Source organism: Nymphaea colorata, chromosome 6, assembly GCF_008831285.2.
Source record: "Nymphaea colorata isolate Beijing-Zhang1983 chromosome 6, ASM883128v2, whole genome shotgun sequence".
NCBI lineage: Eukaryota > Viridiplantae > Streptophyta > Magnoliopsida > Nymphaeales > Nymphaeaceae > Nymphaea > Nymphaea colorata.
This window is the reverse complement of record NC_045143.1, coordinates 6,152,837-6,204,742: the sequence shown is the minus strand read 5'-3', so window position 1 is coordinate 6,204,742 and position 51,906 is coordinate 6,152,837. Positions and strand designations below refer to the sequence as shown.

The window sequence follows — 51,906 nt, the reverse complement described above, 5'->3', positions numbered from 1 at the left end:
CCACTTATCCAGGTAATCAAACACGAGGCGCATGGTCATACCTTTGGAAAACGTTTACCCGATAGTTGACACTTCATTAGTTATCTGGGTACATTGTCCAGACAATCAAACACCCCGTCAAAAGAAAGTGTTTGAGAAACACCAGGGGTGTTTCAAAAATGCCCTCTCAGTAATCAATCACCTCTTCAAAACTGCAAAATCTATAAGAAACAAAGACCAAGTACCCTGAAATATGCAACTGCACTTAGTTTCCATCGCGTATTTCTCTGACAAGTCCTGTTTAAAAAGAGCAACCTTAAAGTCGCTAGGTTTGTCAACTCTCCATGACGTATGCATTTGGAGACGGTTATGGGAATACATGAACAAAATTGAATGCCTTGATCAGATCAAATAACTCAGATATCGATGACACATCCATTTGATCAGGAAAATTTACAAACAGCTACATTGCCGTTCTCAGCGAAACAAGAAGGTAAAAACGAAAAGCCTTCACTATCTACATAGTGTCATCGTTTAAGGATTAGAACCCTTCTCTTTATCCCATCAGTCCAGAACTCGAAGACTGTGCTCCTCTCTGCATAAGCAATCCTGCATCTTGCACAAACCATGGAATAGTTATAATAAGATGAATCCGTTAATGTGTGGCACTATCATCAAAACTCTGTCCTGATGCTAGGGATGTTCAACTCGACTAGAATACGCTCGACCAAATTTGTCTCGAACGCAACCCCTTTAATAAACAAGTTGAGTTCGAGTTAAAAAGATACACTTGCTTAAATAAATGAGTTGAGCTTGAGCTATGCAGGCTTGACTCATTTATACTCGATCAAACTATACTCGATTAAACTCACAGAAAGAATATATATAGAATGCATCATACAATACTATCACAAAAAATAAACAGCTACAACAGAGTTCCTTATGGATACCAAGCATCAGGTCAAGAGTTTGAACCTGGTCGTTTCCTTTCGTGTTAAAAAATTATTTTTTTTAACAAATGGCTTTGCTAAACTCAAGCCAGATCTCCACTTAAGCTTAACCAAGCTGAGTTTGAGCCTTCTTAAGCTCAAGCTGAGCCAAGCTCCAGCTAGGTAACACAAGCTTGCCTTGAGCTCAAGCCAACCACAAGTTGAGCCCCTTAGCATTTGAGCGGAATTTGGCTCAAATCAGCTCGAACAGCCCCTACCTGATGCTGAAGTGTTGTTCTTCACCTAAAATTTCCCCTTGATAAAATGAAAGCACCAGTTTTAGCATAGCGATAGATTCTTCAAACAAAAAGTTCACTTGATCAATATCTTACATAAATTAACTAGAATGACATACAAAAATTCACTTGATCAATATCTCACATAAATTAACTAGAACGGCATTGCACACAAGCCACCATGACCAGTGTCAAGTTTTATCTGTTTTCACTCAGTCAAGTAACATCATATGACAAAACTCGGTGACAAAAGCACAACAGGTGCCCATACTGCAGGCGAAATAGGTGAGCAAGAGGGTGCCGATGGAAGACTTCCAAAAAAGTAGGTTGTGCCTGAAATTGTTGGATTTCCCAGAAAAGTATTTGGTCACTCAAAAATGATACACATACTTTCTCAAGCCACACTGCCCATCCTGGAGGAAGCTAGGTGAACATCATATTAAAAACCCAAAGCAATTGGGTTAAGGGATTAGGACATACGACCCTAGAAAACTAGGGTCTTGGAGTTTCTGCAGAAAATAGCTAAAGATAGTTTTTTGGGATTCTGCAAGAAGGATGGTGGCTGCTATTAGGTCTGTTGGTTGTAAGAGTTGTCTTGGAAACATCATGAATGAGCTAGTCAAGACCTGGGCTGAAAACAAGTAGACTTGATCACACTGTGCCTTACACATAGTGAGAAAATTAGAACCCAACATCAGACAGATTTTGGAAGGGCTATCCTTGGCACTTCACTTGACCAAGACTTGGCTCATTGGAGGCCTGAGATATTAGCTAGAGGTTATGGCCATCTTGAAAACAACCTAAAACTTAAAGTGCCCATGTGCTTGGATAATCCTGTTTGCAGGCACAGGTCTAGCAGTAAGAAAACATGGTGCTGAATGTCTTCCAGAAAAAGCAACACCAAGCCTTTCAAGACTTCGCAAAGGTTGACAGGATTCAAAAGTAGGTCAAACCCATCATAACTCCAGCAACTGGCTAAATAAATAACTTCAATGCATACATGCATCCATGCATGTATTACCCAGAGTAAAGCACTCTACCAAGAGGGTTAAAAGTCTACAGCAAGTGGGTTATCCAACATGGCTCCAGCAAATTGCTGTTTCAGGAATAAAGAGTAAATGAGTGCATGTGCATCTCCATGCATGTATTACCTAGATCGATTAACCCCATCAGGATTTATAGAAAGTCAGCATCGTGCAAATTACCTCTCTGGCTCTCTCAGGTTGACCATTAAACGTTTGAGATGCCACCACCACCCTCATTCTTTACTCTGCAAAAGCATTGATAAAAAGTCAGACGGCAGCTGCAAAATGTTTCCATTAGAAACTTTATCCAAACAGATCAGAACAAAGGGATAATCACTTTTGGCCTTTAAATAGCAAAAGGTGATACAAATCATTCAAATAAAAAGGACAAACATCTACCCATATCTTAGGCCAATAAAAACAAGAACTTCAACATCAGCAGACCACTTTTGAACTCAACAACAAAAATAATGAGCAGTTTCCGGTTTTTCAGAAAAGGAAAAAAGAAACACGAAAGTCATGTAGACCGTTTTTGAAATTTATAAAAGAAAATATTACTTCTCGTCCAGCATTGCAGAATAGTAAAAGAAATATAGAGAAGGATCCAGACAACAAGGGTCATTCGACATCTAAAGTCATCATCAGTAACTCTTGTGTCCCTTGAAATGTTAAGAGATGAGATAGATGGTAAATGTCAATAATCTCACTGAAAGATAGGATGCTCCCAAGGTTTTGAGAGGTGAGCCAGAAAAACAAACTACTATAAGAGGTAAAACTAGTATGAAATGTCTAGGAAAAATTATTCATTTCATAAGTACTTGACTATGAGGTTTTGGTTAGAAATATAAATGTTCCATCAGAAGAGTCTCCTATATAGCAAAAGAAAAATCGTGGAAAGAGAGCGGGAGCGAGTTGAACAAGCATTTCAGGGGGACCAATTTATCCAGAACAAAACTTACTTGTGATCAGATGGATTAGGCATTAGCTCATAAACAACTTTTGCAACAGCATCTCTTTTCAACTGCATATGATAAAAACAATGAGCCAATCAAAGAGAATCCCACTTGCGGTAAAAGAATTAAACCACATAGATGCATACAACACCTGTGTGGCTTCACCTCGTAAACCGATATAGTATATTTGAGTTGTATCACCTCCAAAGTTTTCTGGAAAATGCAGAGTCAAATTCCCCACACTCTGGAATCTAGAATATCTGAGGCATAACCACAAATGAATTTTCAATGGCATGACTCTCAAGTTTCAACATCAGCTACACATTGTCAAAGAACGGTTTAAACATCAACGGGGAGTAAACAAAAGTGCAATGAATATACAATGTTCTAGAACCATCACGTATCACTAGCAAGAAATATATCGACAAATAAAAAGAAATGTCAAATCTATTTAAGAATGCCAAAACGAGGATATAAGAAAGGCCGCTTTGTTTTCCACAAGGTAGAAGAACAAGAGCCTCATTCACTTTGTTCATACTTTCAGTTCAGACAGCATGTTCTCCTTTATTTCTAAGTGAAACGATCAGTTACTCTCCAGTCTTCTTAACGGCAGATAATAGGTTCAAAACTCAAAAGGTGGGTTAACCTTCTTACTGAAGTAGACCTACAATTAGTTTCTACATGAGTGAACATGGCCTCTATGCATTGAATTGTGACCATTTCAAAATAGCATGTACATACTTCACGAAGAGTCATACCACACACGTACCCCTGGAAAGCACGAAACAGAAAAACTTCCTCATAACATCAGCTTCAAATTGAAGTAAAGTATAAAGTTTCTCATAGAATCCACTTATAAGTTTTGCTCTAATATAACTGAAAGAGAAAAAGCATGAACGGTCAACAAAGAAGGCAGATGCATGAGTTCCAACGTTACCTAGTTTGGTATTCTAGCACTCCTTGCACATTTTCCCCCAATTCCCACTCCTTCATAAACAATATAAGTTACAAACAAGAGCAACAACAATAAAAAAAAATAGAATGCCTCAGGAAGCATGACTACCTGAACTGGTTGCATATTTTGCGCATCAGAAAAATCAATACCATCTCGATTTATGAACCTAAAGATCAAAATTAGATATGGAGAAATGAGAAACTAGAAAGACATCTTACCAGAAGAAGCAGATCATGCAAGAACAGATACAACAATAGTTTCTTAATGTAATCTATCCCATTCGCTAAACACATCTTTCCTTTTAAATTTTGATGGATAAAGCAATCTGAAATGGATGTGGCTGCAGATATAAGGAGTTCACAATTTTAATGGAATTTATGACGCCAATTCTGCATAGGGCGTCACCATGTCGGAGTCGAAGCTACTACAACCAACCAGATATTGATGTCCTATTCGTGGTGAATTGATTACTTTGTAGCTCATTGCTGCTTAAGAAAGGAACCAAAATGACCACATTTCTAAAGATTAAGAAATGTTTATCATGCATCCCAATTTTCTCTACATATTCTCATCATTATATGCCTATAAAGGAATAATATTTACTTTGTGAAAAAAAAAAGAACAAAAAATGATGTTGGATTAGAATAGGAATGCCTTTACTAAGTAACACGTTAACCTACAATCATGAAACTAGCAAACATGTAAACGAACTTCTAAAACAATTTATAAACTAGACATATCAAGCAGAGAGTTTTAATACATATAGAATTAATAGAAATGGAACAAAACAAAACAAAATAAATAAGTAAAGACAAGATTTGACATACGCTCTCATCTTTGAAGGGCTTGTTCCATCAGCACCACCAACGACTGAGATACTCTTTATTTTGACATCTGATGTAAATCTAGAAACAACCAAGAAGACAAAGTATACATAAGGAAGCAAACTAACAACAACAGAAAAAAAATATACAGCCATATTAAAACAAAATGAAGAAGGCATGCCTAGTGAGGGTAAATGTAGAATGTCAGATCAAAGCATGGAGAAGAACTTTTCTTGGTCTAGAACTTCTAGCAAGCAGATAATCATATCTTTTTGCATGCCATAGGATCTCCATGTAACATTATCAGATTACCACAAAAAAAACTGAAGGGATTTAAGAACCTTTAGTTTGATGTTATGGACAGATCCTTTAGTGTCAAAGGATGATTTGGTTGCAACCAAAGCCTACTGCATAACATATGGTTTAAAGTCCTTATGTTTCTTTGGGATATAGATACAAGAAGCAGAGCACTTACGGAATGAACACAAGTAACTCTGGATCACCATCATTGCTTTCCAAAAACCCCTGCTTGAATTAAGTCACATGGAAACAATAGGACACAAAACTGAAAAGCGTAACCAACATGTTTTGCTAATTAAGTCAAGAAATAGCATAAAGATACGGTTAACCCATTAAGAGGGTACAAAAGATGAGCTATGATGTATTATTCAAAACAAAATGTTGTGCATAAATGTAGCTCATGGAACATCGTAGAAAAAAGATATATTTACCACTTTCAGTTCTTTGAAAAACTCATAAATTTGATTTAACAAAGGAAAAAATAATTGCCAAAGAAATTGGTAAGAATGATAATGAAAAGAGCTAACTCTTAACAGTTAAGCAGGTATTTGATATCTAAATTATAGAAATTAAATAAGGACCTAAGCAACCAGAAAAAAGAAAATCAGGAAGCAAAGAGTAAAACTTAAAGAATAGAAGCTTCATCTGCAATTTGAATTTAGAACAAATGAAAAAATAGAGACCTGAAAGTACAACTGTACAACACGCACATTCCTCAATAAATACTAACTGATTAGAAACCATATGTAACATGAAAAACATGCTACGCAGGCAAAATGACATGCATGGCCTTCCTGAAACACGATCATGCTTCATGGACTCTGTAAAATATTGTCCTGTTTCCATGCTTGTAAGGTAGTCCTTTGTCAGGAGTGTGTTATACAAGTAAGTAAAGAAATTCTGTGCTACAACAGTACCTCTGATGAATCCAAGCGAGATTCCCAAGCTTTAAACACAGACTTCACACTCCCGGCAATTGCTTCATTTAATGCTGACACCTTGAAAATGGAAAAGACATAGCATGTGCCATAATAACCATAAAGATGAGCATGTTGCTAAAAAACAACAAAGACAGCATATCCATGAAAAGGGGCACTACTTGAAAGCTTTTCATGGCAACGCTTAGTATGTTATGTCACACTATTGGTTTACAAGGAAAAAAAGAGAAGCAGAGAGTTGAAGAAAACAAACAGGTGAGGAGGTTTAAGTTAAATTTTTGAAGTCAAATAAAATAAGCATATCATATACTACATGCCCAAACGTTACCCTCATCAACTGTTAAAAGGGATTCACAATTTGTTCCAAATCATCTCACGATAAAGGGAGAAAGATGACAGAAATGTCCTCATAAAAAGTGAAGATTTCCAATTGTACAAAGAATAGAAAAATTTAAGGAAAAGATGCACGATCATAATTTCAAGAGGTTACACTCTAAGAAAGACTCCAACAGCAACCAAAAATCAGTTAACAACTACAACCATTTTATGTTTTAACTGAATTGGGAAAAAGAGAACATGGTAAATCTGAAACTGATCCTTCATGAATAAACAAGCTGCTTTAAAAAGAATAGACTTCACTTCCCACCCAATTTGGACACAATGAGATTTTAGATACATCCTCCATTATCTCCACTGATAAAGAACCTGTCACAGAGAAGTTTAGACCACCATCCTTAGAGGAATATGCACAAGATAGCTAGGACCTTGGCTCAGAGACTGAAACCAGTCACTGGGGGATTACTTCATTATGTGTATTTACATCCATCAACGTTTAGAAAATGCTATGCTAGTGACAGATGAGATTATCCATTGTTATATACACTTGAAAGTAACAGGTCTCCTGCTAAACATAAAGCATTCATTTAGTTAAGGTTCATGATGCAGTTCAGTGGCAGAATTTGCTTGATTCTATGTCCCTCATGGAATTTGAAGTCAAGAGAACGTGGATAAGAAACTTGAATTTGGTTACACCAATGTTTATGAAGCCAAAAGGCACTGAAAATACCCCCTTCAGGGATATCTGCCTTCTTCAACACTTTCCAAAATCATATCCACGGATTTCAGCTCCTTAAGGAAGGCAGATAGTCTTGGTTTTCTTGACATGGTTGCTCGACCATGTACGTAAGGCATAAGCTATGGTGTAGACAGCATGTTGATTTACCTATAGACAATTTAGTTGTGACCATATGAAGGATGTGACTCCTAAGCAGTGCTTAGGAAAATTGTCAGTTAGACACTTCCACAAGATTAATCCGATCATGAAACAGATTGTGTTTACACAAATTCAGATATGAGCATGCCCATAAACCATGATGAATAATTGATTCAAAATTGTGCCTAGATAGGCACCTCTTCACCTAGAAGCAGAGGACCACTTGATGTGAAATTTGTCACATTCAAAAGGAGAAAGGGTGCATGGTAATTTTTCTACCCTTAATAATCCTTTGCTTGCAAACTATGTTACACGGACACGGCAAAATGGGCCACGTACCGGTGTCGACACTCCGACACCTAGATACCGACACTTGGACACGGCAGGATACGTTTTGGATCGGATCTGGGTCAGACCCGATCCGAACCACTTTACTAACCCGACATTCTTTGTTTTGTTTGAGACTTTCTTTCTTATGACTTATGAGATTGGTGATGAACAATGTTTTGTTTGAGAATCTGAGAGTTTCTTTCTTTTGACTTATGAGATTGTAAGAGTGAATTATTAATTTAATGTTTTTTTTATTTTATTATCCTTTTTAATTTTTTAGAATATAAAATTCGCCATGTCCTCATATCCTAAAATTTTGAAAATTGCCGTGTTAGCGTACCCATACCCGTACCCTTATCGTGCAGATATTTTATGAGCTTAAGCAAGGCAAGACATCATTCAACCACAAAGGTGTTTACACCTTTTAGATGTTAGTTATTAGATATGAAAATGTCAAAATCTTTGCAGTTAACAAGTAACAAGAGGTTCACAGGTGAGATTCTGCATCGCATTGTGACGAGATTTTTTAGTCAAAATGTAGGGGACCATATTGGCATTTACTTAACGGTGGAATCAGTGTTATTTACCTGATCACGAGTGATCTCAGTGACAAGGAAGAAGCTAAGTTGATCATTCTCTAGCGGCCAATAGTTTTCCATCTTTCTATTCACAATCAAGAAGCTAAACAGCTTGGTAAATGAATGCTGGTTAACGATGAAAAATTAAAGTGGCTGCTAGCTGGACTTCCTGATGTGACAGATACATTGAAGCCCATAAACAATGACACAACTCGGAAGAGCAAGAAAAAAATTATTACCAGCTTGCAAGCTGTTGTTTGATGTGCTAGACGATAGACACAGACAAAATTGATCTTTGGTGGCAATGCTGCTTCCTCCTTCAATGGTTTTCCACATCCCTTTATGCTTGAGCAAGTGTGTCCACCAACCAAATTGATGTATTAAACACATGTGATTCACTTTTCTCCATAAAATCAAAAGGTGGCGTATTATTTTAGAAATGATGACTGCATCTGACACACTGCCTATGTGGTCAAAGAGGAAAATATGTGCTTTAATCTGCCACTTATGCAATCAGGTACCTGCTTGTTATTGTGGTTTGTGCTAAAGAAGAACAGGGTAAATAGGAATCCACCTTAAGAGAAGACTCTTCAATGCGCCAAAGTATGCTATGTACTTCATGTTGACACTGTGCCTTTTGTTTCTTTGGTTTATACAGTTTACTTACACCCAAGTTTTTGATCTGAACCCATATGGATCATAAAGAGTTGGAAAGGCTTGTTGAATTAGCAGATATGAAATAAATGAACGCATCATTCCCTAGCATCAGAACTAAGAACAAGAAGAAGAATGAGGGATACGCTAAAGAGCTGTGTATTACCGTAAAAGATAAAGGAGGATTTGGCAGTGTATCATATATTTGAGATATATTCGTAGCACAATTCGTTTCCAAGCACAAAAAGAACTTAATTATTAGCATTTATCATTGGCAGGTAACAAGGAAGAGTCCCAAATAGGATGAAGAAAAGATCAAATGGGTACCAAACAGCTCAAGCTTAATCCAGAGTTTTGTTTGACTTTGACTATTTGTGAATAAGATGGCAACAAATAACATCAATACCGTTGTGTTTTAGTAATTATACTGAAGATATGAAATGAAATGAACAGATAACCTATCAAAAACAAAGAAGAAGCGTATAAATAAAAACAAAAACAAAAACAAAATAAAATGGGTATCAACAAATTCAGAGCAACAATATATACTCATTTTAGACTAAGAACATATAGAAAGTGCCAACAAACAATCCTGAAAAAAAAAAAAAAGAACACCCACGAGCTTAAGAGATGCACGACACGAACTGCTCCATAAAATAGCTGAGATGGGCAGCTCAGAAACCAAAGCAGATCACCAATTTGTTCGACTGGAGCCCAACCACGCGAGGAAATATAGGAAAACAAAAGACTACATGCCCCCAAAAGGAGATTTGTCGAAGAAAAACGAAGGGAAAAGCAAAAACAAGGCGGGAGGAGGAACCTTCGGCATGTCAATGTGCTTAAAGAGGGACCACTCCGATCCGCAGTCGTGTTCTTCGCAGCTGTGGTCGTGAAGGCAGGCCATTGTGCGTCGATATCTCTAGAGTCTAGAGCTCTCCAGGCTATTGCTTTATAAGCAGCCTTTCGTTGGAGAACCTGAAAGAGCACCTAAGAAATGTATGGAATTCTTTCACACGTGGAAGCAGGTAATAAGCTTTTGACAAAACAAGAGAAATTTTTAGTTGCGAGTCCTTTTAATCATAATTTTTGAAAACATAAATTACCTTTTAAAAGCTGCGCTTTTCATAAAACGAAATTCCGTTAACCAAAGAAGCAAAAAAATATTATCTACAAAACTTAACTACAGAAAATAAGATTGGAATGTTGCAGCTAATGTTTTTTTTAGACTAATGATAAATTATTCAAGCCCTTAACTTATACTTTTCGTAAAAATTAGGTCATTCAAAAGTCACAAAAATAGTCACTTTTTAAAAATCATAAACGAAAGTTAAAGTTCCCAAAATCCACCGAAAAAAGGTATGAACCGTGTTGTATCGTGAACGGGGCTGCCGACTCAGTGGGTCAGCTGAATCATTGATTCAACTAAAACGGTTGTGGTTGTGAATCGGTGACAAATGTTCTAAAGTTTTTTTTATATATACAAAAACAATTAAATAAAATTTTAAAGAGCTAAAAAGATGATGTCCACTGACTGATTCGATTCAGCTCGGCTGATTTAGGCTGACACGGGCCGATTTTTTAAATCTTGTATAAGCTCAAGCCAAGCAGCCCTTTATACAACTGAAGAATATATGAAGCCAGCATTAATGTAGTTTGCATGTTTTTTGAGTGTTATGTTTGGAGGGCATGAAAGCCATTTTCCTGAATTGCAATCAGTAGTTTATCTATGATCGAATGGGTTTTTTATATTAAAAAACTTTCACAAATGGTGTATTCCGTAATGACAATTGATTGAAAACAGTTTTTAGTTATGAAATCTACCATTTGCGACTGTTTTCAGCATCATACACAGTAGCATCCTAAAATTAAAAAAAAAAAAAATCCACCCATAGCTGTAGTCAGCTGATTCCAATAGATTTGAGAGATATGAATTCAAAATCACCATTATGTTTTGAAAACAAAGGGGACGAGGTTTGACTTGAGATCAGTAAATTTTAAGATGCAAGGCTTACAAATCCATGGTGTAAATCTTAGATCTTAAATGAACGTTTGTGTTTTTATTCACAAGCCTACGTCATGGTGGGTTCCGAGTAATCAATTCATCTAAGAGTATGAAGAGGAAGAAAAGTGAGAGCGGCTGTTAGCTTTTTGTACTTACATTATGCTTGGTTTCTGAATTAGTATTTTTCAGATTTTCAGTTGAGCTCTTCGAGGGCTGACAGCTAAAACTAAAAGGTACCAAATATAAAATTTTAAAATTTTAAGGGGCACCAACATGTAAGTGAAAAAATTACTCAAAAATATTTATGCAGAACTTTTAGAAAAAGATTGGTTCTGTGTGGGCAACTGCCACACGTGGCCTACATCTCCCTTCGCCCCTGGTTGACAGGGAAATCCAAAAATACGATATATAAACTCCCATTTAAACCGTATCAAAAAATTGTGAATTATTTTATTTGTGCTTGAATGAGTATTGTTAGTAGGCCAAAATGGTACGAGAATATGAGATATCGCGAGCAATTTGATCCCTAATGAAGGTGTGGTCGTTAGACAGATACCCAGTATACTTCCTCTAGTGGAATCGACAAAATGTCAAAGAACATATTAGGGAGAGATGAAACATGGCTTCGTAAAGGCGATTGAGCTTTGGCCATTTTATGAAAGCTTACTCATGTTCTATGTTAAAAGTATATTTATAAAAAGTTTATACAGGTAACAGGTCGTTTGACAGTATGAACTTTGTGAGGGTCCAAGATTGAAGTAGTGGAGTATAAGTTGGCAGCACGAAAGGTTGGATACTTGTTTTTATGCAGGGAAGATTACTGTCAGTAGACTTATTCCAGTTTTATCTTTGGTCAAAGAACTTATGTAGCATTAAGTAATGCATGACTAGCTTTTGAAAAGATTTACAGGGAGATGAATATATTGAGAACACAGTCTCTCCAAGGACCAAGGCTAATATTGGGAGAGAGAGAGAGAGAGAGAGAGAGAGAGGATGGAGGGTGGCAGTGGCGGCCCTGTCGGGGAGAGAACGGGGAGTAGCAGTGGCGCCACCTACGCACTGAGGCACAACAGACCTTGCAACCACGAGGACATCATCTTCTGCATCGACATCGACAGGCAATCCCAGGCGGACATGAAGGTGACGGGGGCGAAGGGCCGCCCCATCACCCGCCTCGATGCCATCAAGCAGGCCATCCTCCTCTTCCTTCACGCCAAGCTCCGGATGAACCCCAACCACCGCTTCGCCTTTTCTGCTCTCTCCCACTCCGCCTCCTGGGTAGGCCACCACTTTCCCCGTCTCCGCTTCCTTCCCTGCGCCTCCTCTTCTCTTTGGTCGATTTTCCGTGGTGATTGAAAATTCGTTCTCATGATCTGTGGATTGTTCCTCTTTTGCCGAGAAGATTCGAAGGGAGTTCAGTGGTGACGTGGATTTGGCTTTATCGGCGCTCAGATCCATCTCGGCCGATTTGTCGTACGATCAGGCCGATCTCTCTCAGTTGTTCAAGATGGCTGCTTATGAAGGAAGGAGATGTCGGGCTCAATCCCGAATCCTCAGAGTGGTATATCTCACCTGTTTCCCCTCCTCTTGCCTTTCTTCGTTTTCTTAGTTCATCCTTCTTTGTGCATTTTTTGTTTTCCTGTTAGGATGGTACAGTCTTGTTGGTACAATTGGGGAATGGTTTTAGTAAGCGGGGTTAAAAGAGCATCAAGGTCTAAGGCCATTTATGGGTCTTCTTCCACCCCTTGCGTCTGTTGGGGATTCTTTTCTTTTTCAGTATTTTGTTCAAAGATTTATGTGTGGATTCTTTTCATTGTCATTTTTTTCGACCCTGCTTTTCTTCAGTCTATAATAAACTAGTGATTACCAGAGGGCGTCTAAATTGGACAAAGAAAACAAGTGCTCTCCTCGTCCAGAATTGGTTGATTTGGTTGTTTTGTTATGGATATAACTCCGCTTGTATCATGTTTTCACCGTTCTCCTAGACTGCATTATTTGTATTCACAAAACATTAAGATTACTACTGTAGTTTATAGAAAAGAAATGTAAAATTTGAACTAGAGCCAAGGATCTTTCTCGTCCAATGACAGGAGCATCCACGGGACATGTCTTTTAAAATGGGGTTTCTATGTGGAAATTTGGGTATTGTGAAATCTCAAGTGTTTTGACAATGTTTGAAGTTTCTTTCGGTTTTACTATTGCTGCTTATGCATGTTAGGCATCTACTCTTGGTCCAATGCTTTTCTTATCTGTGTTCGTCTCTTCATAATCTCTGGAAGAGATATTCTTTGGATACTTTAGTCAGTGGATGCTTTTGGTTGCTCCATCCAGGCATCCAACGTTCATGTATAGCAGGTCATCATCAATATTCACGAACCATATTAATTATTAATACACATGTCAACAAACAATTTTTTCATTTTTAAGTCTTGAAAATTTTGTATAAAGTTGGAACAATATGCAATATGTCATGTTTCTGCGATTCTAGGCTTCTATCCAACAAGGAAGGTTAGGGCATGGTTTTGGTTCTTTATTATCTTTAGATTCCTTTGTTTATAACTTTATATATCTTTTGGTAGTTCCATGTTCAAGCATCTGTATGGGCATGTGTTAATGCATGAATATCATTACATTTTTTTTTTTCAGCCGTGCTGGAAATTGGTTAGTTAGTTACCTTTATCTGAATGTGGATAAAAAAACTGAAAACCTTGTTGCCCTTCTGGGAGTTTCAGGCCCACAACCTTTTCTTAACTTAAACATAGTCACCACAAAAATTTAATAATCAACTGGTAGAAAATGATATTACATAGTTGTAATTCAAAGTGGTAGACCATGGTTCAAGCTGTCACTTCTGGGAGAATGCATTGACGTCAATAAAATGCTCATTTTAGAACATAAAATTACATCAAGTGATGTTCACATCTCTATTAATATAATGTATCATAGTGCCAACTAGTTGGTGAAACTGCCAAGTTGTTTAGGTTCCTTGCTGGTGTAAATTAGTCAACTTTGTTAAGGCCATGGAAATTATCCTATATTATTTTGTTACTAATGATAGAAATAAGTGAAACTAATGTTTGGGATTTGACTTGCTTATTCATCAACCTTTTACAAGAGCTGGAATTCCCTAGTTTGACAGCTAAACAAACCTAACTGAGCTTGAACTACAGCTTGCTGAATATTCCTGATTGTGAGCCATTTTAGTATTTTTGTCCTCTTCATGTCGCTCAAAACATACGGTTGTCCAATCTGATTCAAAGTCAACCTGTGGAACTAGCTCATGAACATAAGCAAGAGAAATGATTGATTCCTTCTTAGACAAAGATCAATAAATGACATATTTGTCATTTTGCATTCATATGCATATCATTTTAAGATACATAAAAATCAATATAAGTGAAGGGTGTACATAAACTAAAACATAGAAAAAAAATTCACTTTTGATCTGTTTGATCAATGTAATGGTATTTAACAAATGCTGATAAATGCATAGAAGAGTTAGCAGAAAGTATTTTCCATTACGATGATATTGTGAAATGGCTTGGGGGACTCTGGAAGATAAACGGGTTGCATGTGCGATCATATCTGCTTTTGGGAAATCTGCCCTAAACAAGTTCAAAATTACCATTGTTGGGTTCCTTGCCATTATCTGACGATTCCAGATTCTCTCTTTGAGCCAGCAAATCGTGGATCGCAAGCAACCGCTTTCATTTTTCCATTAGATTTTCTTCGTGCATTTATTGGTTACTTATGGACCTTCCCTTTCTTGACGGTTTATCATGCTTAATTCTACCAGGATCCATCATGTTTTTTTTACCTGAAAAGAAGGATGATGTAGTGGCTCTTGAAGCACAGGAATAAGACCATTTGTGTATGTAATCACTACCCCATGCGGATGTTTGAGCTAGCTTGCATAAATTATTGTTGTGAGGATTTGAGTTTGTTACTGTCAGATCTTTGTTTGAGAGTCATGTTTAACTATTTGACTTGCTATGGAGGATGCTGAACTTGTCCTCACCAATCTTATGCAAAGCTCGGCCCTGGGACTAGAGATGCTATTCTAGTTTCTAACGTATTTGCTTCATGTATGAATTATGTCTTCTTGGTTTAAATTCTTAGTAAGGGACATAAGTTTTGTTAGTAACTATAGCTGAAATTTGATTTTCTTCCCTTTCAGATCCTCATATACTGCCGATCATCTGTCCAACCTGAGTTTCATTGGCCAGAAGGTCAGAAATTATTTACCCTGGATGTGCTCTACCTTCATGATAAACCCAGCCCAGACAACTGCCCCCAGAAGGTCTATGATACGCTTGTGGATGCACTTGAGCATGTGGGTGAACATGAGGGTTACATATTTGAGAGTGGAGGTGGATTGACCCGCGTGCTTTTCAAACAAATGTGTCTCCTCCTATCGCATCCGCAGCAACGATGTTCTCAAGAGGATTTGGACATTCCCAAGTCTGTGACAAAGAAAGTTCCAGTGACTGAAGGGCATCCTGTCAAGGAAGAGGAGACACCCCATGGTTCCAACCAATAGCATGGTTAATAGGTATCGGTTGTACTTTTACACAATGGAGGAGATGTTGCTTGAAATAGAAGGTTCCTCTGCAGTGAGGTCCTCTTCGCATTGTATAAAATGGCATGATGTTATGGTGTCTGTTGCTGCTACAAGCCTTTTTTTTTTTTTTTTTGCTTTCACCAAGTTAGTCAAAATGGTCGGATACTGATTACAGCAGTTATTGGAGATTCTCAGTATCCTTCATGAATTGGAGTTCAGCGACCTTCATGAATCAATGGAACCGGCTTTCTCCTGAGAAGGAAGAGCAGCCAGCTCTCTCAATTTGAGTAGCTATTGTCCTAAACAAGATTGTGACGTATGGCGTGTAGAACCCATTTCAAGTTACTGGTTTCTTGTACATGCATTCAGATGCATTTTTCGGACAGGTAACGTTGGCCCTCAGTTCCATAAATTTTGTGTTCCTGCAGTCTAAATGCAACAACCACGACTACTACCCTTTAACAATCATTGACATCTTAATTTAAAGAGACCATGATCTCAGCTGGTAATCAGGGATCAGCAAACACCTGTTCTTCACTAAACCTTTGTAAGAATTATAAATGTCCAAAGCTAAGCAGACGGAGAATAGATCCATTTCGACACTTGTAAGAGATGTACTACTTGCCACTTTGCCATATTCCGAGTTCAATGGCTTTAATAAGTGGCCTATAGGCCCTCTCGTTGTACATCTGAAATTACTTCCAATGGATATCCAAGTATGAACTCGTGTGGGTATCCTGAGGAAACAATCGTAAACTTTGTTCTTTAAGAGGGCGCTTGATTGCCTAGCATTTAAGATCCGCGGACCTGATTTAGCATGGCGCTCACCTTGAACTAATAAAATGATATCCAAACATTTCCAGAAAATGATATCCAAACATTTGAGATTCCCATAGATCAATGGGTTTCTAAGGTTTCATGGATGTGTAAAAAGGAAGAGGGTGTACGTTGTGGGTGTGTCTTGACTTCAGTTCCACGGCTTACAAATGGCTTGAAATCACTTCATGTTTTATTTCCGCGCTCACAAGGGTGACTCGCAACCCTTATTTTCCAGGCAAGTGTGGGCGGTTGACCATGCATATCCATATGAAATGCTCATTTGTATATCGATACGGCATGCAAGTACTAGTGCCCGCCAGCCAGAAATTTCTGGTTCTGCTGCTCTTTTTTTTTTCTTTAACTGCTTACTCTATGTATGAGAGAGAGAGAGAGAGAGAGAGAGAGAGAGAGAGAGAGAGACATGATCATCACCTTTTTATTCTTATTTTTCTCCTTATTGGATCAAGGCAATCCTTAGATGGCTGAACAGAGTTACAGTGTAATTGTCTATATTTTATATATATATATATATATATATATATATATATATATATATATATATATATATATATATATATATATATATATATATATATATCTATCTATGCCCTACGGTACTTTTTACTGGACGGGGACGGAGCAATCTACATAGCGAAAACATGATGTACAAATGCAAATAAAAAAAATACTTGTTAATTGTTTAGCTAATATTTTATGGAGGATTGATAATCAATAGTTAGCATTGTTGTTAGCGTATAAAACATATCTTGAATGTCCAATACGAATGATTCTTTTTTCGGTTGATTTTCACAACTGTGGACATAAAGAACCCTTTCAAGTAATTAGTTTTTCTGAAAAAAAAAAGAGATCCATTGCATCCCTAGGAAAATGACATGGAAAAAATTTAGAGAGCAGAATTTGATCCAAGTACCCATCTGAATGATTCGTTCTGATTGGGCCAATTTAAGAAAAGGAAGTCAAATTGTGTTCTGATAGTTTGGATCCAACCTCGGTGATTGGCTCTCCAAGATTCGGGCCGCTTCTCCCTTGAGATTATATGGATGTTATCTTCCTATTTATAAATTCAAACTTAGTACTTCAATTTCTAATATGAAGTACCTGAATCCAACTTGGAATAAAATCTGCCGATTACACGCAACTCGGGTGGACTTCGGACTTGGTTCTGGATTTGGTTATAACCTAACGGCTCCCCGTTTTCTTCGCCGGATCCCTACTCAATGGATCTGGTTCGTCGGTAGTGAAATTTTCCGGCCGGTTGACGCTGCATTCCTCTGTCTCTAACAAGCCCTAAAATTACGGTTGGTAAACCGGCAAAACCGGAGTCCTAACCTGTCCGGTGCCACCAAATCAGGACGGTCAAACGATAAGAACGGCCGTGGACACACGACAACCGCCGATCTGGTGGGCGGTTATCTTCCTCTCCCACCTCTTTGTGTCTACAAATATGGCGTCCCCACCCTTTTCCAACTCGCCTCTCACTCTTGCACCACCAGTGAGAGTGCTGCATTTGCCGGAAACCAGCACCTCCGCTTCTTCATTTTCCGCTTTCCGGCAAGGCAGCACCAACAATGGCACGCAGACTCCCCACCCTGGCAGTTGTCTTCCTCGCCTGCGCGGTCGCCGTCTCCGCACTCGCCCCCGCCGCCACCCCCACCTCCGCCCCATCCAAGTCGGACGCGGCACCTCCCACCGTGAGAGCCGCTTCCCCCTCATCCACCCCTAAAGCCGCATCCCCGACCGCCACCACCACCACCACTGCGCCGGTCACCTCCCCAAGCGTCGGTAGCGCACCCAGCGCAGGCGGACCGTCCCCTGCCACCGGAAAGAAATCAACTCCACCTGTAGCACATTCTCCTTCCGGCGATGTTGCGGAGGCTGCACCACTTGCGTCGCCTGTGAACAGCCCCCCTGGTCCTCCTGCGGTCGATGATACGTTTGCAACGGCACCGGCGCCGGAAATGGATACCACCACCGGAACCAGCGGAGCTTTCGCCGTCAAGGCTCAGGCCGTCTCCTTTGTTGGCATGGCTGCGGCTGCAGCGATTCTTCTGTGAGTTGGTGGAACTTGGAAGCTTCATGACTGGCGCTGACTGAGGGTGCAAGGCCCAATTAACTTGTGGTGGATTCTTCTGTGCTATTACATAATATATAATTTATTGTTTCGTTGACACCATGATCTCTTTGTTCTTCCTTGAGAGCTTAGAACTAATTTCCCGCCCAAACATCTTCCCGTCGTATCGTTTTGACCGTTTTCCGGTTGTCACTTTCGCAATTTCAACCAAAATTTGAAAAGCATAACAAATCTTTAAAAAGATATTTAACAAGGATTTAACAATTAATAGTCGTCGATATCGTTCAAGTCACAAAACCCATTTAAATGTGTGCATATGATCCTTTTATTTATACATTTTTGGACATTCTGAGTACATGGTTGAATTTAAAAAAAATAAAACGCAAAACAATAGTGACTATTTACACAACCGCTTCTTGAATCGGAAGATCTCATATGGATGCCGCACAATTGTTGGGACTGCTAAATTTTCAAATTTTTTCCGTTGAAAGAACCATAGATCATTGCTAAATCCACAACTATCATCAATTATAGTGGATGTCAAAGGATTAAAAAAGGTGAGATAATAGAAAAGATTTGCGTCCAATTAAGAAATTGGATCATATTCAAATTGAAAAATCTATATCCAATCAGCTTCAAATTTGAATTCAATTTTAAATAAACATCCAAGTGTATGAAAGTTTGAATTTAGTTTTAAATAAATATCCTAAACATATGTGCATTTGAATGTCGACCCTTAACAATAACGCAGTTCAAATACGGGGGTATATTTAAAATTTGGATTTACATTGAGATTAGAGTTTAAAATTGGATTCAGATCAAGATCAGATTGTGAAAGTTAAAGAATAAGATTCAAATATGATACAGATTTTTCTTTATTGACGTTTTGATATGTATATGTGAATTTGCGATAAATTAGATATGGTAAAAGGTACATTTGATCAAATTCAGTAAGTTAACATCCCTGCCGGCTATTCTTCCACCCATACTTTCATTATTCACTAAAATATTGGAAGATCTAAAATATAATTGAATTTTTTTTGTGGTCACACGTAATTAATTATTCACTAATTAATAAAGGGACGTAGGTTCATAAAACCCTATGATATTCCATTTTACAATAACATGAACGAAGGCCATGACATGTTTCAGATCATACTTGAAAATGCACATCTAGCAGAGTAATCTTCTACTAACGCACAACAAATTCAGCTGCCTCAAAGCCGAGCCCTTCACAACCTGCTCGGCTGCTCCTGCTGCTCGTCTCCTTGGCAGCCATTGGAGAGTCTGGTTTTTAGGTAATGTTCGTTTCCTTTTTCTTGCCTTCATACCTAAACCACCTTCTGTTAAATAAACTTTCATCTTCTTCTCTCCCATGTTTCCATCTTCTTCGTGTTCTTTTAGCATTTTCTTTCTTGTTCCTTCTTTGTCGTCCTCAATCTTGAACGTTTTTGTTTCGTCGTTTCGGAATGCGAATTTTCTTGCTGCTGCCCGATTCTCTAAAGTATGCACATGCATGTTTGATGAATGTTGGGCTTTAGATTACATCCTTCGTTTGTCGTGTATTTCTCCTTTATTTTGTAACTTTCATCTGATGTTGTTTTCATATTCTTCCATTATTATGTTATGATGCTGGGGAGTTTTCCATGAACGGCATTGGTGTTAGTTGACTGTTGCTGGAGATCACGCTTTCTTCTACCCTTTTTGTGTCTACATGCATTCTTTCATGGAATTCGTGTCTGCAATAGATCTGACTGTTATAAGGTGCGGTGGTTGGATGATGGGTTTTGTTGGTATGATTTTGCAATCGAATGTCTAGAAGTTGAATTGCTTTATAGATGGATTATGTTCGTTTTCAACGATTTTTATTCTCCTCATACCCAAAGTTCAATTTTATGGGGACTGTTTTTGAAGTTTAAAACTTCTAATCTGATTGTCATGAGGCACTGGTTAGCGCGTCCAGGTGGACGAGGTGTATTCTATTTCTGGATGCGGATCCAAATTAGCATGAACTAAGTATTTTCAACATCGATTAAATAAATTATACTACAAGAAAAGGTGGTTACTGCAGTGCACTAAAGAGCCGCATTACATTTGGTCAGACGGCCCTATGTTTCTGAGAGGGCCTTATGTTTCTTGATGCATGTTGGTACTCTTTATTCTTTTCTTTTTTCTGTTCAAGAAGATTATATTTAATGAAGGACAACTTTTAACATTCTCTTTCTTTCAGGCTCGTTTGATGCACAGAAAGAATTTAACGTGATAAATTTACCATGATAATTTTTTCTGAAAAATTTTTTCTCTTCCAATTTGAGGCCCTGTTTGATGACATGGTAGAATTTAGCATGGTAAAATTAACCATGTTTGATGCACAAGATAGTTTTTTGCAGGGTAAAATTAACCACTTTCAACTTCCAACTTTTTTGCTAATCCATGGAGACTGGAACAACTTGGGGAATAATAAGACAGGATCATCATATAACAAAGAAGTGGATTTGGTAGTATATTCTCCAATACAAAATGTAAGAGTCATATATGATGTCTAAGAGGCAACACATGGGAAAGACGAGAGAAAACAGGGCAGGATGGAGATAGCTGTCGTCAACTACGGAGGGAGGAGACGGGTGAAACTCGTTTTAACGAACAATGGGTGAATTTTCACCCTGTTTGATACGTCGTGAGACGGGCGCCGTACAGTTTTTTCTGCATATTTTCCTTTTACCCGGGCAATCAAACGGGGCCCTCGTTGTCAACGTGGTATCTGGGGTGGCTTAAAACAAGCAAGTTTGTTGGAAACTTGGATGTGGCTTTGATCGTAAGTTTTGTGAAAGGTCACATGCTTTGAATGGTAAAGTGTTTAAATCTGTCTTTTTTGTGTGTGTGCGTGTGTGTATTTGGAAATATTCAGATCCTATATGAAGTCATCGGTTTGCTATATATAAGTTTTAAATTTGTTGATGCCTCAATTTTTATTGTTGTGAAGTCAGACTCGTATATAGTTGTTTGGATCTAATTTAAGAAAAAGCTTTCTTGATCATATATGAAGCTATGCAATTGCTAGTTATATTTGAAACTTTGAATTTCCAAGTACTAGAATAGCTTTATTGATATTTTTATTGCTTTCTTAGGTTAGATTATTAGTTACATATAGGTTTTGAACATGGTTCCGTTTAGGATTCACATACATCACGGTTCTAGGGTCACTTTTTCTACTTTGCTTGATTTATTGTGGTGATTGCGTGAAATGAAGCAAGCAGACAGGTAAGTGCTAGCTCTGTTTTTTATTTTTATTGTTTTGTTAATGTTTTTTTTTGTATATTTTTGCATGTTGTATAGATTCCACCTTTTTCCAGCCGTAAAACAAAGGAAAGAAAAGCTATAGTTTTCAACCTGCACAATTCTGTTTTTCAGTAGAGGTTGGTTTGAGATTTAAAATTTGTTTAAAAATTTTAAATCTGGTTGAAAGCTTCCAACTTTTGGTGTAGAGTCTAGACATATTTTACTTGTGTAAAACATATACCAAAGTCTACTTCAGGAAAATCTGTTCACAAGAGTTCCATCATAACATGTTGATTTCAAACTGTCAAAAACAGAGAAATCCTGTCCATGCAACAAAATAGAGGCTTGCTGAACACATTTCGAAGGGCTAAAGTTAGTATTTTGGGTTCATTTTCGGTCTACAGCTTTATAAATACTTTTGGAAAGTGCCCTAAAATTCCATTATGGCTAGGCTAGAAGCCATAAGTAGGACCTCAGCCCTACATTAAGGGCATTCTTAGTGTATGCAAGGGTGAACGAACTTTAGGATGACTTGTTCATAAATTTGAACTAGAAGCGCGTTCTTAGTAGATGGACACTTACAGATGACTTGATACTAATGGGAATGTTATTGAGGTTGAGACTAACACAAGCTTCTCAACTCTAGACCAGTCCTCTGAAAGACGGTTTTGTTCCTACATCCTACTAACAAAATCATGCAACCAGAAGACCTGAGATTGCAACAAACAAGACCTAAGATTGCAACGAACAGCTTTGAGTATGAACTTCACTTGATTCATATGTTACCATCCTTTCATGGGCTGTCTCATGAGGATCCCTATTAACACCTTGATGAGTTCTTCGACATTTACTCTCCATCAGATGAATAATTTTGGAGAGGAGACACTCAAGAACATTTTGTTCCCAGTTTTTCTAGTTTACAACATTCCTGTATTTCTTAATTTACAAAATTCACTACTTTTTCAAGCTTTGTAAATTCGGATATTTTATAATTAAAATCATGAGATTTTTGAAACACAGTGTGTTTTATGTTTTTCATTTTTTTGAAAAATTTTGTCAGTATGAGTTTGCAAACGCAACTAATAAATTTCTGCACTTTTGGAAGATTTTGTTAATTGATTCAACTTTCCTAAGCTAATGCTTTCAAAAGTTTTTGGTGAAATTATTTTGCACTATGTTAAAAGTTACTAAACATCTTAACAATTATTTTTTATTATTTTTGACATGTTCTATAATGACTGCAAACTTTTTGACGAATTTGATAAATTTCAAGTAAACTTTTTTACAAATTTCAAGAGTTCGATACATTCATTGTTTTTTGAAAACTTTCAAGTGTTTGGTTTTAATTCATAAATTTTTTTGAATAGTTTTTGCCATTTTGAGAGTGATTTCAATTTAGTGGGTTCCTCAATTTTTGAAAAGTTTACAACTTCCATTTAAAATTTTTCTTGTTTTAAACAGCTGCCGTTTAAATTTTTTCTTGTTTTAAACAGCTGTTGCATTGTGTATACATTTTTCATGGAATATAAATTTTTAGCTTTTTTATATAATGAACTATTTTATTTAAAAGATCACAACTTTTATTGGCTTTGCAGCTCTCAACTTTATCAAGTTTTGAACTTTTTAAAAAATTGATAACGTTATTTATTTTTGAAAAACTTTCAACTATTGTTTTGAACTTTTGCACTCATAAATTTTTTTGAACTTTTTGATTGATTTTTTTCAATGGTTAAGGTTATAAGATAACACATTTCTAAATGTTTTTTTGTGAAACTTTTACCTTATTTGAAATTTATCTTGCACTTTTGAGTTAAGCAATTTTTTTTCCAGTTTTTCTATGCTATCGATTTTTTTTTCAATGATTAAAAAGTACTAACATTACAACAATTGTTTTTATTTTACAAAACCTGTTGCATGTTTTAAATAATTGCAAACTTGAATTGCAAACATTTTAACAAATTTGACAATTTTCAAGTAAAGCTTTATTAACACTTTTAAACTGGGTATTGTTTTACTAAAGACTTTAAAATGTTTTATAAGCTTACAACTTTCACAAGTAAAATCTTGAAATGTTTTATAAGCTTCTAACTTTAGGGACACTTTGACTTGAAGAGCAGCGAATCAACAAGACTCATGGACGCGGAAGTCTTTTCGGGTACTTCTTTATTCTCGGAGGAACAAAAGGTCAAAATGTTTTCTGGGAATGGGCAGGCAGAGGAAGACAAATCTGTCTAGAAGATGGCCGTCAAGATATCCATCCCAAGTAGTGGCCAATCTTTTTCCGAACCTCGGAGGTAAGCCTGGGCACCGGGCCGGGCCGCCGCCGGGTACCCGGTACCCGGCCCGACTTGGTCCCGGGCCCGGGCCTTGCTTTTATAGTAGTCGGCCCGTTAGTTACCGGGCTCGGCCCGGCCCGGTAACTAACGGGCCGGGCGCGGGCCAGCCACTTTGATCGGCGGTGGCCCGCGAAGCCCGTTGTTTTTTTTTTTTTTTAAATGAACTTCGTTACTCGTTAGGGACCTAGGGTTAAATAAAAATGAACTTGAGCTTAGAGAGTTAGGGTTTACTTTTCGACCTTCCGTCGTCACCGTCGCCCGTCGAGACTCGAGACATTGCATTTGCGGCATTGCCTCCTCTTCGCCCATCGGCTGCTCCTCCGGTCGTCGCCGTCGCCATCGGCTGCCTTCTCCGGTGACCGTGTGCCGGCTGCCGTGAAGGTCTTCAGTCTGTAAACTATCAATGTGCCTATAAAAGAACTTGATACTCCATGGTGGTTCATCATCTGAAGCTGTAAATTGTGCTGCCTCCTGCATTCGTTGTGTCTGAGTTTTTTCAATAACGGGCCGGGCCGAAGCCCATTTCAGCCCGCCCGGCCCATTATTAATCGGGCCGGGCCGGGCCTCGGGCCTTGACCGAAGCCCGAGGCCCGATATGACTTGGGCCCGGCCCAGCCCGATGCCCAGCCTTACTCGGAGGGTTCCGAAAAAACCCGAAACCTCTTGATGGATGGTGCCACGACCTGACCTCCTTTCGTTCTATATTAGCGTGATAGGTGGAGGCGGGCACAAAGTGTGAGGGGGGAGGGCACACAACCACCTAACAAGTTCTTCAATTCATCATTTCAAAACAATAAAACTTCAAAATTTTAGAGATATTATTGTAATTTTTAAAGCTAGCACTTTTCCAATGGTTTTTATGAAATTTTTGCACTAATCTAAAATCTTGCTAAACCCTTATTAAGGTTTTTTTGTTTTACAAACTTTTTTCGTCTTTTTTGCATGTCACAATGATTATAATTTTTTTGATTAATTGAACAAATTTCAACTTTTGTAGACGTTTTAAAACCATTTTTATCTTTACAAAATTCACAAACAAGTTTTCTAAGCTCACAACTTCCACAACAATATGTTGAGATTTTCACACTTCCTTTTTTGAAAAGTTTAGAAATGCTATTTAAGCTTATGTTTACTTTGTTGTCACAAAAACATCATTTGAAAAATGAATAAATATTGTGGCCCCTTTGAGACTTTGCAAACTCTTATTATTAACAAGTTTTAAATTTTTTAAATTGATATTTGAGCCTTTGAAAATTTGTTTCAACTTTTATAAGGTTAGACATTTTTAAAAGTTTTTTTGGCAAAATAAAAATTACTTTGAGCTTTGTAAAAGCTTTTTTTTTTAATTTTCATAAATCCCACACTTTCGAATTGTTTTCACCGAACATAATTCACAATGTTCATGAGTTTTGTAAACTCAACATTTCAAAAATTTGGTAAACTAAACATTTTATAGGTAAAATCTTGAAAACTTTAAAAGCTTTATGTATTTTTCACTTTGTGAAAATATTTTAATCGTTGTTTATAATTGATAAAATTTTATAACTTTTGAAAGATTGTAAGTATGATTTCAGCTTTTACAAAAGTCTTGTACTTTTATCACGTTTTATAGAAAACATCAACTTCTTTACTAACTTGACCCATTTTTTTCTTAAAACTTTTAAACCGTTTTTAATTTGTGAAGTTCTCAACTTTTGTAAGGTTTGCAACTCTCAAATTTGTTAAATCTTTCAATTTTCATAAGTTTATTGTTTTTAATGTAGAAAATTCTTGACTTATTGAAATTTGTTAAATCAGGCATTTTACAATGTAAAGTTTGAAGTTTTCAAGATCTTACAAGTAAAATCTTGAAAACTTCAAAACTTTACACATTCTTCACTTTTTGAAAATATTTTGAACATTTTTTTATAGCTAATAAAATATTAAAACTTTTGAAAGATTGTAAATATTATTTCAATTTTTACAAAACTCTTGCACTTTGACCACTTTTTTTAAGAAACACCAACTCCTTTACTAACTTGATGGATTTTGTTCTTATAACTTTTAAACCGTTTTTAATTTGCAAAGCTCTTAATCTTGCATGGTTTGCAACTCTTAATTTTAACAAGCCTTGCAATTTTCATAAGTTTAATTGTTTTCAAATATAAAAAATTCAGGACTTTCAAAAATTTGGCAAATCCAACATTTTATAAGTAAAATCTTGAAAACTTCTACTTTACACATTCTTCACTTTTTGAAAATATTTTGAACGTTATTTATGGCTGATAAAATTTTGAAACTTTTGAAAGATTGTAATATTATTTCAATTTTTACAACCCTTGCACTTTTATCACTTTTTATAAGAAACACCAACTTCTTTGCTAACTTGACCGGTTTTGTTCTTATAACTTGTTAACTTCTTTACTAACTTGACTGATTTTGTTCTTATAACTTTTATTTTTTAAACCATTTTTAATTTACAAAGCTCTCAACTATTGCAAGGTTTGCAACTCTCAATTTTAACAACTCTTGCAATTGTCATAAGTTTAATTGTTTTTTATCGTAGAAAATTCACAACTTTTGGAAATTTGATAAATCAGACATTTTACAATTAAAATCTTGAGAACTTCAAAAGCTTTACACTTCTCCACTTTTTGAAAATAGTTTGGACATTGTTTATAGCTGATAAAATTTTGAAACTTTTGAATGATTGCCAATATTGTTTCGACTTTTACAAAACTCTTGCCCTTTTACCACTTTTTATTAGAAACGTCAACTTCTTTACTAATTTGATTGATTTTATTCTTATAACTTGTAAACCATTTTTAATTTGCAAAGTTCTCAACTCTTGCAAAGTTTGCAACTCTCAATTTTAACAAGTCTTGCAATTTTCATAAGTTTAGTTGTTTTTATTGTAGAAAATTATTGACTTTCAAAATTTGGTAAACCAGACAAGTAAAATCTTGAAAACTTCAAAAACTTTACACGTTTTTCACTTTTTAAAAATACTTTCAACGTTGTTATAGCTTAGAAAAATTTTAAAGTTTTGAAAGATTGTAAAATTTCAGCTTTCACAAAATTCTTGCACTTTTTTCACATTTTATACGAAACATCAACCTCTTTACTAACTTGGCTGATTTTGTTCTTATAACTTTTAAACTGCTTTTAATTTACAAAGCTCTCAACTCTTGCATGCATTGTGCAATTTTCATAAGATTAATTATTTTTAATGTAGAAAATTTTTGTGACTTTTAGAAATTTGCTAGATCGACATTTTACAAATAAAATCTCGAAAACTTCAAAAGATTTAAAAAGATTGTAAAATATTATTTCAGCTTTTACAAAACTCTTGCACTTTTACTATTTTTTATATGAAACATCTACTTAACTTGACCGATTTTATTCATATAACTTTTAAACCGTTTTTAATATGCAAAACTCTCAAATCTTGCAAGGTTTGCAACTCTCAATTTTAACAAGTCTTGCAATTTTCATTAGTTTAATTGTTTTTATTGTAGAAAATTCACGTTCTTCATAAATTTGGTAAATTAATCATTTTACAAGTAAAATCTTGAAAAATTTATACATTCTACACTTTTTGAAAATATTTTGAAAAATTTTAAAACTTTTGAAAATTGTAAATATTATTTTAGGTTTTAACAGTTAACACATTATATGCTTTTGAAAAATTTCTAAAGTGTTGTTTCAGACTTATTAAATTTTGAACCTTTTCAGCGGTTTTGACAGCGGTTTCAATTTATGCAGTCACACATTTACAAAGGTTTTGGCAAAACTTGTGCATTATTTGAAACTGATTTGGGCTTCATAAAATTTTTTATAATTCTGCGAAACTCTTGCATTTCAATTTCAAGTAATGTTTTCTAGAAATTTCAAAAGTTGTTATTTGGAAGTGTTATTTACAACTCAAAAATTGTTTTTGAACACATTGTGCAATTTTGGCAATTGTTTCACATGTTATATGATTGCAGGTTCTTAAATGTTTATGTGAAACTTATAGTGTGTTTGAAATTTCTAAAAGCTTAGCATATTTTTCATTTTTAAAAATTTTGCGAATGTCATTTCAAATTTTTTATCATTTTATAAAGCTCTTGCAGTTTTTAACAACTTTAATAAGGAACATAACTTTTTTGACTAACTTATCAAATTTTGGTGGAATATTGTTTGGAAACTTTCAAACTGTATATGCTTTGTCTTTGTCAATGTTAACAAGTAAATTCTTAAAATTTCAAAAGCTTGATATGTTATTTGATTTTTTGAAATTTTTTTATGTGTTTTCTTTGACACAAATAATTTTTAAATATTTGAGTAATTTTGATAATTGTTCAACTTTTATATGGTCTGATATTTTTAGAAGTTTTTGGTAAAATTATTCTATTTTTTAAAATTTCTTTGAGCTTCATAAAGGCTTTTTAATTTTTAAAACTCTTGCACTTTCAAATTGTTTTTAACTTAGAAAATCCAGAACAAAAACCTAGTAGGTGCTTCAATTTTTGACAAGATTTTGCCAAGTGCTGCTTCAAATTTTTCTTGTTATCAAAAACTATTATAATTTTATACATTTTTTAGACAAACTTTTGTGGGACAATTTCTGAATACTTTCAAACTATTTTTCATTACAAAGTTCACGACCTTTACAGGCTTTTCAACTCCCACCTTTACCAAGTTTTGAAAATTTGAAAAGTTAATAACACTTCTATTTTTGAAATTTTTTCAAACGTTGATTCCAAATCATAAAATTTCTGAACTTTTTGACTGATTTTGAGAATTATTATTTGTTATATGGTAACACATGTTTAATGTTTTGGCAAAACTTTTAGTTTGTTTGAATTTTTATCTAACTTCAAGTTTTTTTTTCTTTTAAAATTTTAGCTAATTCTTCTACTTTTAAGTTCTTTTTAATTTTTAACACTGAGATTTCACAATGAAAATGTTATAAATTTCTAAAGTTTGATGCATTCTTTACTTTTTCAGGTGCGGTTTTCAACTTTTTTTTTTTTGCATTTTTAAGGGATTTTGATGATGTCTTCATTTTTTCCTAGGCCAACGTGTTCTCACAAATCAAGTCATTGAAGGCTGAGGGGAGATGAGTGAGAGTGAGGGTGGAGTGAGAGTGAGGGTGGTTTAGCTTCAGAGAGACTTGGTCATAAGGAAGCCCTATGTAGGGAGATGGGATAAGGTTGTTGGGTCAAGTGTAGTTGCAGCGGAGGATGCACGTAGTCGCCTGCACAGTAACTTCTTTAACCAGTTGTGATGGTCCCCTGTAGAGCCGAACAGATCAAGTGCAAGGGAGGAGAAAAGAAGAGGATGTTAGATTTTGGGGTTTTCTTCCAAAGGGAAGCTCAAGGCTCGTTTTCATACTGTTCAAGAAAAGCTTGCTAGGAATTTAAAGCCTAGCCCCTTAGGTTTTCCCCAACCCTAGCTGCGGTTACTTGGAAGATATCTTAGGAGATATTTTAGGAGCACTTATAGTAACTGCTTTGTAGTTACTAGATATTCGGATAGGGCTCAATGGCCACTATCCAACATCTTCCACTTGGCCATGAGACCCCAGTTTTCTTCATTTTCACTTTCATTCTCTCTTTCCTCCTTGCGAAACCCTAGCAGAAGGTTTCACCTCCCACGCCACCATCGCTGCCTCTTCCCATCTTCTACCACCGTGACAGAAAGAAGGTATCCTCCTCTATTCTACCACGCGGAGGGTTGCAGGAAGCAGAGTTTACCAGCAGAGAGCATATGAGGCCCTCGAGCTGACTTGCCTTCCCCAAAACCAGAAGCAAATAAACGACAGGATGGGCCGGCATTTTCATATGGATGTCAAATGCCGTCTTCCTCCTTCACCCAAGTCGCCTCCCATTTTTCTTTTCAGCAAGAGATGATCTTTGCTCCTCGCACTTGGAAGACGACTGGTTTTCAATCGATTGTACGGCTCAACGGTAGAGATGGACGGGTCGAGTTAAAAAAAAGAACAGAGGTTGTATATTTCCTTCCCCCCTTCCTATTCATTGGTTTTTTTTTTTTTTTTTTTGTCTATGTACGTCGAGCCGAGCAGGCTCTGCCTCCTGTTCTACGGTTTGCCAGAGACGTAGATCCCCAATTTCGGGGCCTGTTCTGAAAGTTTTTACAGAGCCGTAGGGCTCTGTCCTGGTCTCCGTCTCTCGCAGACACAGAGAACAACAAAAAAAAAGGAACTAACGCTATCATGCTTTATGCTATGCTTTATTTAGCATAGGCGAACCTTTTGGCTTTCCTTTCTATTACCGACAATAGGCAGAGAGAAAAGAAAGAAAAAAAAACGAAGTTACATGATGAAGCAGGTTTACATTTGATTATGGGTTCATCGAAAAAAAAATTTCGGTGAACTTCCAGCTGCGACAGAGGGTTCGTCTCAAGAGAGTTCTGGTCAAGATATAAGTTATTTCCTCATTTTCTAGTAAGGCTTTCTATTCTGTGAGGCCGACAACGCTGACTGTCATCAGCAGCGTTGTCCTTGTCCAGACCGGGAAACTCTCTATCCTCTGGAAAAACACAGGCGCAAACAATATATGCATAAAAATTTGGCAAAGTATATTAAATCGCCTTAGTCTTCTGGATTTACATGCACAGATATTATATCTAGCAAACTGCAAATGACATGCTTCATTCAGACTAACTTTTGATTTAGGCATCGTTCCTTGCTTACGGCTAACATGCTTCATACATTCAAGCTAGTTTTTATCTTTGCATTGATTTCGTCTGAAGTTACTTACCTGTTTCAGACGATAATTTCCCAACGATGCTCTGATACCACTGTTGGGTCAAGTGTAGTTGCAGCGGAGGATGCACGTAGTCGCCTGCACAGTAACTTCTTTAACCAGTTGTGATGGTCCCCTGTAGAGCCGAACAGATCAAGTGCAAGGGAGGAGAAAAGAAGAGGATGTTAGATTTTGGGGTTTTCTTCCAAAGGGGCTGCTCAAGGCTCGTTTTCATACTGTTCAAGAAAAGCTTGCTAGGAATTTAAAGCCTAGCCCCTTAGGTTTTCCCCAACCCTAGCTGTGGTTACTTGGGAGATATCTTAGGAGATATTTTAGGAGCACCTAGATATTCGGATAGGGCTCAATGGCCACTATCCAACAAAGATTACTACAAAAACCTCGCAGGAATGGTTTCTGGGCAAATCTGCTCAAAGATTTGCCATTAGAGATTGATTTGGAGGGTGATCCTCTCCCGGTTATAGGGGTGAAACAATAGCCCGCATATTATGAATTCAGCGAAAGCTTTGCAGGAGATGAAGCTGATGAAGGGCCCTTTTAGATGCACTGCAATTGTGTGTTTCATCAGAGATTCTTCTATGAGAAACATGGATTTTGGATTTATTGTTGGAGGACTGAAGCATCATTGGAGGGAAGTAAGAAACCCTGGATTCTCCTTTTTGGGACAAAGAGTTTTTTTTTTGGTCCGAGTGGATTTTGAAAGTGAGCTAGGATTGATCTTATGGAAGAGTTCCTGTACTCTTTCTGGTGCCTTGGCGGAGGAACCTTAGTGATGCATCGCTAGAGATTGGAAGAGTGTTTGGTGATAGAAGATTTCGTTCGAGTGAGATTCCGTTTGAGTGCCAATCTAGATCAGACTTCTAGGTTTACTGGCTTTCCTCGAAATTGTAAAATCTTTGCAGCAGTGGTTAGGAGTTTAGAGGAAGAGCTTTAGGAAACTGACTCTGGAACAAAGACCCTTCTTCAGATGGATTGTGCTCGATTGAATATCGATGTCCCCACTAAGTTCAATCCTGAGCCTTTTGTGGATATAGAACTTGATGTAGGGGAGTTCCATGGTAGAACCAAAGTGTCTAAATACTCCGTCAGTCAGTCCGTTGCTTCTAATGGATTCATTTTTTTGATTCTTTGGCAACAGGGTGGGGACCCTATACCCTAGCAAAGGTTGATTGGTAGCTAACATCTTCTCAATGGATTTTTTTTTTCACTATTTGAAAAGTTGCTAAGCATCATAACTGCTATTTTATTTTATAATATCTTTTATATGTTTTTCAAGGACTACAATTTTTCGGAGATACTTATAGCAAAAATTCTCTGTTTTCAACATAAATTTTGCAACCAAGATTCTCTGCAATAAAATTAAGCTAAACTCATGGAATAACAAGTCTTGGGAAGGAGAACAAATCAAATATTAGAGGCTAAAGTCATCCAAACTTCCAAATGGACTAGGTGCTAGCATGCCTAGGCGGCAGCCTAGGCGCCAAACCCTTACCCCATGCCTAAGTGATGGACTTAGGCATGGAATGTGGACTGATGACTAGTCCACGCCTGGATGTCGCCTAGGCGGCTTAACAAGTAAGCTACCTTTGCAATAATGTAAATGGTTTTTCAGTCTGCTTGGGTGTGTTTTAATATGTGCTGATTATACTCTCAAAAATTTGATTCTTGAGAGAGAATTCATCAGCTGATTGTGCTTTGGTTAACATGGTGTCAGAGCTTTGGTGTGCCTCTTTATCCACTGGTTTTGAGGATTTATTTTGTAGCTGGTTCTTGGGTGCAGGTTTCACCTACTGTTTGAAGAAGTTGTTGCAATTGCAATTCGGGTCTTTGTGTTGCTGTCCCTACACAAACCATAATATATTTTGCTGGCATTGTTGCTGATTTGAAAGCATACAATATCAACTATTGATGTTGCAGAAATATTTGCTACAACTGTGCACTGTGAAAAACAGTTTTTTCTTCGACTTACCGATAAAAATTCTGCAAGAATTTCTCTAATCTTCCTGCAACAGCTAATTGAAGAACTTTTCTACCTGCTACCATCAACCATTTGAATGCTACTTCTTCATCTTTAGCAGTCAATTAATTGACATACTTCAACATGATTTCTGGATGACATTGATTGGTGCACTCACAAAGTTTTGTTGCTGATCTTGTGAATGTCTCTCCCATTGGTGCAACCTGCAATAATATACGCTATAAATGACAAAACCTTGTCCGTTATCCGAATAATTATGTTCAATGGGTAAGAGCTATGAAACATTTTATTAGAAGCAACTTTAAAATAGAATTTCTGCTAGTCTTGACCAAGATAATAGATAAAAAAGATCAAGAACACCACAATATAACTTGGATTATTGCTTGTTACTATGATGTACCCTGCTCACTTGTGTAACATCCAAATGAAAATTTCTAGCCTCCAACAAGAAGATAATCTTATTAAAGAATATGCTGGGGAAGTTGACCAATTATAGGATGAACTAGCATTATTCGAGCTTGAATTGTTTGGTCCTAAAGACTTAGTATAAGAGAAAAATTCTACAAGGTTATCCTTGCCCTAAGATTGGAATATGATGGAGTTAAAACCTCATTGCTTTATAAGTATAAAGTGACTTCGATGAGTGAAACTAGGGCAGGGCTGGAAGAAAATATGCTAAATTTCTCTAAGGAAAAGAATGATGTTGTCCTTGCTACTTCAAGGCCTGTAGCTCACATGAAACCCTATAGGCCTCATCTTTTTAATCAGCCAAATGAAAAGGAAATTCAAAGATTATTTGTTTTCATTGCCATGAAGAGGTACATCAAAAGCCCAAGTGCCCCAAATTAAAAAGACTTGACAAAAGAGCAAGCATGGCTGGTATGTTGCATGAAGAGAAAAAAGAAAACCGCTCATTGGCATGGGCAAGTTTGTCAATGATCTTCAACCGAAGCTCATGGATGCTCTCCAGTCTTTCCTTTAAGGAGGTTCCTCTCCAATTTCGGGAGCAACCATGGGATTCACATCATCAAGTTTGTTTTCCTAGATGCTTGACTCGGGAGTTTCATTTCATATGACTCGTTATAGTTTTCTACTCACCGAATGCACCAAAGGAAGCTTATGTCATTTGTTAGAACAGTTGATGGAACTCCTTTTGAAGTTAAATTTATTAGAACACATAAAATTTTTGTAAACAAGTATTGAATTTTTCAAAAGGTTAATACATTCTTCTATTTTTGAAAAAATAAGTGTTTTTTGGAACACATAAAATTTTGAATTTTTTAGTGTTTTTGTAAGGCAACACGTAATTAAATATTTTCAGCAAAATTTTTACACTATTTGAGATTTCTTTGAACATTTTCATAAAAGTATTCTATTTTTGCAAGATTCTTGCATTTTCAAATTATTTACAAATCTCACAACTTTCACAAGTTTTATGACCTAGTTATGAGTAAAATCTTTAAAATTTCAAAAGCTTAACATATAAATTTTGAATATACTGTTTCGAACTTATAAGGTTTTACACTCTTGAGAGTTTTTAACAATTAGTTTGGCTTTCCTAATCTTATATTTTCTGAAAATTTCTCTTAAAATTTTTGCTCTATTTGAAAAATTGCTGAATGTCGGGACAGCTATTTTTATTTCAAAATTTTTTTACATTTTTGAAAGGGACTATAAGCATTTTGGTGAATTTGACAAACTTCAAGCAAACTTTTATGGAACACTTTTAAACTACTTTTAATATTGCTAAATAAGCTATTAAAAGTTTTATAAATTCACAGCTTTCACAAGAAAAATCTAAATGCTTGCACATCTTTAATTTTTGAAATTTTTTCCAAATATTCCAAAATGTTCCATGTTTTTACAAAATTCTTGCACTTTTTACAAGGAACAAAATTTTTTTGACTAATTTAACAAATTTTAATGGAAAATCTTCTAAAACACTTCTAATCTCATCTTATGATATTTTTATTTAATTTATATTGACTTTGAGAATGGAGGATATATTTCAAAGGTGTTGAAATTTTTCAAAATTGACAATTTGCAAGGTTTTATAGGTGGATTTTTGTGAACATATATTTAATTTATTGTTTTTAATTTTTCTTGAACATTTTGAACGCTTGGTGAATCTAAAAAAACATCAAACTATTTCCAATTTTTGCTGGTGATGTCTCAAAGTCCTAAAATTTGTCAACTTACAAAGATTTGATATGTCTTTTGATTTTTAGAAACTAGCATCGGTTTTATAGTTTTCTTAACTATAAGTTTTCTCAACTGTCAAGAGACTTTCAAAATTCTCAGGTTTTAAAAGCTAACAATTTTATAGAAGTCTTTAATTAATTTTTTGTAAATCTGACATTTTGCAAAACTTTATTACAGTTTTTCTAGTTTTATAAACTCTTGCACATTTTTACTTGTTTTATAAAAACCACAAACTGTTGGACTACTTCACTATATTTTAAGGTAAATTTTATTAAACTTTCAATGTATTTCTGATTTATGAAATCCACAACTTTCACAAGTTTGTATTTGTGATTTTTTGTATATTTCTTAGTTCGTTATTTTAAATATTTATAGAAATTTTAATCTTTTGATGGATCTCAAAAGACATTCAAACTAAACTTCTGAACAGTTTTAGACTTCTTCAAGTTTTGTAAGTGCTATTTCAAAGATATAAAATACATAAAATGTTTACTATTTTGGCAATTGTACCTTTCCATAGTTCTTGGCAAATTTTGGCACTATTTTGTAATCTGTTCTACTTTACAATTTTTTTTCTAGTTTTAAGCTCTAGCTTCTCTTTACTTGCTTTACCAACACTACAATTTTTTCTATTAATTTGATACATCACAAAACTCACAATTTTTACAAGTTTTTATTTATAGTTATGTGGACAACTCTTATCTCTTGATTTTGTCTTTATAAAAAATGTAATCTCTTGATGAGTATAAAAAATTTTCGAAGTAAACTTTCGTAAACACTTTTAACCTGTTCCTAGTATTGCCTGTGGTATTTTTAATCCCTATAGTTTCTGAAATTTTTTAATTTGCAGAATTGTTAGGACAGTTAAAAGGTTGCATTTTTTTGCAATCATCTATGAAATTATGCACTATTTGAAAATTTGTTGAACTTTATAAAACCTTTTCTAGTTTTGAAAAATTCTTGCACTTCTTTACATGTTCTACAAAGAATAAAAGCTTTTTTCATTAACTTGACAAATTTATAAAAACATACAACTGTTTGCCAATTAGTGAAGGATATGATAGTCTTTTGTTGTATTTTAAGTAAGCCTTAAATTAGGGCATTGTGCTCCCTTGGGTAAGACTATTTTTCTTGAGCTGTTGAAGGGTTGCTGCTGCTTTTGGAGGAAGCTGCTTTTTCACAATGTAAAACTACAAGTCAGCTTAGTATTCTCTTGTTATCAGACTATGGGTTAGTCGTATAGATGCCATTTAAACAACAAAAGTTGTATGTTATGGTTTGAACAACAAGATCAAACCGTGCTTTCTGTGGAGCATAGAGGGGCATGATATTCACCCTTTTGTTATTATGGTTTTGTTAAATTTGAACTTCTCAGAAACCCGGTTTGAACCATCGCCGAAACACACAATGTTGTTGGAAGCAACAACATTTTAGGGTGTTGTTCAAATACTCGCTAACAATGAACTTGTGATTTCAAAGAGAACTATCAATTGAAGTTTCCTAAACATCCTGAAAATACTAAGATGCTTCAAGATAGAATTTTTGGAGACCCAAAATTAAACTAGAAAATAAGATGTCAAATGTTTAAGTTGTTAGAGAATAAATGTGGAACATCAGTGACTTGGTGGTTGGCTAAGAGGAAAGTTTATTTCACTGTGGAAATTAAATTGTTAGACTAGGTGTCCCAAAATCCATAACTACCAATTGGGATCAACAATTTACTTCTTGATTTGGAGATAACTTTTGAAAGGATTGAACTCTAAACATAAAAAGAGTATGACTTTTTATCCCCAAATGGATGTGCAATCGGAATGAACTATTCATACTCTAAAAGGAATGTTATGAGCATGGACACTAAAATGGCAAGGAGATTAGCATGAAGGTATGAAATTGACAGAATTCACTTATAACAATAGCTCAGTGAAGTGCAGTCTGGAAAACTGTGTCAAACACCTTCATGTGACCTAAATTTAGATATTATAAGTTCGAGAACACCTTAGTGCTACAAGCTTATACCAACTAAACAGACCAATTGATCACGAAAAAAAAAAAAACTTGATGATAGCTCAAAGCAGACAAAAGGGTTATGTTGCTAACAGATGTAGAGATTATCATATTTTCCTGAAAATTTAACGACCAAGGGTGTCTTTCGTGCAAATCTTTTCTGCAATACCCTTGGATCAAGATATTCTAAAATCAATGCGCCCATATCCATACACATATCTATATGACTCCAATTATACCATAAGGGTAAATTAGATTTTTTACATATCATAATGGGTAATTTAGGAATATGTATATTTATGTGTAGGTGAACCCCAAAATTTCAATTGAAAATACAATGGCTGATGCTTCAGCTCGATGAGGCGCTTTGTTGAGATCTCCTTTTCATAACAATATCAAAACTCAGTTTTGTGAAAACTGGGTTTGCAGTTTTCATGTCATCCAAGCACCACCAAAAACCAGGTGTCAATCTTATTCAATTCAAGCTTCCTTTTTATGATTAAGAAAATAGTCCACAAGTTCGGCCCTTTTAATTTGTGGTCTACGTCTGAATGAAATTGATCCAGTAGGTGGAAAGGCGCGCAAATGAAAATCTTGAGTCTCATTATATTTTCTTTCAACTCGTTATTGAATCTTGCTGAAGCTATGTTTCCTACCCTTTTAGAACTTGTTCTGACATAAATTTATATATAAGGTCAATTTAAACCTTATATCATGCCATTAGGATGAATTCGTAAATCACGTCCATTTTCTCGGCCTGTCTTGTGCGTTTTAGCATTTTCCGGAAGTTAAACTGATGACAATGAATCCAGCCAGCAATTGCATGTCCAGAAATATGTGACGTAAGCAAAATTCATAAAAAACTGATGCATTTCGATTGCATGTTAAATTTAAGGGTTTTAAAATATATGGTCAATGTATTTTGCCGAAGATTAAAATAAAAAAAATGAGAAAAAAGAAGTACAGCACTTGATGTAAGCCAAAATCTCCAACATAGCTTTTATACAAAGTAGTCCCTTCCCACGTACCCAGTATCACAAGCACTCTTTTTTTTTCTCACCGCGAATTGAGAGCTTCTGAAACCGCATTTTTTTGGCAGTCGCAGGGCAACGTGCCTGGTTACAAGGACGTCAAAGCGCCTTCCAAATGGCTGGAAAAGAGAGCTTTGTAGCCCTTCTTGGCAGGTCTATCCAGGGGATAAAAGAAGTGCTTCAGTTCTTGCTGGCAGTCCTGGACATGGTGAGAAAGAAGAAAAAATGAAAACGAAAACCTTGATCTCCATGGCAGTCGTGGGTGGAACCTGCATTCAAGATAAATGTCGTCATTGTATCAGTTTTTCCATGCCACCTTATTTTTGTTTTAAAGTTGAACAACTTAGAATAATAAAAATTTATACAACGTATACCACTATCCAATGAGCCTAACACAAAATGGTACTATACAATACAAATACGGCAACAAGAGGGCCATAGCATAGCTAGTTGGTTGGGTGGACGGTGCACCATCATTCTGTTCTTGTGGGTGTCCCTGAGAACCATAAACAGTTTGATTGTGACACCCTTTGGAAGGTATACCATACCCACTTAGAGAGCAAATGACAAGGAAAATTAAAAGAAAGAAAGATAAGTATGTATGGAGGGAGCGGTTTTAGTGACGGGAAACGCGAATGCAAAGCCGCAGATTTAACCGCTGCAGGTGCTTAGATAACAGGACAGGTCTAGGCCGGCTGGTTACAGTTCATCTCACAATGTGAGAGCCGCTATTTTGCTCCAGCCATTTCTCCAGCACACCAAGATATTGTCCTTCTGCACCATAAATGATATTGAAAAAACTGCATCACAAGCCACAATTGCCTGCCTGATAAATAGATGTATATATTATGTGTTTCTGTAGAGAAGAAAGAGTAGATCTGAGTCTGAGAGTGGCCGGCCAAGAAGGCAAAGATGGCAGTCATTGCTCAAGCTTGGTCATGGTGGTGGAGAGCAAGCAACGACCAAGATGCTACAGCCAGGTCAGTCCTTACCATTCTCATTCTCGTCTTGGTCCTCCTATGGCATGCTTTCAGGCCAAAGAAGCGGCTACCACCAGGCACAACAGCTTGGCCCCTGTTTGGAAACCTACTTGGCCTCAGGCCGAACCTACAAGAGCATTTCGCCCAACTCTCTCGCCGCTACGGACCAATCATACGGGTCAGATTAGGTTCAAAGCTGGCCGTGGTGGTGAGCTCGCCATCCATAGCCGAGGAGATACTCAAGGACCAGGATTTGGTGTTTGCAAACCGTGATGCACCGTTGGTTGCTAAGATTATAAGCTACAATGGCAGCGATGTCGCTTGGGGTCCCTATGGACCGGTATGGCGACTGCTCCGTAGAGTTTGTGTTAGGGAGTTGCTGAACTCGGTGAGCCTAAACATGCTTCATGAGGTGAGAAGGTCTGAAGTTCACCGGCTGTTGGCCGGAATCCGGGATAAGTCTGGAGCACCGGTGAACATAGGTGAGCAAGTGTCCGCCTGTGCGCTTGACACAGTAACTACCATGCTATGGGGAGGCAGTATTGTAGATGAAGAGGGCGGGGGGAAGGGCGCAGCAGAAATTAAGGGACTGGTAGGGGAGATAACTGAACTTTTGGGTGTACCAAACGTATCGGACTTTTTCCCAATCTTGGCATCCCTTGATCTTCAAGGGGTACAAAGGCAAATGAGAGATATTCGTGCCAAGTTCGATGGGATTTTCGAATCCATGATAAAGAAAAGGTCGGAGAAAAGGGAGAAGGGAAATGATTTCCTCGGCTTTCTTCTTAAGATGAAGGAAGAGGGTGATGTGAAAAAGCCACTAACCACCACCCAAATCAAAGGCATCCTTGCTGTAAGTAACATTTCCCCCTTTCCTTCTCTCAAATTTTCTGTTTGGATTCATGGAAGTCGATGCTTGGGAAGAAAATTCAGTTCCAATTCAAGCTTCTCGTTTTGTCTTGAAAGCAAGTCCACAAGTTCGACCACTTTAAATTTTTGTCTACATCTCGATCAAATTATCCTGCAGATATAATCTATTTTTCCGACCATTTTAGAATGATTTCTGGGGTAAACTTTTATATGTGTGTCAATTTTAATTGCTTTTTTTAATACGAATTATCAAATCAAACTGTCTGTTATCTTGGACCTTTCGGTTTCTTTAATATTTTAAAGTTGCTTCCGCTGAACCCAGCCAGCTTTTACGTACATGCCTGGAAATATGGAATGTAATGAAAATTTTGAAAACTAAATAACGCTTCGATTGAATTTTATATGCAAGCGTTGCAAGAGGAATGGTCATAGCGGTGAAATTGGCTGGAAACCTTGCACCACATAAAATATTTACAAGACTTTTTCTTTTCCAAACTTTGGGGATATTTTGAGACCATCTGTGTGGCTAGATTTAACAAGCAAAGGAAGACGACGACATATCAAACAGCAAGGTCGGTATCAGTCTGTGGGCAGCATATACCTATATGAACTGTAAGGAATAATTTTAACCATTGATTTTTTTAAAAATAGATTGTTGAGAGAAAATGAAGGGAAAAATTTGTTAATTAATATTAGATTACTAAATTGCTTGATTTTTTTTCTTGAGTTTCTCTCAGCCATCCATCATGGAAAGATCGATGACTAAGATGGTTGCTTACACGTCCAAGATGGTTGTTTACAGGGGCCACAACTATAAGCAGGGCAGAGTCAGAAAATTCTGATTAAGGAGTAGAGTTATAATATTCAAAAATTTTAAGGGCACCAATATTAAAAGATCACCTTATAATCTCAATATGCAAATACGCAATTTTTTGTTGGTCTGCGTAGACAATAGCCCATATGGTACCTACACCTTCCACCACCTCTGCCTACAGGTCTCGTGTCTACCAATTTACCTCTCTCTTTTATGCACGCAGACACACATATATCGTGAAGAAAACTGACAAAAAAGTTCATGAACAGAAAATGGAATACAAGAATTAAGTGTAGTATCCCCTGATCTGTTGCACCGCAGGATTTGGTTGTTGGAGGGACCGACACAACTTCAAACACCGTGGAATGGGCCATGACAGAGTTGCTAAAGAATCCAGAGGTCATGAGGAAGGCTCAGCAAGAGATTGAGCTGGTAGTTGGCAGGGACCAACATGTGGAGGAGTCGCACCTGACCAAGTTGCCCTACCTAGGTGCAGTCATCAAGGAAGTACTGCGCCTACACCCAACCCTGCCACTCCTTGTGCCACACAGCCCTAGCTCACCCAGCAAGGTGGCTGGGTTTGACATCCCAGTGGGCACAAGGGTCATGATCAATGTTTGGGCGATCCATAGGGACCCCAAGTACTGGGATCATCCATCAGTGTTCGACCCAGACCGGTTTCTCAGAAAGCCCGACTTAGACTTTAGTGGAAGAGATTTTCATTACTTCCCATTCGGTTCTGGCCGCCGGATATGTGTCGGCATCACCCTGGCAGAGAGGATGATGCTTCTTATTTTGGCTTCTCTCCTACATTCATTTGATTGGCATGTGGTAGGGGGAGAAAAGATTGACACAACTGAGAAATTTGGTATCGTGTTAAAGAAGGCCAATCCTTTATCTGCGATTCCCAGCCCAAGATCACAATGCCGCGAGCTTTGTATTTGAGGGTGTCTACAGATCCATTAGTACAGGCAGACAATAAGTGGGAAAGTTGCAATATATCTAGTCACTGCATGCTTTGTTGTATCAAGCAAATGTGAAATAATGTCGTGCCATGCATTACTGGATGCATAGGCCCATGCTGGATTATTGGAGTACAAATATCAATGTTGTAGTAATATTCTGTTTATCAAAATGTTTGTTGGAGGCACTAATTCAATAACTTTAATGTTTTAGGGGCACCTATATTTATAAACAATCATCTATCAAATTATTAATGTAAAATAAATATACTTTGTGAGAACTGCCATACCAGCCACCATGTGGCTCGGCTATTGTTTGCAGTGGAGCTAGCTCCTTTCACGTGGCGGCTTATAGAGAAATGGATTTGACGTAGAGTTGAGAAAGGTCAAAAGTTAAATGCTCCGCTACTGTTTGTAATGGATGCTTATTATGTTAGTTTGAATCTCTGATATCTTATTTTTGAATGTGTTGTTGATACACATGAATGTTCCTTATGTATGATGATCTTTTTTATATTGAATACATTTTTCTTGATTTATGTTTGTTTTTTTCTGTTTTTATGATTTTTTAATATTTTTTTGGATTTAAAAATAATTTTATGATATGCTACGTTACGTTTGCTATACGTTATGATAAGGCGTATAAGTCGGCCCGACCGATACATGTTATGCTACACCTTTTACAACATTGCTACTAATTGTATTAACATTTTTGTATTATTGCCTGAAGGGATGCTGCAATGGTCCTAAACCAAAAGGTGAGGTTACTCTCCTGGTTTTTCTTTTAAAGTTTGAACACAAACCTGGAACTGTTCTTCTTGCGATCCCTGTGAATGACATTCTATTTATCGTTGCTTTCCTTGGCAAATTTTTCATTTCACGTAAATTGCAGTAGTCAGAGTCCAATATGACTCATCTTTGCAATTCTTATTCTACTGCTGAGCGAGTTTTTATTCGTTTGACTGCTTTTGTATACCGAACTGTATACGAAAACCAATTTTTTGTTATTCTTTTAGTTAAGGCAAATAACTATTGTTATTTTAGCACCAGTAGACTTAGTGCATAAAGATCGTGTTTGAAAATTTGATTTTTTTTTTTGTGGATTATATATATATATATCCAACAGAAAATGCATGGGCTATGTATGACAAATCTGGACGGACGGATGAATTCAATAATTTATATATAACATACATAGCCCATGCATTTTCTGTTGGATAGATGCCCAGAGCATTTCCAATAGTGTGTTATATATAAATTGAAATTTATCGTGCTGGATGACTAAATATTTTGAAGTGTGGCTAAATACACCATAAGCTGCCCTTCGGATTTAAAAAAACAAAAAACTTAAATATCAACTTTAAAAATTTTAGTTTAACTTGTATAAAATGTGAAAAATTATATTTTGAAACTGTAGTTGGGTCCATGTGATGAAAAATTCTTTCCGTTACCCCAATCCGTGGCTGATGCTTCAGGTCGATGAGGCGCTTTGTTGAGATCTCCATGGCTGACGCTTCTACTTGTGAGGGGCTCTATCGGAGCCCTCTTTTTCTTAATGAACTTCATATGGCTACCCTCAAATGGGGTGTGTAGATGACACTCAAAAACTTAGTCTTCCTAAAACCTAGTCTTGTTAAAACTTGGTTTTTAAAACCTGGTTTGCTTGTTTGGATGAAAAAGGTGGGGGGTCAAGGTTTTTCATCACAATATCAAAACTCAGTTTTGTGAAAACTGGGTTTGCAGTTTTCATGTCATCCAACCACCACCAAAAACCAGGTGACAATCTTATTCAATTCAAGGTTCCTTTTTTTGATTTAGAAAAAAGTCCACAAGTTCGGCCTTTTTAATTTGTGGTCTACGTCTGAATGAAATTGATCCAGTAGGTGGAAAGGCGCGCAAATGAAAATCTTGAGTCTCATTATATTTTCTTTCAACTCGTTATTGAATCTCGCTGAAGCTATGTTTCCTACCCTTTTAGAACTTGTTCTGAGACAAGATTATATAAAATCAATTTAAAGCATTTATCTTGCCATTAAGATGGATTCTTAAATCACATGTCCATTTTCTCGGCCTGTCTTGTGCGTTTTAGCGTTTTCCGGAAGCTAAAGTGATGACAATGAATACAGCCAGCATTTACATGTCCAGAAATATGTGACGTAAGCAAAATTCATAAAAAACTGATGCATTCGATTGCATGTTAAATTTAAGGGTTTTAAAATCTATGGTCTTAGGCTGATGGCTTGTAAAATCTGACCTACCTACATGATTTTTCCAATTCCATAACAATCTTCAGATAACATAAGCTCATTTTGTTATGCCCCTAACCATGGCGAGCTGATTAACTATGGTTGAAAGTGATATGTATATTTAAAAGGATGGGTTTGTCCTAAAAGTTGAAAATCAACGATAGATTTGTCTATAATAAGGAGGGAACATCTCCGTCAATTGAATATTAGTTAATCATGTATTTGGCGAAGATTAAAAAAAAAAAGTTAGAAAAAAGAAGTACAGCAATTAATGTAAGCCAAAATCTCCAACATAGCTTTTATACAAAGTAATCCCTTCCCATGTACCCAGTATTAGAATCGTCACTGTATCAGTTTTTCCATATCACCTCACTGTATCAGTTTTTCCATATCACCTTATTTTTATTTTCAAGTTGAACAACTTAGCAACTTTAAAAAACTTCATGGGCCCATTAATGTCATTGCAGAAAAAACTTTATACAACGTATACCACCATCCAGTATGAGTCGGCACAAAATGGTACGACACAAAAGAAATAACGACAAGAGGACCAACTACATAGCTGGTTGGTTGGGAACTTGGGTGGATGGTGCACCATGGTTCGGTTCTTGTGGGTGTCCCTTAGAACAACCACAAACAGTTTGATTGTGACACCCTTTGGAAGGTATACAATTTAGAGAGCAAGTGACAAGGAAAATTAAAAGTCATGAAAGAAAAGTGTGTGGTCGATCGACCAAGGCGCCTTAGCGGGCCATATGTATGTATGGAGGGAGCGGTTTAGGTGACGCCAATGCGAAGCCAGCAGATTTAATGCTGCAGCTTTATATCACAAGGTGAGAGCCGCTATTTTGCTCCAGCCATTTCTCCAGCACACCAAGATATTGTCCTTCTGCACCATAAATGATATTGAAAAAACTGCATCACAAGCCACAATTATCTGCCTGATAAATACCACAATTATCTGCCTGATAGATAGATGTCTATATTATGTGTTTCTGTAGAGAAGAAAGAGTAGATCTGAGTCTGAGAGTGGCCGGCCAAGAAGGCAAAGATGGCAGTCATTGCTCAAGCTTGGTCATGGTGGTGGAGAGCAAGCAACGACCAAGATGCTACAGCCAGGTCAGTCCTTACCATTCTCATTGTGATCTTGGTCCTCCTATGGCATGCTTTCAGGCCAAAGAAGCGGCTACCACCAGGGCCACCAGCTTGGCCCCTGTTTGGAAACCTGCTTGGCCTCCCACGGAACCTACACGAGCATTTCACCCAACTCTCTCGCCACTACGGCCCAATGATAAGGGTCAGATTAGGTTCAAAGCTGGCCGTGGTGGTGAGCTCGCCATCCATAGCCGAGGAGATACTCAAGGACCAGGATTTGGTGTTTGCAAACCATGATACATCATTGGTTGCTAAGATTATAAGCGACAATGGCAACGATGTCGTTTGGGGTCCCTATGGACAGGCATGGCGACTGCTCCGTAGAGTTTGTGTTAGAGAGTTGTTGAACTCGGTGAGCCTAGACATGCTCTATGAGGTGAGAAGGTCTGAAGTCCGCCAGCTGTTGGCCGGAATCTGGGCTAAGTCTGGTGCACCGGTGAACATAAGTGAGCAAGTGTCCGCCTGTGCGCTTGATGCAACAGCTACGATGCTATGGGGCGGCAGTATTGTAGATGAAGAGGGTGGGGGGAAGGCCGCAGCAGAAATTAAGAGACTGATAGGGGAGATAACTGAACTTTTGGGTGTACCAAACGTATCGGATTTTTTCCCAATCTTGGCATCCCTTGATCTTCAAGGGGTACAAAGGCAAATGAGAGATATTCGTGCCAAGTTCGATGGGATTTTCGATTCCATGATAAAGAAAAGGTCGGAGAAAAGGGAGAAGGGAAATGATTTCCTCGGCTTTCTTCTTAAGATGAAGGAAGAGGGTGATGAGAAAACGCCACTAACCACCACCCAAATGAAAGGCATACTTATTGTAAGTAACATTTTCTCCTTTCCTTGTCTCTAATTTTGTGTTTGGATTCATAGAAGTCGATGGCTGGGAAGAAAATCCAGTTCCAATCCAAGCTTCTCGTTTTACTCTTGAAAGCAAATCTACAAGTTCGACCTTTCTAATTTTTGTCTACATCTCGATCAAATAGCCTAGTATGTATAAAGAAATTTTCCGAACTTTTTGAATGATTTATGGGGTAAAATTTTATATGAGTGTCAATTTTAACCTTTTAATTTCTTTTCAAATATGAATTATCAAATCAAACTGTCTGTTATCTTGGGCTTTTTGGCATTTTTAATATTTTAAAGTTGTTTCCGTTGAACCCAACCAGCTTTTACGTACATGTCTAGAAATATGCAATGTAATGAAAATTTTGAAAATGAACTAATGCATCGATTGAATTTTATATACAAGAGTTGCAAGATGTATGGTCATAGCAGTGAAATTGGCTGGAAATCTTCCACCACATAAAATATCACCATGACTTTTTCTTTTCCAAACTTTCGGGATATTTTTGAGCCCATCTGTGTGGCTAGCTTTAACAAGAAAAGGAAGACCAAGACATATCAAACAGAATGGTCGGTACCAGTCTGTGGGCAACACACACACACATATATGTATGAGACTTGTAAAGAATAATTCTAACGATTTTTTTTTAAATAAATGGTTGAGAGAAAATGAAGGAAAAAATTTGTTAATTAATATTGATTAAGGGTAGTATCCCTTGATCTGTTGCACCGCAGGATTTGGTTGTTGGAGGGACCGACACGACTTCAAACACAGTGGCATGGGCCATGACAGAGTTGCTAAAGAATCCAGAGGTCATGAGGAAGGCTCAGCAAGAGATTGAGCTGGTAGTTGGCAGGGACCAACATGTGGAGGAGTCGCACCTGACCAAGTTGCCCTACCTAGGTGCAGTCATCAAGGAAGTACTGCGCCTACACCCAACCCTGCCACTCCTTGTGCCACACAGCCCTAGCTCACCCAGCAAGGTGGCTGGGTTTGACATCCCAGTGGGCACAAGGGTCATGATCAATGTTTGGGCGATCCATAGGGACCCCAAGTACTGGGATCATCCATCAGTGTTCGACCCAGACCGGTTTCTCAGAAAGCCCGACTTAGACTTTAGTGGAAGAGATTTTCATTACTTCCCATTCGGTTCTGGCCGCCGGATATGTGTCGGCATCACCCTGGCAGAGAGGATGATTTTTCTTATTTTGGCTTCTCTCCTACATTCATTTGATTGGCATGTGGTAGGGGGAGAAAAGATTGACACAACTGAGAAATTTGGTATCGTGTTAAAGCAGGCCAATCCTTTATCTGCGATTCCCAGCCCTAGATCACACTGCCGCGAGCTTTGTATTTGAGCGTGTCTACAGATCCATTAGTACAGGCAGACAATAAGTGGGAAAGTTGCAATATATCTAGTTACTGCATGCTTTGTTGTATCATGCAACTGTGAAATAATGTTGTGCCATGCATTACTGGATGCATAAGCCCATGCTGGATTATTGGAGTACAAATATCAATGTTGTAGTAATATTCTGTTTATCTGCAGACACTAGCGGAACCTGAAATTTTGGTCGTTGGAGGCACTAATTCAATAACTTTAATGTTTTACCGGTACCTATATATATAAACAATCAAATATATCAAATTATTAATGTAAAATGAATAAAGTTTTGTGAGGCTGCCAAACCAGCCACCATGTGGCTCTGCTACTCTTTGCAAGGACGTCACATACAGAGAAATGGATTTGAGGTAAGTGCTCAATGGTCATGATGTTTCAAACAAACATGATGTGATCATTTCCAGCATTTGATTGTGAAATTTAATGTTCCCAATCACATATATATTTCCTGGAACAAAAATATGGTTCTGTTATGTTACTCACTGAATATCATATCATAATGACAACACTAACAACTTGAACTGGCCTCAAATTGATATGGCATCAAGAGTTTGAAACTCACTGAAGGTGAGGAACGTAGGTGAGTACGGGGTCGTTTGGTAGGAAGAATACATGAGATTGTCTGAAAAATTTAGAGCAGCTTCATGACATAGTATGACTTTTCTTTCATGAACCTGCCCCAATATTTGGAGTAAGTTCATTGGGCACTCCTTGATTATCCATGCTGCCAGACGAACCATAGAGATATAAATATAAAAGTATTAGCGATGAAACAACCAGAAACTTTGGAGGAGTGAAAGCGACATAAAAGGAGTAGGTATTCAGGCCTCGGCTGATTGGCCATGGTTCATCAACTTCATCTCGAGGTCCCCATTATAGATCAGTGTGTGGTCGATGCACCACAGCGCCTTAGCGAGCGATGTATCGGAATGGTATGACATGTCAAGGGCCGACTGGTCGCCTTTCATCTCCTTCTGCACCACAAATGATATTGAAAAGTGGCCAAGTTATGTATTTCATTGGGCCTTGTCGCCAAAAATAGTTGCCTAGATGTAATATATAATGTATTTTAGCAAAGACGGAAGAACAGATTTGAGTCTGAGAGTGGCCAAGAAGGCAAAGATGGAGTCATTGCTCAAGCTTGGTCATGGTGGTGGAGAGCAAGCAACGACCAAGATGCTACAGCCAGGTCAGTCCTTACCATTCTCATTGTCGTCTTGGTCCTCCTATGGCATGCTTTCAGGCCAAAGAAACGGCTACCACCAGGCCCACCAGCTTGGCCCCTGTTTGGAAACCTACATGGCCTCCCACCGAACCTACACGAGCATTTCACCCAACTCTTGCGCCGCTACGGCCCAATGATAAGGGTCAGATTAGGTTTCCAAGCTGGCCTTGGTGGTGAGCTCGCCATCCATAGCCGAGGAGGTACTCAAGGACCAGGATTTGGTGTTTGCAAACCGTGATGCACCGTTGGTTGCTAAGATTATAAGCTACAATGGCAACGATGTCGTTTGGGGTCCGTATGGACAGGCATGGCGACTGCTCCGTAGAGTTTGTGTTAGAGAGTTGCTGAACTCGGTGAGCCTTGACATGCTCTATGAGGTGAGAAGGTCTGAAGTTCGCCGGCTGTTGGCCAGAATCTGGGCTAAGTCTGGAGCACCGGTGAACATAGGTGATGTGCGCTTGATGCAACAACTACCATGCTATGGGGAGGCAGTATTGTAGATGAAGAGGGCGTGGGGAAGGCCGCAGCAGAAATTAAGACACTGATAGGGAAAACAACTGAACTTTTGGTTGTACCAAGCGTATCAGACTTTTTCCAAATCTTGGCACCCCTTGATCTTCAAGGGAAACAAACGCAAGTGAGAGATTCATGTCGAGTTTGATGGGATTTTTGATTCCATGATAAAGAAGAAGTTGGAGAAAGGGGACAAGGGAAATGATTTTCTCGGCTTTCTTCTTAAGATGAAGGAGAAGAAGGTAATGAGAAAACACCACTAACCACCATCCAAATCAAAGGCACACTTATTGTAAGTAACCCGTTCTCCTTTCCTTCTCTCAATTTTTTGTTGGGATTCTTGGAAATCGATGCGTGGGATGAAAATCCGGTTCCAATTCAAGCTTTCTTTTCCAAACTTTCTGGATATTTTTGAGCCATCTGTGTGGCTAGATTTAACAAGAAAAAGAAGACAGAAAACATATCAAACAACATGGTCGGTTTCATATATGTGGACAACATCTTTTATATATATATATATAAGCTTTCTTTTCCAAACTTTCTGGATATTTTTGAGCCATCTGTGTGGCTAGATTTAACAAGAAAAGGAAGACAGAAAACATATCAAACAACATGGTCGGTTTCATATATGTGGACAACGTCTTATATATATATATATATATGTATAGGTGCAACGCCCATAACAAGAGAAATAAAAAGCTGATTAATTAATATTAGATGACTCAATTGTTTTATTTATTTTTTCTTGTTTTTCTCTCAACTGATAGTATGATTCTTTATGGATTTCACATCTATGGACGGGAAAAAACCAGAAAATTCTCATGAAAGAGTTCAGTTAAAATTTAAAATTTTTAATGGATAAAAAACAAACATTTTTTTTGGCCTGTGCAGAAATTGCCCATACTGACTACATATTCCTTCGCCTTGTTGCCTTACCTAGAGGACTCGTATCTACCAATTTCTCTTTGTTTTCTATGCACCCTTGTACACGCACACACACACACACATATAGTGAAGAAAACTAATAAAAAGTTCCATGAACAAAAATGAAATACAGTGATCTCTTGCACCACAGAATCTGGTTATTGGAGGGACCGACACGACTTCAAACACAGTGGAATGGGCCATGATAGAGTTACTGAAGAACCCAAAGGTCATGAGGAGGGCTCAGCACGAGATTGAGCTGGTAGTTGGCAGGGACCAACATGTGGAGGAGTCGCACCTGGCCAAGTTGCCCTACCTAGGTGCAGTCATCAAGGAAGTACTGCGCCTACACCCAATCTTGCCACTCCTTGTGCCACGCAGCCCTAGCTTTCCCAGCAAGGTGGCTGGGTTCGACATCCCTGTGGGCACAAGCGTCATGTTCACTGTTTGGGCGATCCATAGGGACCCCAAGTATTGGGATAATCCGTCAGTGTTCGACCCGGAGCGGTTTCTAAGGTAGCCGGATTTGGACTTCAGCGGAAGGGATTTTCGTTATATTCCGTTCGGCTCCGGCCGACGGATATGTGTCAGCACCGACATAGCGGAGAGGATGGTTGCTCTTATCTTGGCTTCTGTTATACATTCATTCGATTGACATGTGGTAGAAGGAGAGAAGATTGACACAGATGAGAAATTTGGCATCGTGTTAAAGAAGGCCAATCCTCTATCTGCCATTCCCAGCTCAACATCACTCAATCCCGAGCTCTGTATCTGAAGATGTCCACAGATCCATTACTATAGGCAGACAGTAAGAGAAGAAGTTGCAATGCATCGTAATGCCACTATGAAAAACCCTCTGTGAGGTGATTATTTCCTGCATTTGATTGTTAGATATATGAATCATGTCCACAACCACATACATATTTCCTTGAACAAAAATATGGTGTTTTTATGTTACCCTGTGAATATGGTATGAAAATGACAATAGTAATCTTGAAATGTTCTCAACTTGATATGGCATTAGGAGTTTGAAACCCAGAGGAACATAGGTGAGCGCTAGAAATATATTGAAAACCGTAATTAAAAATTTTCACCCCATAGAGTACTGAAGCTTGTTATATACGCCGGCCCCATGCATGAATTTTCATGCACTATTTTGTAACGACAAAAATGTTCATGAATCATGATTAATACAAAAAGAAATTTTTTATAGGGATGAGAAAAGAAACTTGAAAAAGAAGATTTAAGGATTCGGTTGTCAGTTGATATATGCATATCTTTATGACTAATATACAATTGTAAGTGGTAACAAAGTGTCTTCGTTTATTTTTTTGTTTCGCTCATAGCATCATCTCATTATCTCATAAATATTTATTATCTCATAAACATTATCTCATACTTATGTTTAGCATTATCTCACACATCAGTCCATTTTCTCATTATTTCATGAACCTTTTTCTCATTATTTCATGAACCTTTGGTATCTCGTACACATTATCTCATACCTATTTGTTATGTCATATCTATTTATTATTTCATACATATTTGTTATCTCATACACCTGTTATTTCATGCACATGAAGATGCAATGGTTGAACATAAAAATAAATATCTATTTTGATAACAGGGTCCACATCTAGCATACACATGTTATATACAACATATAGAACTCGGTCTCATAAACCACTAGTGATAATTCGACAAGAAACATTGAAGGAGTAAAAGAAATGAAAAGGGGATTGGTCTTACATAAATCACTGTGACAGACCTCAGCCAATTGGCCATGGTTTATCTCAGTGGTGGAGGTAGGATTTTTTTATTTAAGAGCACTCAAGTCACCAGCCTATGTTTGGTGTGGACACCTTATTTAATTTTTGAATCATTATAGTGTAATTCTAAGTGCTTATTTTTTTTTATTGCCAGCCCCATGTATCTCCACCAGTA

At 37.2% G+C, this 51,906-nt stretch overlaps 5 protein-coding genes and 1 long non-coding RNA gene across 7 annotated transcripts; 5 read left to right on the top strand and 1 right to left on the bottom strand.

Annotated features, from left to right (window-relative positions):
- Window positions 1-383: 383 nt before the first annotated feature.
- On the bottom strand, window positions 384-9,954 carry LOC116255726 (uncharacterized). 2 transcript variants are annotated; one of them, XM_031631663.2, is made up of 10 exons: window positions 9,795-9,954; window positions 6,179-6,259; window positions 5,437-5,486; window positions 4,965-5,042; window positions 4,246-4,303; window positions 4,120-4,169; window positions 3,334-3,442; window positions 3,189-3,250; window positions 2,410-2,474; window positions 384-594 (listed from the first exon to the last, which is right to left on the bottom strand). In XM_031631663.2, exons 1-9 carry the CDS (start codon window positions 9,876-9,878, stop codon window positions 2,435-2,437), a joined length of 612 nt encoding a protein of 203 aa, XP_031487523.1. In that variant the 5' UTR covers window positions 9,879-9,954; the 3' UTR covers window positions 384-594; window positions 2,410-2,434. The 2 variants fall into 2 exon arrangements, with proteins under 2 accessions (XP_031487523.1, XP_031487522.1); XM_031631662.2 differs by having other exon boundaries at window positions 384-588; window positions 9,795-9,952.
- Window positions 9,955-11,916: 1,962 nt separating this feature from the next.
- Window positions 11,917-15,920, top strand: LOC116255547 (uncharacterized). Its single transcript, XM_031631412.2, has 3 exons — window positions 11,917-12,254; window positions 12,379-12,537; window positions 15,154-15,920. Exons 1-3 carry the CDS (start codon window positions 11,970-11,972, stop codon window positions 15,514-15,516), a joined length of 807 nt encoding a protein of 268 aa, XP_031487272.1. The 5' UTR covers window positions 11,917-11,969; the 3' UTR covers window positions 15,517-15,920.
- A 2,025-nt stretch (window positions 15,921-17,945) lies between these two features.
- LOC116255947 (classical arabinogalactan protein 10-like) lies at window positions 17,946-18,431 on the top strand. Its single transcript, XM_031632040.1, has one exon. The coding sequence runs from the start codon at window positions 17,946-17,948 to the stop codon at window positions 18,429-18,431; it is 486 nt and encodes a 161-aa protein (XP_031487900.1).
- A 10,816-nt stretch (window positions 18,432-29,247) lies between these two features.
- Window positions 29,248-32,925, top strand: LOC116256802 (uncharacterized). The gene is made up of 2 exons (XR_004173235.2): window positions 29,248-30,034; window positions 32,593-32,925. It is a non-coding gene; the product is annotated as an uncharacterized LOC116256802 (long non-coding RNA).
- Window positions 32,926-38,302: 5,377 nt separating this feature from the next.
- Window positions 38,303-41,826, top strand: LOC116255593 (flavonoid 3'-monooxygenase CYP75B3-like). The gene is made up of 2 exons (XM_031631465.1): window positions 38,303-39,860; window positions 41,013-41,826. The coding sequence occupies exons 1-2, from the start codon at window positions 38,940-38,942 to the stop codon at window positions 41,634-41,636; spliced, it is 1,545 nt and encodes a 514-aa protein (XP_031487325.1). The 5' UTR covers window positions 38,303-38,939; the 3' UTR covers window positions 41,637-41,826.
- Window positions 41,827-44,750: 2,924 nt separating this feature from the next.
- Window positions 44,751-47,450, top strand: LOC116255656 (flavonoid 3'-monooxygenase CYP75B137-like). Its single transcript, XM_031631546.2, has 2 exons — window positions 44,751-45,871; window positions 46,633-47,450. The coding sequence occupies exons 1-2, from the start codon at window positions 44,951-44,953 to the stop codon at window positions 47,254-47,256; spliced, it is 1,545 nt and encodes a 514-aa protein (XP_031487406.1). The 5' UTR covers window positions 44,751-44,950; the 3' UTR covers window positions 47,257-47,450.
- Window positions 47,451-51,906: the final 4,456 nt, after the last annotated feature.

Coding starts and splice junctions, on each gene's coding strand:
- LOC116255726 (XM_031631663.2), bottom strand. CDS start 9,878: ATGGCCTGCCTTCACGACCACAGCTGCGAAGAACACGACTGCGGATCG. Junction 3,443..4,119: donor GTGCTAGAATACCAAACTAG/GTAACGTTGGAA, acceptor GTTATGCCTCAG/ATATTCTAGATTCCAGAGTG. Junction 3,251..3,333: donor TACGAGGTGAAGCCACACAG/GTGTTGTATGCA, acceptor TATCATATGCAG/TTGAAAAGAGATGCTGTTGC.
- LOC116255547 (XM_031631412.2), top strand. CDS start 11,970: ATGGAGGGTGGCAGTGGCGGCCCTGTCGGGGAGAGAACGGGGAGTAGC. Junction 12,255..12,378: donor TCTCCCACTCCGCCTCCTGG/GTAGGCCACCAC, acceptor TTTGCCGAGAAG/ATTCGAAGGGAGTTCAGTGG. Junction 12,538..15,153: donor AATCCCGAATCCTCAGAGTG/GTATATCTCACC, acceptor CTTCCCTTTCAG/ATCCTCATATACTGCCGATC.
- LOC116255947 (XM_031632040.1), top strand. CDS start 17,946: ATGGCACGCAGACTCCCCACCCTGGCAGTTGTCTTCCTCGCCTGCGCG.
- LOC116255593 (XM_031631465.1), top strand. CDS start 38,940: ATGGCAGTCATTGCTCAAGCTTGGTCATGGTGGTGGAGAGCAAGCAAC. Junction 39,861..41,012: donor AAATCAAAGGCATCCTTGCT/GTAAGTAACATT, acceptor GTTGCACCGCAG/GATTTGGTTGTTGGAGGGAC.
- LOC116255656 (XM_031631546.2), top strand. CDS start 44,951: ATGGCAGTCATTGCTCAAGCTTGGTCATGGTGGTGGAGAGCAAGCAAC. Junction 45,872..46,632: donor AAATGAAAGGCATACTTATT/GTAAGTAACATT, acceptor GTTGCACCGCAG/GATTTGGTTGTTGGAGGGAC.